Here is a 71,046-nt window from a genome sequence, read left to right as displayed (position 1 = left end):
ATAGTTATTAGGTAATATATATTTATTACTTAGTAAGTTTTTAGGCTTAAGTATATAGCCATTATTGAGTTAGTAATCCATTTTTGCAATAGATGGAGAGCCTAGTAACACTATACCATGGAGGACGGGTGGAGATAGATGCTTATGGGAATGTTACTTTTGATGGTATGAAGATCGTGACCATGTTGTTCGATGAAAGACCATCTTTTGACCAGATTTTCGCTCGAGCTTGTGAGGAGATTAGTTGCGACATAAACGACCCTACAATATCAATTCAGGGTTTGTTGTCCCATATTACATATGGAACAGTTGTCCGACGATTGATCTCCATTACATCAGAAGATGATTGGGTGATATATTTAAGAATTGTGAAGACGATGGTTCCACCATGTTTGGATGTGGTTGTTCAAAAGTTACCCGTTAAGCATTGCGATGGTCCAGTCGGTTTGTCTCCACAAATGCCAAATACATCTCGTATTGAAGCTCCTTTGGTAGAGCATCATGAAGAAGTGGTTGTTGTGCCCGATGCTCAATCGGGGCCGCACGAGTATGAGATTTCTCGTCCTCTTCCTGGCGTTTGTGGGGTTTCTAATCCGGTGGTACCCCCCAAGAGATCCCATTGACCCAGGATCCAGTTCACGATCATCCTAGTAAGTGTCTTTGACACGTTGTTCGTATCCATCGTTATTTCGTTTGATTACACTTTGTAATGTGGTTTTTCTTGCTTCGACCCGATGCAGGATCTCCACATATCGATAATGGTGCTTATCTTGATGTGCCTGTGTCATATAATATGGACAACATATGCAGGGCATCCAATAGTGTTGATGTTCAGATTGAGGATGAGGAGGAGCCATATGAGGCTGCACGGGCCTTAGATTTTGATGATGACCGTCCGGTTCAAGAAATGACCGAGCAAGAAATTGAACTCATAAGACGTTTGTGTCCGGAGCGTGACCCTGCAGTACATGAATTTAGCAGTCTAAGTCATTCCACCCGTGCATATGCCGAAGGAACTAATTCATACTTAGCTTCAATACCACATTTGCAGAGTACTGGATCAAATTTGACCTCTTCTGCCGCCCACCCCTTGTATCTCTTTTCCTTTACCTCTGGCTCTGGCCAATGGGACAAATGACCATACAACCACTCTCTGAAACGACACTTACGCCACTCGTATGGCTGCAGGAGAAAAAATTAGTAATTTATTGTAAATAAAAACTAGTTCATACATTTAGCGTATCAATGGGCTCACATAATCAATGTTCGGACAACAGAACTGCTTGTCATAGTCTTCGTCGATGACAGCACGGTCTCCACAATCGCATCGAGGCGGTGAGTCCAACCTTCTTTCTGTTGCTACCTCCTTCTCCGCATCCGTCATTGGTGGAGGATTCGGGGGAGGAGGTACCCAACGCTTAAAACGCTCATGAATGGTCCTTCCACTCAACCAATTAACGAAAAGAAGATATCGAGGGTCAAATTTATCAGGACCGTCGATCCACTGGAAAAAGAAACACCTCTGATGTCCCTAAAATAATGGAAAGAAGCACTATTACAAAATAATGAATGCGAACAAAATTAAGTGACAAGTCATAAGCTACGTACGTCCAAACCGCCACAAAGGTAGTAGCAGCGAGCAGTCGTGTCTGGATGTTGTGATTGATGTACCCAAGCCAGTCTGCCACAGTCACAGTTAGGCACGGGGAGTTCAGGAGGAACAGGAGCATCCTTACTAGATACGTCCGGATATAACTCCCGAGGACGACCTCTCTTCTGCCACAACGCCTCTCGGTACATGTCTTTCATCTAATAAACGATTATAATTATCACTTGTACCTAATATGCTTTATAATAAGTTTACACAAACTAATAATCGAAATGATAATATAATAGGTTTATACAGACTATTAAAATATGAAACTATGAGCAACTATGAAACTAACACCCCAATATACAAAACGAATCAAGTTGAGCACCATACCTTGGTCTACGAAGTGAACCGAGTCAAATCTTTGAATCCAGCAAATTTTGACGAAGTTTCGAAATGAGAGGAAATCCGCTGCTCTCGGCCAGCCGCGCGGGCGTTTTTATAGGCAGACGCAGCTCGGCGCCAAGATCTGTGGCGCTGAGCTACGAGGCCGCGTCGCCCACGTCGGTGCCAGGTCAGCCTCAGCCGGTGCTGCCACGTCACAGCTCGGCGCCACAGGCTATGGCGCCGAGCTGTGTTACCTCGGCGCCACAGCCTATGACGCCGAGCATAGGGTCCAAATATGCAATTAAAATTTCTGGGGGTCCAAAAGTAAATTTGTGTCACAAAAGGGGCTAAAAAACAAAAAAATTCGGGCGTGCACGCAGCATGCTGGTAAAACGAGCTGAGGCTGAGATAGATACACACACAGCGTAAAAAGGACTAGAGAGAGAGAGAGAGTGCAGAGAGATACAGTACCTCTACATGTGTATTGTGATGATGTGTGCAGCACGTCCAGATTGGATCCTGTGGAGGATCATGTCAGAGAGGGGCAACAGATGTAAGCATTTGCATATATGGCTGGTGTGACTGGACAGTGGTTAAACCTTACGTACGTGCGCAGTAAATTCTGGGCACACACGGCAGGATCGTCTGCAGGGCTAGCTGTTGGAGTTGACTAACTGGTCATGTGAGGACAAGAGCTGATCCAGCTCGTGCATAGCTTCTCTGTTGAGGCGACTGGCTGCTACTCGCTAATTGCATGTAGCTATGTGCAGTGTTTATAGGCAGTAAGTAGATTTCTTAATAGTTCTTGTAGTACGTTCTTATATGGATGTACCAGATGAACGAAAAATGGCTTTGAGAAGCGGTCCATGATGATTATACTAATAACAGGTAGTGCACTAGTCTACTTTTTTCTTTTTGAATGAAAGTAGTGCACTAGCTAGTCTAGTGATATGTTATTATATGCAGTTCGTTTTTTTTTGTTTTAGCACACAAGCAGACAAAACCAAGCTGGAGGTACTGTAGATTCTAACAGTATTTATCAGGTAGATTTCCATAGATATGCGGTACGACCAGTAAATGTACCATAGCAAAAAAAAGACCAGAGATAGTGCAGAGGAACATAGACGAATGAAACGAGGGAGGAGCAAACGAACTGCGTCCAAGATCCTCCCAGGTCCGGCCGGGCCGGCTGATACGTCATTTCCGGGCAGACGAGCCACGCGTTTGATCCGCCGGCCGGCAGTCCGGCACCAAGACGTACGCCATCACAGGACCGTACGTGGTGGAAGAAGTGCACCTGCAGTCACGGCCACGGGCCCTTGCCCCTCGGCGCCATGAAGCCATCGGCGCGCTGCTAACTATAGTACCTGCCCTGTCTGTCCGTGGTGGCTTCTGTAGCTAGCTTTCTGCGTGTCTCGTCCGCTCGCTCTCGCTTTCCCCCGTCCCTCACTGACCTGTTCGTGGGCGTATCTCCAGAGAAAGCTGGAACAGTGCTCAACCGAATGCCATCAAGTGCCCCGGCAGGAGAACACCGAACCTGTATGTTTCATGCATGTGGGAGTATTGTCGATCGACGTCAGGTTAGGGGAGGCACGGCCATGCATGCATAAATGTAATGTAAGCGAAAGGAAGGAGGAGATGGATCTGCGACACGATCTACGACATTATTGATGAAGTGCACGTCTCGCGCGTGTGCGCTTCGAGGGGAATTATGTGCCTGCGGCCTGTGCCCCTGCATTGGAATTAACCGCAGGCTCTAGCTACCACGCCTTTGCCTTCCTGCCTGGCTCTGACTGCCTACCCCGGCTAGGCTTGCAAGTGCGAATCTGCAATCTCGCATTGTTGCCTGATGAAAAATTGCATTGCAGCGTCCGCCCGCTGCGCACATTGAGGTCACCCTTTCGCTTCTTTCCATATGGCTCCCTGGCCCGACGAAGCCCCCGTTTGTTTCAATTTTTTAGAGCTTCTGGCCACCAAAAGCTGCTGCGGACTGCCAAACGCTCAGCTTCTATAAAATTCGTTTGGGTAAAAATCATTCAAAATCAACATAAACACATAATCGGTTGAGTCGTTGCAATAGTAGGAATCCGTCACTTTCTAGATCCTGAGTCTTATGGATACCTTTATCTTTCTTCGCACGTGATCATAATGATACTCAGATTCTCTATACAGCCAGATTGTCCCCACAGTCAGATTTTCAGAAAAGCTGGTCAGAAAAAAGCTGAACCAAACATGCCCGAAGGCGGTGGACTGGAGAAGGCGAGAAGCCATGAAAGCCAGCGGCCAACCTGAAAGGAGTTTTTTCGATACGGCTTGCCGCGCGCATGCAGCAGACGGCCAGACTGCAGAGACCCGTCTTGGGCTGTCCACACTTCATGCGCTTTTTTTTCACTGTGCGGCACTGCGGCTCGGGCTGGGTGAGGTTCACTCGCTGAAAAAAAAAGTGATGCACACGCACAACACGCGTACCAACAAGCTAATCATGGTCACATGCGCTGAGATTCGGGTTCTGTTGAAGAATCGCTGGTCATTCCCAGATCCAGAAGAATTTGCCAGCTAGCTAGCTACATACAAGCCCCGGCCGGTTATTATCTTTAACCCAAAGCAGCGCTGCTGCCTGCTGGTATTAGCTAGCAGTATCTCTCATAACATGACAACAGCTACGGAGCTACCTAGCGTGGATTAGCACCGATAATATAACCCAGTTCGCTTGCGCCGTTTGAGAGAAAAGTCAAAGCGGATCTTCCCGAGGCCTCAAGTCAGACCGGCCGTCAGAGGGGCAATGCGCATGCTTGGGATTGGGAAGGTTCACAGAAGGGATCATCGCAGAATAGAAGCCTCCGTTTGCCAGTGCACGCCAAACACCGATGAACCGATCCATCGATCTGCGTACTAGTCTCGAACAAGTGGTTGTTTTAAGGCGGTGTCGGTTGCGGAGCTCGATGCGGTGCGTCGTCGTTGCTCTTCTTCGAGTTCGAATCGATCAGGGTCGGCCGGGGGAGCAGAGCACGCCGGGTTTCCATTCCAAATCCACCCCATGCGAATCCGGGCTAGCTGTGTCCCTCCCTCCTGCGCTTCCCTGGTCCTCGAGTTTTAAGACCGGTCTAATCCGATCCCAATGCTGCCTGACAGGCCAGCGCAGAGAGTTCAATCCACACCCCCGCTGCCAGTGCCAGTGCCTGCCAGCCACGATTTTTTAAAAACCCAGGCCTGTGGTTGATTTGATTACTCGTGCATTAGTTAAATCCAAGCGGCAGTATGGGCCGGTGTACTCGCTACTCCCACTGATTAATCTTTTTTTTTTCTGGCTGAAGAACTGGATGCAGCTACGGGGTCGGCAGTTTTGAAGTGGCAATTGTGTGCCCTACCTAGCTGGTCGGTAGAGTGAGCTCTCTCGCCTCTCTCTCTCTCTGTCCAGATCTCGGCTGCGCACTAGAATGGGATTTGCGTTACTTTTTGTGTGGGCTAGGGCTAGGCTAGCTCTATTCGAGTGGTGTTTAGGAATCTGCTGGCCCCTAGGCCCTAGCTACCAAAGTCTGCTTCCGATCCGTGGGCAAGTCAAATCAACGGTAGATCACAATTAAGCCTGTACTAGCAATTAACTAATTACTATCCTCCTTTCTTACCGTGCTAATCCTGAAATTGCCGGCCTGTCACGTACGGATAACATCACACGATGATGGAACTAGTACTACTAGTCTAGTAACTCCTGTTCAACAGTTGTACTGTACAACTCTTATTTCTTCCTGAAAAAAAAGTATAGCTTCATTAATTAATTGATCTAGTCGGGAGCGAAGATAGAATCGCCGTTGAAAAAAAACAGATATTCATTTTTTATATTTATATTTGAAGTCAATTACTGTCTCATCATTGTTTAAGTTCATGAATTTTGATATTTATTTTTAGAACAGATGGAGACGAGACCAATAGCAAATCAGCAGTACTCGACAAGTCTAAAACTATACAGTTGGACAAAAAAAAACCATCAAAGATATTTTTGTCACTCCAATATAAGTAGTACCATACAATTACTATATTGTTAGTAATCTTCTCTGCTAACCAAACCATCTTGCCCTCCCTTAAAATTACACCATCAGAGAATTAAGAGTTGGAGTTACTAATAATCTCTTTATTAGTTAAAATTAATAACGATAGCTACCATCATGTAACGACACCGCACTCGGAAAGCAGAAAGAACTAGGGACATAGCTAGTGATAGACATAAGGGGCATTGATCCTGTGCAGCTATGACTACCAACACACGAATGATTTATAGACGCTTGGACAAAAGATTACACACTCATATATCGACAGATGACCGACTGCTTCTCTTTTTTTCTTCTAATTTTGGTGGGAGTTCTAGACTAAGGGGCATCTAATTTGCCTTTGCCTTACCGAATACTTGATTATTCTAGTTTGTGCTTCAGTCTAGTAGGAACCCTTTCAAAGTTGTTCTACTCTCTCTTTTATAACTCAAGGAAGGAAATAGTTACATGATTGTCGGACAATGGGTACTCTTTAGCATAGGCTTAAGTATTCCTATCTTGTCTCTAATGTGCAGTCATAGCAGTGTAATCCTTGGACGTGCCAACAAAAAAAAAAAATCAATCGACAGTGAGTATTTCTAAATACAAATCTAACGCAGCTACTTTTATAGCATAATTTTTTTATATGATCAGAGTGAGTGGTGGTCAAAAATTATAATGTGGCCTCTTATTTTTGATATATATAAGACGGAGGGAACAATAAGAAGAAACATTATATAGCCTGTACGAAAAGCGCCCCCAAATGTTATATCAACGAGTTGCCAATTAAATTCCAAGCAGGAATGTACAGTACTCGACAAACAACAACGACACGGCATGATGGCACCAGCGCCGATGTCTTTTCGCTTCGGATTAAACATGTTAAAACAGTAGAAACCAATTAAAATCAAACGATCAGGCTCGTATCACCTAATGCGATGGCGGCATGTAAAAATAGTAGAAGCTCTATTCTAATATATAAGACGGAGGGAGCAATAAGAATAACCTATCCGAAAAGCGCCCGCAAATGTCTATATCAACGAGTCGCCGATAAAAAACCAAGCAGGAATGTGCAGTGCAGTGCAGTGCTCGACGACGACAAGCGGCACCAGCGCCGCTGGGTAACTACTGTCACAGCTTCGGTCGCCGGAGACGTAAATGCGCTGGCGTTTTCGCGCTGTCGCTGGCAACTTTGGAGTGTGGTGACCGGCGAAGACATTTCGTCGTCCAGGCGTTCTGAGTACTTGTCAGCCGGCCAGTCCGTCACCGCGGTTGGTACCTAGTACATCTGTACATGGCTCGCATGCCGCCGCGGTCTCCGCTAGCGTGGAACACTCGCGGGCGAGTGCGAGATGGGGGACGCCGGTTTCGCTCTCCTCGTCGCGTTAGCGGCCGCCCTGGCCGCCCTGTTCCTCGTCCTGCTCGGCGCCGCCGTCCTCCGGCACTACTGCTGGCGGCGGCGCCTCGACGCTGTGGCGCCCCCACGCCGCGGCTTCGTCCTGTTCGACGTCTGCTTCGCCGACGACAGGCAGCAGCGGCACGCCGTGAGGCCGCCGCCGCCGTCCGTGGAGCGGGGCTGGGCGCGGCGGGCGGCGGGCGAGGGCCGGGTGGAGCACGCGCCCGGCGGCGGCGGCGAGGCCGCGGCGGACGACGACCCGGTCGTGGAGCCCGACGAGCTCGAGATCGCGCGGTGGAGGAAGATCTTCCGCGGCCCGAACAGGTCCATGTCCACGATCGACGAGGGGACGGAGAAGGACGGCACGACGCCCGCCTTCTCCACGCCGTCGGCGTCGCCTGACCGACGCGACGCCCGGGCCCCGGCCCTCGGCATGGAGACCGTCGCGGTGCAGCTTCGTCAGGCGTAACGTAACAGTGGGGGTACTTTCTCTGCGTGTGTAACTGTGTTGTTGTTGGTTACGAGCTGAGTGTGAGAGAGACATGCATGAGCAAGCAGTCGTGACAGCCAGTTGAAACCATATAGTATGTTGCAAAAGAAGAGTAACATTATTTTGTACAAGATCATGTACTTACGTCGTAGCAAGATATTTTTGCTGGTTAATGGAAGTTTCTAACCGAGGTGTACTGCTAAAGACAGTGTACGAATAAATTACTCCAAGTAACTGCACGTCGTCATCGTCAATTCGTCATGCCGCTGAAAGTGTCCAGACATCTCGGCCCCTCCTGGATGAAGGAAGTGAGGCGTGCTGGGTCTGCGTGCAACCATCGGCCGCTAGCGAGCGATCGGTGGTCCGTGTTCAGCGTTCAGAGATCACTGGAAGCAGTTACTGCAACGTCCTGCCTCCTACGCTACTCGGGTCACTGTCTCTCTCCCCCTCTTGCGTCGTCATTGACGGACACGGACCACCTCGTTCGTGCTCAGCAACCCAGCTTTGAACGCGGACTCGGGGATCAACAGCGACACCCTCGCATGCGGGTCTGCCCCGTCCCTCGCTGCTAGATTTTTTTTATCAGTAATAACTCGCTCAAGGGCCTTGTATTAGTAAGAGACACGTGCTTGTATTAGTAAGAGGCAATTACAAAATCAGGGAGGGGGTCTGTATAAGCACAAGCCACAAGGATCCCTCGCTGCTAGATGGCTGCCATGTTGCAGCATACTTGCCCTTCGGTGCAATGCAACCACCAGTCCCGTCGGGCAGGCTGTCATCAACGTTTGGCACCGTGGGCCGTGGCTGCAGCACCGATCGACCCAAGGATTAGATGCCTACTAACCACGCGCAGCCCAGCACAAGATGGCTGACGGTTTCCGCTTGATCGCGGAGTATGTTCGCTTGGCTTTCTATTATGTCTACGGTGTTTTGCTCTATTGATTATAGATAGATACAGTAGTTCGAACAATTTGCTTTAATCCCAACCGAACAGTGTGACACTTTCGTCTTTCCGTTCTCCACGCTTGTTGTTGGAATAGGGAATTTGCTCGACTATCTTCAGCACATCCTCTATCTAATCCTCTATTTCAAACTCCACACTTCAAATAGTGTCAAATAATATCATTTATAGTTCTATATCCTTTATTTATATACTTGTCGTTGTTCAGCTAAACGACAAGCGGACCAACGGCAGCCCATTTGTCCAACCAAAAGTGCGCCAAAGAAGCTCAAGAGTGTACCGTAGGATTTTTATATACTTCAAAATCTATAACTGAAAAAGAGAAAAGTGGATCACCTTCAGAATTAGAGAAGGGAACCATAGATAGAGCAGGCTGTTGAAGTGTATTAGGCTTTATTATTCATTTAGCTTACAATGAAGTTTAGAATAAATCTCAAGGGCCTCCTCATGTATGGTAGGAATGAGAGTGGTGAGTTGAAGAGAGATGGAGCAAACTTAAATTACTTGTCTTTTGCTATTTCTTAAAAAAAAGTGAAAGAGAAAGCTAATGTGACACGCACGCGTGCACACGTGTGTTTCACATTTTTTTGTGTGACATGTGACTCATGAATTCCGTTTGTATCTACCATTTGCTACGATTGACTTTGCCTTGCGCAACAAGTTTACAATTAAATCTATTTGATGGTGGAGATCCCAATCGGGTTAGTGTCTTCCTTTTTGCACATGGTTATTCTGAGGCTAATCCTTTATATAATAGAGACGGCGTGTCTTTCAGAAATGCATGAGAAATAACCAATCTAATATGAGTGAGGATGTTGTTTCTAAAAGGACATTCTTAACTTTAAGTTCCTGGGGGCATGTTTTTAAGTTAAGAACGCGGATGCCGATGATCTTAATTTTACTTTAGAACGTGGGTCCTCATGAACTTAACCTATTAAGTCTGTTGGCTCGCACGAACCTAACCTATTAAGTCCTTCGAAGATATGAAGATATGTCGTCGACTATGTTCGTCGTTAAACTGGTCAACTTAGGTTAAGTTTGTCGATTTATTAGATTAAATTCTTTTTCACCCATGTTCTTTAACCAACTTCGTGCACCACCGCGACACACACCATCCGTGTCTAGTGGACATCGAGTACGCAGAATCCGTGACCTCCAAATGTTTTGTATGGCATAAAGGCGATGACCTCCGTCGTGGCACACCATGGCTCCAATCAAGCGTGGTGGCGAGCGCATGTTAGTCGCTTAAGTCTCAACAAACCCGCATGCGGACATTCCCGCACGGTGCCCCTCGGTCCTGCGGATATAGATAGACAATTAGCACTAACACGATAGGTCGGCTTAGGCATGACACGAAAAAGTACGATCCATGCACGACCCGGCTACAATGTCGTGTCTGGCCCACTGTCTTGGTCCGTGCACGACACGATTACATTTTTTCATTTACAATTACTAGCGCGCACACACATATATTTATATACACTATATCAATTCTATGCATAACACAGTTGCAGTTGATAAGTCCTCTTGGTTAGGAGAGTGCGGTTAAGCTTTTTTCTTAAGACCGTCGGAGTTCGAGGTGCCCTAAACGTGTCTTGCTATAATGGGCCTATGTTGGGCCAGGTCCGCCCGTTTGACCAACTATACCTGTGGATTAGACAGAGAACCTGCAATTCACTTTGACACCAACATCACCCGGAACCCAATTGGGTTTTCATTCTGACGACAGAGAGGACCGATGCGAGGATGCCTCGGAGTCACTGGAGCATAGCCTACCTCCACAACTCCTGACAGCCAGTTCTCTAAGCAGGACGAATTTGCTTGAGTTTTCTTGTGCTTGCTTTGCTTGGTTCGTACCAAAGTCTCCATCCTTGCCTAGTGCGTTCAACATCCTCCATTAATTGTTGCAAAGTCTTGTTAAGAGAACCTGAACGCAATGCAATACAACGACTTTCATCCAACCAAACGGCCTCGCATCGTGGTCATGGATTTCACTTTCAACATCACACTCGCAACGCTTTCGTGGCCCATTCATCGTGAATCATTCTCATCTAGTGGAGATGTACTGTGTTGTCGGGGACCATAATTAGGGGTACCCTCAATACGCCTAATTCTCAGCTGGTAACCCCCATCAGCGTAAAGCTGCAAAGGCCTGATGGGTACGATTAAGTCAGGGATCAGTCCACACGAGTGACTCGATCACGCTTCACCCGAGCCTAGCCTCGGCCAAGGGCAGCCGACCTCGAGAGACTTCCGTCTCGCCCGAGGCCCCCCTTTTTACGGCGGACACATCACCGGCTCACCCGAGGCCTTGGCTTCGCTCAGAAGCAACCCTGACTAAATCGCCACACCGACTGACCAAGTTGCAGGAGCATTTAACGCAAAGGTGGCCTGACACCTTTATCCTAACACGCGCCCCCCCGGCAGAGCCGAAGTGACCGCCGTCACTCCACCGCTCCACTGACCAGTCTGACAGAAGGACAGTGCCGCCTACGCCACTCCGACTGCGGTGCCACTCGACAGAGTGAGTCTGACAGGCAGTTAGGCCTTGCCAAAGGTGCCACGGCGAACTCCGCTCCGCCCGACCCCAGGGCTCGGACTCGGGCTAAGACCCGGAAGACGGCGAACTCCGCTCCGCCCGACCCCAGGGCTCGGACTCGGGCTAAGACCCGGAAGACGGTGAACTCCGCTCCGCCCGACCCCAGGGCTCGGACTCGGGCTAAGACCCGAAAGACGGCGAACTCCGCTCCGCCCGACCCCAGGGCTCGGACTCGGGCTAAGACCCGGAAGACGGCGAACTCCGCTCCGCCCGACCCCAGGGCTCGGACTCGGGCTAAGACCCGGAAGACGGCGAACTCTGCTCTGCCCGACCCCAGGGCTCGGACTCGGGCTAAGACCCGGAAGACGACGAAACTCCGCCTCGCCCGACCCTAGGGCTCGGACTCCGCCCTGGCCTCGGCCGAACGACCTCCGCCTCGCCCGACCCCATGGCTCGGGCTCGGCCTCGACAACAGAAGACAGACTCAACCTCGGCTTCGGAGGAGCCCCCACGTCACCCTGCCTAGGGCACAGGCCCGCCACGTCAACAGGAAGCGCCATCATCGTCCTACCCCGAATCGACTCGGGTTACGGAGAACAAGACCGGCGTCCCATCCGGCCAGCTTCGCCGGATGGGCAATGATGGCACTCCACAAGCTCTGTGACGACGGCGGCCCCCAGCTCTCTTACGGAAGCAGGGCGACGTCAGCAAGGACTCGACCGCTCTAACAGCTGTCCCTCCGCCAGGCTCCGTCGCACCTCCGACAGCCACGACATCACGCCAGCAAGGTGCCAAGACCTCTCCGGCTGCCACATTGGCATGTACCTAGGGCGCTAGCTCTCTCTCCGCTAGACACGTAGCACTCTGCTACACCCCCCATTGTACACCTGGATCCTCTCCTTACGACTATAAAAGGGAGGACCAGGGCCTTCTTAGAGAAGGTTGGCCGCGCGGGACCGAGGACGGGACAGGCGCTCTCTTGGGGCCGTTCGCTTCCCTCACCCGCGTGGACGCTTGTAACCCCCCTACTGCAAGCGCACCCGACCTGGGCGCGGGACGAACACGAAGGCCGCGGGACTTCCACCTCTCTCACGCTCGGCTCCGGCCACCTCGCCTCTCCCCCCTTCGCGCTCGCCCACGCGCTCGACCCATCTGGGCTGGGGCACGCAGCACACTCACTCGTCGGCTTAGGGACCCCCCTGTCTCGAAACGCCGACAGTTGGCGCGCCAGGTAGGGGCCTGCTGCGTGCTGACGAACAGCTCCCCGTCAAGCTCCAGATGGGCAGTCTCCAGCAACCTCTCCGGCCCGGGACGGTGCTTCGTTTCGGGACTCTTGAGTTCATGTCCTTCGACGGCAGCTACGACATGATACTTCTTCCACCGCCGCGCGACAACGACAATGGCGGCCAACAACCCGCCCGCCGGCAGCGGAATCGATGACATCTTCCCCGCGTGGTGGAAGAGCAACATTCGAGCTCGCTCCGTTCTCTCCCCCGCCAACGGAGGAGGAGGCGGGGCCATCAAGGACAAGCGGGAGGCCGCGCTTCGTTGGCCGTCGAGCGAATCGACGCCCCCGACGCCCCGACGGAAGGCACGCCGGACGTCGACCTCGCATTCAAGACGAAGGACGTCGCCCTCGTACCTGAGATGACGGTGCAACCAGTCCCCGATGTGACTACGTCGCTCCTCGTCGACCAAAAGGTACCGACTAACTCCCATCTTGCGTCATTTCGACTCGGCCTCAACCCGCCAAACGACCTCGCTTTGGCGGGCGCTCTCATTGAGGCGAGTGCAACCCCACTGGGGTTTTGTATGCGGTCGCCTTGGGACCGGCTGGCGGACGTCTCGACCTACGGGCCCTCTGGGTCCGAGGAAGATGACGATCCCAGCATCTGTTGGGATTTCTCCGGACTTGGCAACCCCAGTGCCGTGCGGGACTTCATGACCGCATGCGACTACTGCCTCTCCGACTGTTCTGACGGAAGCCGCAGCCTTGGCAACGAGAGCTGCGGCCCAAGCCGCGAATGTTTCCACATCGAGCTAGGGGATCCCTCCGAAGGCAACCATCTCGGCATGCCGGAGGACGGTGATCTTCCTAGGCCGGTGCCTCGCGCCGACATCCCACGGGAGCTAGCTGTGGTCCCCGCTCCGGCGGGGGGTTACGACCCACAACTCGAGCAAGCCCGCGAGGCGCAGGCCAGGCTCAACGAGGGAACAGGAGCGCTTGAGCCGATCCGTCGGGACGTCGGGCAGGTATGGGCGGGCCAACCCTTGGCCGGAGAAATACGTCACCTGCCCCAAGGTCTCTAGCACCGCGTCGCCAACGATGCCGGGGTCAGGCCGCCGCCCGCATCCAGCGGGGTTGGTCAGAACCTGGCAGCCGCAGCGATGCTCCTCCGCGCGATGCCGGAGCCATCAACCACCGAGGGTCGGCGAATCCAGGGAGAGCTCAAGAATCTCCTGGAAGGCGCTGCGGCCCGACGGGCCGAGAGCACCGCCTCCCGAAGGCAGGGATATCCCTCGGAACCTCATGCCGAGACTTCCCGATTCATGCGGGAAGCCTCGGTCTACACCAGGCGCACGCGCAACACCGCGCCTGCGGCCCCGGGCCACCTCGGCAACGAGCACCATCGACGCGACCGTCGGGCCCACCTCGACGAAAGGGTGCGCCGAGGCTACCACCCCAGGCGTGGGGGGCGCTACGACAGCGGGGAGGATCGGAGTCCCTCGCCCGAACCACCCGGTCCGCAGGCCTTTAGTCGAGCCATCCGACGGGCGCCATTCCCGACCCGGTTCCGGCCCCCGACTACTATCACGAAGTACTCGGGGGAAACGAGACCGGAACTGTGGCTCGCGGACTACCGCCTCGCCTGCCAACTGGGTGGGACGGACGACGACAACTTCATCATCCGTAACCTCCCCCTGTTCCTCTCCGACACTGCTCGCGCCTGGTTGGAGCACCTGCCTCCGAGGCAGATCTCCAACTGGGGCGACTTGGTCCAAGCCTTCGCTGGCAATTTCCAGGGCACATACGTGCGCCCCGGGAATTCCTGGGACCTTCGAAGCTGCCGGCAACAGCCGGGGGAGTCGCTCCGGGACTACATCCGGCGATTCTCGAAGCAGCGCACCGAGCTGCCCAACATCACCGACTCGGATGTCATCGGCGCGTTCCTCGCCGGCACCACTTGCCGCGACCTGGTGAGCAAGCTGGGTCGCAAGACCCCCACCAGGGCGAGCGAGCTGATGGACATCGCCACCAAGTTCGCCTCTGGCCAGGAGGCGGTCGAGGCTATCTTCCGAAAGGACAAGCAGCCCCAGGGCCGCCCATCGGAAGAGGCTCCCGAGGCGTCTGCTCCGCGCGGCGCCAAGAAGAAAGGCAAGAAGAAGTCGCAATCGAAACGCGACGCTGCTGACGCGGACCTTGTCGCCGCCGCCGAGCACAAGAACCCTCGGAAGCCCCCCGGAGGTGCAAACCTCTTCGACAAGATGCTCAAGGAGCCGTGCCCCTACCATCAGGGGCCCGTCAAGCACACCCTCGAGGAGTGCGTTATGCTTCGGCGTCACTTCCACAGGGCCGGGCCACCCGCCGAGGGTGGCACGGCCCGCGACGGCGACAAGAACGAAGATCACCAAGCAGGAGAGTTCCCCGAGGTCCGCGACTGCTTCATGATCTATGGAGGACATGCGGCGAATGCCTCGGCTCGGCATCGCAAGCAAGAGCGCCGGGAGGTCTGCTCGGTGAAGGTGGCGGCGCTAGTCTACCTAGACTGGTCCGACAAGCCCATCACCTTCGACCAGGCCGACCACCCCGACCATGTGCCGAGCCCGGGGAAATACCCGCTCGTCGTCGACCCCGTTGTCGGCAATGTCAGGCTCACCAAGGTCCTGATGGATGGGGGCAGCTGCCTCAACATCATCTACGCCGAGACCCTCAAGCTCCTGCGCGTCGATCTGTCCTCCGTCCGAGCAGGCGCTGCGCCCTTCCACGGGATCATCCCTGGGAAGCGCGTCCAGCCCCTCGGGCGACTCGACCTCCCCGTCTGCTTTGGGACGCCCTCCAACTTCCGAAGGGAGACCCTGACGTTCGAGGTGGTCGGGTTCCGAGGAACCTACCACGCCGTACTAGGGAGGCCATGCTACGCGAAGTTCATGGCCGTCCCCAACTACACCTACCTGAAGCTCAAGATGCCGGGCCCCAACGGGGTCATCACCGTCGGCCCCACGTACAAACACGCGTTCGAATGCGACGTGGAGTGCGTGGAGTACGCCGAGGCCCTCGCCGAGTCCGAGGCCCTCATCGCCGACCTGGAGAACCTCTCCAAGGAGGTGCCAGACGTGAAGCGCCATGCCGGCAACTTCGAGCCAACGGAGACGGTTAAGGCCGTCCCTCTTGACCCCAGTGGCGACACCACCAAGCAGATCCGGATCGGTTCCGGGCTCGACCCCAAATAGGAAGCAGTGCTCGTCGACTTTCTCCGCGCAAACGCCGACGTCTTTGCGTGGAGTCCCTCGGACATGCCCGGCATACCGAGGGATGTCGCCGAGCACTCGCTGGATATTCGGGCCGGAGCCCGACCCATCAGGCAGCCTCTGCGCCGATTCGACGAGGAGAAGCGCAGAGTGATTGGCGAAGAGATCCACAAGCTAATGGCAGCAGGGTTCATCAAAGAGGTATTCCATCCCGAATGGCTTGCCAACCCTGTGCTTGTGAGGAAGAAAGGGGGGAAATGGCGGATGTGTGTAGACTACACTGGTCTCAACAAAGCATGTCCGAAGGTTCCCTACCCTCTGCCTCGCATCGATCAAATCGTGGATTCCACCGCTGGGTGCGAAACCCTGTCCTTCCTCGATGCCTACTCAGGGTATCACCAGATCCGGATGAAAGAGTCCGACCAGCTCGCGACTTCTTTCATCACGCCGTTCGGCATGTACTGCTATGTCACCATGCCGTTCGGTTTGAGGAATGCGGGCGCGACGTACCAGCAATGCATGAACCATGTGTTCGGCGAACACATCGGTCGCACAGTCGAGGCCTACGTCGATGACATCGTAGTCAAGACAAGGAAGGCTTCTGACCTCCTCTCCGACCTTGAAGTGACATTCCGATGTCTCAAGGCGAAAGGAGTCAGGCTCAATCCTGAGAAGTGTGTCTTCGGGGTGCCCTGAGGCATGCTCATAGGGTTCATCGTCTCCGAGCGAGGCATTGAAGCCGACCCGGAGAAGATCGCGGCCATCACCAGCATGGGACCCATCAAGGACTTAAAAGGTGTACAGAGGGTCATGGGATGCCTCGCGGCCCTGAGCCGCTTCATCTCACGCCTCGGCGAAAGAGGTCTGCCTCTGTACCGCCTCTTAAGGAAGGCCGAGTGTTTCGCTTGGACCCCTGAGGCCGAGGAAGCCCTCGGGAACCTGAAGGCGCTCCTTACAAAGGCGCCTGTCTTGGTGAACCCGGCGGATGGAGAAGTCCTCTTGGTCTACGTCGCCGCGACCACTCAGGTGGTTAGCGCCGCGATTGTGGTCGAGAGGCAAGAGGAAGGGCACGCATTGCCCGTTCAGAGGCCGGTCTACTTCATCAGCGAAGTACTGTCCGAGACCAAGATCCGCTACCCACAAGTTCAAAAGCTGCTGTATGCTGTGATCCTGACAAGGCGGAAGCTGCGACACTACTTCGAGTCTCATCCGGTAACTGTGGTGTCATCCTTCCCCCTGGGGGAGATCATCCAGTGCCGAGAGGCCTCGGGCAGGATCGCAAAGTGGGCGGTGGAAATCATGGGCGAAACGATCTCGTTCGCCCCTCGGAAGGCCATCAAGTCCCAGGTGTTGGCGGACTTCGTGGCCGAATGGGTTGACACCCAGTTGCCGACGGCTCCGATCCAACCGGAGCTCTGGATCATGTTTTTCGACGGGTCGCTGATGAAGACAGGAGCCGGCGTGGGCCTGCTCTTCATCTCGCCCCTCGGAAAGCACTTGCGCTACGTGCTGCGCCTCCATTTCCCGGCGTCCAACAATGTGGCCGAGTACGAAGCTCTGGCCAACGGGTTGCAGATCGCCATCGAGCTAGGGGTCAGACGCCTCGACGCCCGCGGTGATTCGCAGCTCGTCATCGACCAAGTCATGAAGAACTCCCACTGCCGCGACCCGAAGATGGAGGCCTACTGCGACGAGGTTCGGCGCCTGGAAGACAAGTTCTTCGGGCTCGAGCTCAACCACATCGCTCGGCGCTACAACGAAACCGCAGACGAGCTGGCTAAAATAGCCTCGGGGCGAACGACGGTCCCCCCGGACGTCTTCTCCCAGGATCTGCATCAACCCTCTGTCAAGATCGACGACGCACCCGAGCCCGAGGTACCCTCGGCTCTGCCCGAGGCACCCTCGGCCCAGCCCGAGGTACCCTCGGCCCCCGAGGGCGAGGCACTGGACGTCGAGGAAGAGCAGAGCGGGGCCACGCCAGATCGAGATTGGCAGGCCCCGTACCTGCAATATCTCCGTCGAGGAGAGCTACCCCCGACCAAGTCGAGGCTCGGCGGGTAGCGCGACGCGCCAAGTTGTTCGTCTTGCTGGGCGATGAAGAGGAGCTCTACCATCGCAGCCCCTCGGGCATCCTCCAGCGATGCATCTCCATCGCCGAAGGTCGGGAACTGCTGCAAGAAATACACTCGGGGGCTTGCGGCCACCACGCAGCGCCCCGAGCCCTTGTCGGGAATGCTTTCCGGCAAGGCTTCTACTGGCCAACGGCGGTGGATGACGCCACTAGAATTGTCCGCACCTGCGAAGGGTGCCAATTCTATGCGAAGCAGACCCACCTGCCCACTCAGGCTCTGCAGACAATACCCATCACCTGGCCCTTCGCTGTATGGGGTCTGGACCTCGTCGGTCCCTTGCAGAAGGCGCCCGGGGGCTACACGCACCTGCTGGTCGCCATCGACAAATTCTCCAAGTGGATCGAGGTCCGACCTCTGAACAGCATCAGGTCCGAGCAGGCAGTGGCGTTCTTCACCAACATCATCCATCGCTTCGGGGTCCCGAACTCCATCATCACCGACAACGGCACCCAGTTCACCGGCAAAAAATTCTTGAATTTTTGCGAGGATCACCATATCCGGGTGGACTGGGCCGCCGTGGCTCATCCCATGTCGAATGGGCAAGTAGAGCGTGCCAACGGCATGATTCTACAAGGGCTCAAGCCTCGGATCTACAACGACCTCAACAAGTTCGGCAAGCGGTGGATGAAGGAACTCCCCTCGGTGGTCTGGAGCCTAAGGACGACGCCGAGTCGTGCCACGGGTTTCACGCCGTTTTTCCTGGTCTACGGGGCTGAAGCTATCTTGCCCACTGACCTGGAATACGGCTCCCTGAGGACGAGGGCCTACACCGATCAAAGCAACCAAGCTAGCCGAGAAGAATCGCTGGACCAGCTGGAGGAGGCTCGGGACAGGGCCTTACTACACTCGGCGCGGTACTAGCAGTCCCTGCGACGCTACCACGCCCGAGGGGTCCGGTTCCGAGACCTCCAGGTGGGCGATCTGGTGCTTCGGCTGCGGCAAGACGCCCGAGGGAGGCACAAGCTCACGCCCCCCTGGGAAGGGCCATTCGTCATTGCCAAAGTTCTGAAGCCCGGAACATACAAGCTGGCCAACAATCAAGGCGAGATCTATGGCAACGCTTGGAACATCAAACAGCTACGTCGCTTCTACCCTTAAGATGTTTCCAAGTTGTTCATATACCTCGCACCTACGCAAAGTTTAGTCGTCAAGGAAGGGTCGGCCTAGCCTCGGCAAAGCCCGACCCTCCCTCGGGGGCTAAAAGGGGGGAGACCCCCTCTGCGTCGAATTTTTCCTCGAAAAAGGATCTCTTTTTAGCAGGATTACTTTCGTGCTTCTTGACTACTTCGGAAAGCGGATCCTGGAAACGACGGAGTACACGTAAGCAGCCAAGGCTGACCGAGCCGAGGGACTCCTACGCCTCCGGGATACGGATACCTCACTCATCACCTTCTGCGATAAGTAACTCGCGCTCGGATAAAGCGACTCCGTGGACCGAACAAGTCTTCACGTTCGGAAGCTCTCCTGCCGAAGCAGTCCTTCAAGCTTTCTCGACTGAGTCGAGGACAGGGCCTCATGGACGGGTGGAAGTACGCGTAAGCGGCAAGGCCGACCGAGCCGAGGGATTCCCACGCCTCTGGGATACGGATACCTCACTCGTCCCTTCCGCGAGAAGCAACTCTCGCTCACACAAACATCCCTGTTACCGACAGAGAGTCCAGATGCTCGAAACAAGAGGAAAAAAGACGCAGCTTCGCAAGCACGGCGAGGGTGTGTTTTTCTGGCCTCGGCGGCCGCAGAAGGCACACGCTACAAGACGATCTGATCCTGTAGGCTCGGATCTTCACGCTGAAGGGAGCCGTAGCACCCTCGGCATCGACGACGTCTTCAGCAAAGTCCGACCCAGCCTCGGACGGCGACGCGGTCCAGGAATTCCTCCGGGAATCCGGCCCGAGCAGGCGGCTCGGCCGGTTACCCCTGGGGCCTCGGCCAACCGGCTTCCAAGGGCGCCAGCCCGACCCGAGGCCTCGGCTGATCGACTTTGGCGTCGGCTCCGCTGACGGACAACACGGCTAGGCTCCAGCCAACCAGGTTCCCATTCTCGAGCCAACTCCGCCTCTGTTCATACTGATATCGCTACCCCTGGCCTCGGCTCATCGAAGGGCGGCCGAGGGGTCTCTTTAACTAAGCTAGAGGAGCCCCAGACAACAAGGCCGATCGGGCCGAGGGATTTCTACGCCTCCGGGATACGGATACCTCACTCGTCACCTTGACACGGGGCGACTCATGCTTGGTAAAGCGGTTCAGATAATCAATAGGCGAGACTTAGCGCTCGAAAATGAGGAAAAAACACGGCTCCGTGCCGAAATTACATACATGTTCAGGCCCCGACAGCCGCAATGAACAAACTCACCGGCATTCGAAGTGCCATTACGAACGGAACTCCGGTTCCCCCTCCGCAGGCACGAACGACCCCACTCCATGGGGAGGGCCTGCGGAGCAACAGAAGACTGACGAGCGGCTCGCCGCCGCCCGTTCTGACTACGGCGACAGTGGACCGGCGTTGCTGCGATCTTGTTCTCGCCCCCGCCGACGCTCGAGGGGCGAGGACAAGTACGCCGGCGCGATGGCCCGGGGCGCGGGTGGTGGCAGTGATCCCGTCGGCGACGAGGACTTCTCGAGCCGCCTCCGCCTCGGCGCCGATGGCAGGGGACACCAGCCCCCCGGCAGATCCCCACTCAAATCCTCCCGGACGAGTGGGGCACCGGCCTCTGCGCGAGGGCGTCGTCCCAGTGCAAAAGCAGGACCACCCCAGAACACGAACGCCGCCCTAACGGCGCGCGACATCGTGGGTGGTCCTCCCGTGCACGCGGTACGGCGGTCGCCCCCCGGCAGGAAGGGCCGCCGGAAGCCCAGCCGACGACTCCGACACGCTGGAGGTGACGACGCCCGCCGTCGATCAGCCCCACGTTGTCTAAGTCCGCGCCGTCCGCAGGGCCAGCGAGCGCCTCCGCCCCCGAACGCCGCGGAAAAGGGTGACCCGCGGACCCGCGCGGGAGGTAGGGCGCCGGCTCAGCGTGGCCCCCACCTCAGCGAGGATGATGAACATCCTTGAAGCTGAGGGTGGGACCAAGATCGCAGCCCGGCTTGCTCTTCCCCACCCAGAAACTGGTGGTCACCATCCTGGGTGATCGCCGGCGTGGCGGTGCGGCCGGGCCGGCTGATGAAAATCCTTGAAGCCGAATGATGGCTGAGAGGTACCAACTCCCATGGAGTTGCGTTCCTCCAACGAGGAGGCGGAAAGACGGCGGATACCCCCCATCCGGGGGCTTGGAAGATGGAAAGACACGACGCATAAGGGAGGAAGAAGACATGGTTGCCTTCTGAAAGGAGTCTCCCTCCTTTTAAAGGCAACTCTCCCTACGTGCGCCCCCAGACGCCGCAGGCTGAGTCTTCTCCAACACGCTCCAAGACCCTCCCCTGCGACTCGGGGGCTGGGTCCCGCATGTCATGCAAACCGGCTCAGGGCAGAAGAAGCCAATCCGCCGCGCGTGGTGCGCACGACCGCCCAGCGGTTACGAGCGACCCCCCACTTTTGCCCAGACCAACGGGCGGAAGGGGCGGGCAGCCATGCAGGCGGCATGCAACCGCGCCAGGTGGACGCGCTTCTCCGACTTCTGACACGACAGCTTAGAAGCCCAGGCCCACGCGTCAAGCAACCGGCGCGCCAGTTGCTGCATACAGGCAACCGCACCGCCACTTGGGCCACCGTCGCGCCTCTTCGGTTGCGAAGCCTATGCCGCGACTCGAGGCGACCCAGCAGCGCCAGCCTGGCGCGTTGGTCAAAGCGACCGAAAGTGGGCCGGCAGTAATGGCGGTGGCAGGCGGGCGGGCGCAGCAGTCACGTCGTCAGTCAGGCTCACGTCTCATCCTGGGACAGCAAGAGAGCCTCCTCCCACGACGTGAAGACGGTGCACCGTGACCCGTTCCTCGAACGGCTTGCGCGCGCGTAACGGCCGCCCCGCCAATCACTCGCCCCGTCGCATTAACTCCGCGTCGGGACACGCGGCGCCTCTGACGGGAGGAGCGCGCGACGCTTCACCTTCGCCGTAATAACCGCGTCAGAAAAGGTACGCCACGTCGTTCGATTTCGTATCCTTTTCCTTTTTCCTCTTTCTCTATCTCTTGCAACAGGGACCGGGAAAGGGGGATACCCCGAAAAGGATCCTTCTCCACGAAGGAACCGGGCTCCGAGCCCCCCCTACTGATCAGGGGTTCGAAGACTGGCCCTCCGAAGGGTTCAACAGTCGCCTCAGATCGCGTGGGCCCGACACCCACTACTGGTCAGGGGTTCGAAGGCCAGCCCCCCGAAGGGTTCCATGGCCGCCTCAGGCTACTCGGGCTCCGCGCCCATTACTGATCAGGGGTTCGAAGGCTGGCCCCCGAAGGGTTCACAGTCGCCTCAGACACCGAGCGAGGGATGACCAGGGGTACGTTCGATACATAACCGAGGCTCGGGCTGCGCTCCTGAGGTACCCTAGGACATTTCCGAGACCAGCGGGAACGATCTTGTAACGGAATCCCATCGGAGGGAGGCATCGAGCCCTCGGACCCCGTCGCCAGGGGACCGGGTCCGGCAAATCACCCGCAGGTACTTTTGGGCGTGCCTCTGGGCCCCTAGCCGACCCCCAACGAACGGGGCACGGACGTCCACTCGGATTACCCGCTTGCAGCTCACCGGAGACACCATGTTCGGTGCCCATCGAGGGTAACATGGCGCACACCCCCCTCCTCCTTGCGGAAAGGCGACGTAGGGGCGTATGTAAAAAGTCGAGTCTGTCCCTGATCGTCCTCTCGCCCTATGCAGAGGCTCGGGGGCTGCTCTCGCAAAAACCGGCTCCGGCCAAACCGTTGACAGCGTCAACATACCAGCCCGAGAGCTTGGGCCCCGACCGTGCACCCGGGCTACGGCCAGTTCGCATGAGGGAACGACCAGACCAGCCAAAGCATTACGCAAGGTATTAAGACCTCAAAGGAGTGTAACCACTCCTCCGAGGCCTCGGGGGCTACACCCGGCGGGTGCGCTCGCGCGCACCCACCGGAACAAAATGCAACCGAGAAAGGCTGGTCCCCTTGCAAAAAAGTGCGACGAAAGCCTCCAAGCGAGTGCTAACACTCCCTTCGAGGCTCGGGGGCTACTGCCGGGGACCATAATTAGGGGTACCCTCAAGACGCCTAATTCTCAGCTGGTAACCCCCATCAGCGTAAAGCTGCAAAGGCCTGATGGGTACGATTAAGTCAGGGATCAGTCCACACGAGTGACTCGATCACGCTTCACCCGAGCCTAGCCTCGGCCAAGGGCAGCCGACCTCGAGAGACTTCCGTCTCGCCCGAGGCCCCCCTTTTTACGGCGGACACATCACCGGCTCGCCCGAGGCCTTGGCTTCGCTCAGAAGCAACCCTGACTAAATCGCCACACCGACTGACCAAGTTGCAGGAGCATTTAACGCAAAGGTGGCCTGACACCTTTATCCTGACACGCGCCCCCCCGGCAGAGCCGAAGTGACCGCCGTCACTCCACCGCTCCACTGACCAGTCTGACAGAAGGACAGCGCCGCCTGCGCCACTCCGACTGCGGTGCCACTCGACAGAGTGAGTCTAACAGGCAGTCAGGCCTTGCCAAAGGCGCCACGGCGAACTCCGCTCCGCCCGACCCCAGGGCTCGGACTCGGGCTAAGACCCGGAAGACGGCGAACTCCGCTCCGCCCGACCCCAGGGCTCGGACTCGGGCTAAGACCCGGAAGACGGCGAACTCCGCTCCGCCCGACCCCAGGGCTCGGACTCGGGCTAAGACCCGGAAGACGGCGAACTCCGCTCCGCCCGACCCCAGGGCTCGGACTCGGGCTAAGACCCGGAAGACGGCGAACTCCGCTCCGCCCGACCCCAGGGCTCGGACTCGGGCTAAGACCCGGAAGACGACGAAACTCCGCCTCGCCCGACCCCAGGGCTCGGACTCCGCCCTGGCCTCAGCCGAACGACCTCCGCCTTGCCCGACCCCATGGCTCAGGCTCGGCCTCGGCAACAGAAGACAGACTCAACCTCGGCTTCGGAGGAGCCCCCACGTCACCCTGCCTAGGGCACAGGCCCGCCACGTCAACAGGAAGCGCCATCATCGTCCTACCCCGAATCGACTCGGGTTACGGAGAACAAGACCGGCGTCCCATCCGGCCAGCTTCGCCGGATGGGCAATGATGGCACTCCACAAGCTCTGTGACGACGGCGGCCCCCAGCTCTCTTACGGAAGCAGGGCGACGTCAGCAAGGACTCGACCGCTCTAACAGCTGTCCCTCCGCCAGGCTCCGTCGCACCTCCGACAGCCACGACATCACGCCAGCAAGGTGCCAAGACCTCTCCGGCTGCCACATTGGCATGTACCTAGGGCGCTAGCTCTCTCTCCGCTAGACACGTAGCACTCTGCTACACCCCCCATTGTACACCTGGATCCTCTCCTTACGACTATAAAAGGGAGGACCATGGCCTTCTTAGAGAAGGTTGGCCGCGCGGGACCGAGGACGGGACAGGCGCTCTCTTGGGGCCGCTCGCTTCCCTCACCCGCGTGGACGCTTGTAACCCCCCTACTGCAAGCGCACCCGACCTGGGCGCGGGACGAACACGAAGGCCGCGGGACTTCCACCTCTCTCACGCTCGGCTCCGGCCACCTCGCCTCTCCCCCCTTCGCGCTCGCCCACGCGCTCGACCCATCTGGGCTGGGACACGCAGCACACTCACTCGTCGGCTTAGGGACCCCCTGTCTCGAAACGCCGACATGTGTCGATTGGGATTTCCTTGGACGGGAGCACGGGACACCACCATCTGGTCAAATTGTACTGTTTCTTTTAGGAGAGCGTGCAATATGTGCACGTGAAAGACAAACGCCACAATATGTTTTTGGTCGAGCAAATTTACCATTCGTTCAAAATCGCGATGTTACATGCATAATTTCAAAGCAGAATGTTTCGTGGATCCGCAGCGATTCGTTTGAGAGAAGAAGGGATAACATGCATGCACTTGCATCATACATGTTAAGTTGACTAGAAGTCAGAATATTTAGTGCGACAGGGCGACAGCCATTCAACTTTGACAACGGAAAGCACAGTAGCACATATATTTAGAAAGAACAACATATTTCACACACATGACTTTCATTTTAATTTACCTATATGATTGTATCCACTCAGAGACCTGAATGTATAGCTATTCGGACTGCTGCAACTGTAATCCATAGAGACAAAATACTGTAAAAGTCGTAGTCGCAATCGAATTAAAGCCGCAGCAAGCCGCAACGAACAAGCTTGGTCAGGTTTGACTGAGTTATTTAGTTGGATAATTGGGTTGGGTGGGGTAAGAGAAAACGACTTATTTGCAATGGGTTGGGTGAGTTTGGGGTGCGTTTCAACCTATTGGTGGCTTATTCTATTAGTGATGGATTGAGGAGAGTTGAAAGTGATTAAATATCTTTCTATTCAAAATTGTATAGAAAGCCTATCCATTTCAATGTAGACGCAATTGGTGGTTTGTTCTATTAGTGATGGAGTACTAAGCATTTTTTGGAGACTAGCTAGTTAGCTAAATTTAGGGGTTAGTACTAACAAAGTCACCAAGGACGCTGTGCTATCGAGGGGCACGCGCGCCACGTAACAATGAATAGTTGCGTTTCCCCCCATAATTACATACATGAAAAATACAAACAATCATGAAAAGTTTAAGGATTAAGGCCTTTTCGTTTGTGCCGGATTAATGGGTCGGAACGATTTCTAACCAGATTGCTTCTCTAATTTATATAGACTTTGATTAGCTGGAACGATTCCAGATGCAATCCGACGTAAACGAACAAGGCCTAAGGACAACCAGGATCTATATATGTTATCTTATAATAGAACAATCGTCCTAGCTACGATTAGTTGGCTTTAGATTTAAATAAAAACAGGAAATGACAGATCAATTCGTCCACGTAACATCAAACTTATTCCTCGCAGTTTCCGCTCTCTGTGTCACGAGAAGTCGTCGACATGGCACTGCGTCGGCGTGAACCCCAGCGCCACTGCCGTGGCGTTGCCCGGGTCGGGAACCCTCACGTAGCAGTCCACGTCCGGCCTGTACTCGGCGCTGTCCACGACGGCCACCTTCAGCCGCACCCTCGTGTGGAGCTTGACGTTGATGCTGAAGAACCCCTCGCCCTTCTCCCTGCCGAACAGCGCCGCCGCCGCGCCGGCGCCGGCGAGGGCGGCCTGTCCACGGAAGCTGGGCCGCACCTCCATCGTGCTCCTGCGCTCCTGCCGCGCCCGCGGGAAGTCCACGTACCCGAGCCGCTCGCCGCCGTAGAGCGCCACGGCGTCCAGGCGCCTATACAGCACGGCCTGCTTCCGGTTCGGGTTGCGGATGCTGACGCCCACGGTGAGGTTGTAGCGCAGCTGGTGGGTCTGGGTGCCGCTGTTGTCGAGGTCGAAGCGGGTGAGCTGCGCCGAGTCGACGTACGCCTTGAGGCTGCTGGGCTGGTAGACGAGCCAGAGCACCAGCGCCACGACGCCGACGGCGATGAGCGCCAGCGTCAGCGCGCGGAAGGCGTGGCAGAGGAGCGCGTACGACGCGTCCCGGCGCGCCAGCGGGCGGACGCCGGCGGCCGGTGCTTCGGGAGGGATGGGCGGGCGCCCGTAGTAGGGCTGGTCGATCTTGTGCTCGTGACTGGCCATGGCCTTCTGCAACTTCCGATTATCAGCTAGTAGTGCACGCATGTATCGATGGAGGGAACGTCTATGTACACAGCACACACTGACACACAGGCCGTAGCCTAGGTTGTGGTGGTTTCTGAGGGTCTCACGTTCCCGGGACATTACGGGCCGTTGCCGTTGCCGTTGCGTCCTTGACCCGCGCAGGCAGGCGGCCAACGGAACGCGGAGGTGAATTGTGTACGGCGTCTGCCCGTTGAAAAGTAAAGTCCGAAAAGAATTGGGATTTTATGGGTGGACGTAACTGTGCACTTTTCGGGAGTACCAAATCTTGAACAAGCACTGTGTAGAAAGGAAACCGTTAAGGCTACGAAATTACGAATCCTTGCAGCAAAGCTTTAAGGCTTTAAACACACGTCGAAAACTGAAACACGATTTAGTCTTTAAAAACAGTTAACAAATAATTTTGTTTCGAACAATAATGCCCAATTTAGGGTGTGATTGTTCATGAGACGAGGGGATGCGGTCTAATGAGACAATTCCATATTTCCATCCCATTTTTTTTCATGTTTTTTAGTAGACGAGGAGGGATGGATTGGCTGTCACGTGCCACTATATAATCCACCAGTTTAAACTTTACAAGACACATCCAATCAAATCACAACAAAATCACGATTCAAATAGAATTTTATTTTCGGTATTTAGCAATTTAATACCTAAAATATAACTAAATGCAGGGATTAAAAATTAATCTCTAAAAACCAAACACTTTATTCAATTATATGCATGCATATGAAAGAAGGAAATAATGAGCATTCACAGTGTACCGTTCAAACAATTATAGACATTGTCCATAACGTTATCCCCGGCCCGGCCCGGCCGGCCAAATAATACAAACTGCGAAAGGATGCATGCACAGAGCGCCCTTTGCACAGTCGGCGGCAAGGATGATCAGAAGTCCACGTCGCACCTCGTCCCGAGCGTCGTCATCGCCGTGGTGGAGTTGGCGTTGCCGCCGGCAGCGGGCACGGGCAGCCGCAGCACGCAGGTGATCTTGCTCTTGAAGTCATGGCGGCGGACGACCCTAACCCTGAAGCTAAGGTCCGAGTACACCTTCACCGTGACGTAGTAGAAGCCCTCCCCGCTCTCCCTCCGGTACGTGCGCAGCGCGTCGCCGCCGTCGTCCATCGCCGCCGAGCCGCTGAACGTGGCCGTGACCCGGGCGTCGCTCCTGCGGCCCAGGTAGAAGGGCTGCAGCGGGTCGAACCCGAAGCGGTCGCCGTCGTAGAACGCCTGCGCCTCGGCGTAGTCGTAGCGGATCCCGAAGCGGTTGGGGTTGCGCACGCGGATGTCCACGGTGAGGTTGTACTGGAGGAGGTCCCCGCCGCTGCCGAGGTCGAAGCGGGAGAGCGCGGCGGAGTCGGCGTAGGCCCTGAGGTTGTCCGGGCGGAAGATGAGCCAGAGCACCAGGGTGGCGACGCCGAGCGCGACGACGAGGGCCACGACGGAGCCGAGCAGGCAGCGTGAGCGGCCGCCGCGGCGTGGGACGGGTGGCGGCGGCGGCGGTGGCGGGTAGTACGCGGGCGGCTGCGGCGGAGGGATCGGCTGGCCGTAGTACGCGGCGTTCAGCGGCGTCTCCGGCCGCTGCTGCTTCTCGTAGGCTGCCATTTTGCTTCTTCGCAGTCGCAGGCACAGACAGGTGTGTGCGTGGTCAATTTGGCTGGCCACCGGTCACGTACGTACTTTACTTTAGCGACAGGTATACGATGTGTCATGTGTGCAGTAGTATTTATATGCAGCAGTCGAGATGAGGATTGAGGAGCACGGCGAAATGAGGGAGGGACTTGGAATTGGAATGGAACCGCGTTTCATCAGGGCCTGTTCGGTTGTCCAGGATTGGACCTAGATTTATTCCACCTCATGAAATCTTATATAAAATAGGTAAACAATCCGGACATGAATAATTTCATGTCATCATTCCTGATCAACCGAACAGCCCCTCAGTCAGAGTTCGAGACGCGTGTTTTTTTTTCTGTTGGTAGGACAGGATCGTTGCCTTCGAATATACTGCGCGACATTCTTGTTTTGTGTGTGGAAACATCGGGTTAAGGAACTACGAGAAGGAGCCAGAGATGGCAGCTTCGCGGAAAGTTCAGAAGTTCTTATACTGGCTGTGTTTTGCCCGAAATTTCGTCGCGAGGAGTTCGCCTGGAGTCAGAACACAATTTTTGTATTCTACGCATTATATTTTTAGTACGCGGTACGGCGTACGGCGTGTTGGATTTGAAAGTTTTTGAACGAAAAACCTGTCCCGAATGCCGTAACTAGGGCTGGACGAAATACTCTAGCTCGATAACTCGCTCGACTCGACTCGTTTTAATTTTGTAGCGAGCCAAACTAGCATTCTATCTTGGTTCTCTAATGAGCCAGCTCGGGTTAACTCGTGAGCTAGCTCGCGAGCCAAACGAGCCAAGCCACAATACAAGTTTGTCTAGTCGTTGGTGTCATTTCATCTTAGTCTTGTTTTCTCGTAGTTATGATCTATGATGTGGACATGTGTGGATGTACCATGTGCTTAAATATTTGCATTATTGCATGGCTAGATACCTACATTATATATTTAATATTTGATTATTGGTTATGGTTTTGTGAACTTTATTTCTAGCAGCATATGATGTTAGTGTTGTGCAATAAAATGTTACATGTTTGTGGAATGGATGATGAATTGCTTTATAATGATGCTTGTTGCTGTCATTATAATAAGGGTTTGTAAATCTGTAAGTTAATACATATTTGGTTATTTAATTTAATATTAAAAGTTAGAAACTAAGACGATGATATGATAATAATATTATAAAAGTTTTGGGTTTGTAGTGTTAAACACTTAAAATATGATTTTTTGATTATATATATATTTATGTACATAGATTTTTATATTTAGTTGTGTCACTCGCGAGCCTAACGAGCTGGCTCGAGCTTCCTAACTAGTCGAGTCGAGCCAGATGTTTAGCTCGATAGTATAACGAGCCGAGCCGAGCTGGTTCGTTACAGTAACGAGCCATAATGAGTCGAGCTGACTCGATATCCACCCCTAGCCGCAACATAGCTAACTCAAAAATTAGGAGATGGAACCAATTAGTTTAGTAGAAGGAACTAAAGTTTAATTCCGCGACGTTGCTACATACTCTTTATATAGAGTTTTTCTCTCCTCTCCTCTCATCAATCCATTTTAATACTTGATTTAGATAAAAAAAACTAAAATAAGTACAACACATTTAATTATGACAAATACTTAAGTACAAAAAAATAAAATTAAGATATGTCCCTAATATAAGTATTTACGTATAGATGATGAGATACACTATTAGGGAGAAATGAGATATAGATGAAATGTTTAGAGGAGACTATAAAGTATAAATATAGATGACATTGCAGGAGAGAGTCTAATTAGACTATCTCTGATCACATCCTCTCTATCTTTTCTTCTCTATAGACTCCTTTTAAAAGATTTCTTCCAATAATATTCTATACATCTAGCTCTTAATTTAAACATCTATATTAAAAAGTTATATTTTACTCTAGTTTTGTTTTGCGTAGGTATTTATCATACTTATATTTTTTACTTCTATTTAATGTATTACCTAAAGTATAAAATTAAATAGAGAAAATAAGAGTGAGTCTTTGTATATAGACGATATGATGGAAGAATGTTTTTTTAATATGTATCGTTGAAGTGTATAATATAGGACAGAATTTTTAAGGTGCCTCGTTCGAGTCGGTCTTACGCGCATGAGACGCCTGATTATCTCCTTTAACTCCTTCAGCAGATTCGTCCGTGGCCTAGTAGAGCTCCGGACCGAAGTTCCGGTTGCTTGGTAAATTGGTAGTATCTCACGTAGATTCACTCCCTATCACACTTTCTGTCTCATTCTCTACTTTAAACTTCACTTTACAAACAAAATGTAAAACAATACTTTGTATAGAGATGGCAATGGATATACACGACTCGATACCCGATGGGTATTTACTCTATTAGGGTATGTATGTGGGCTAAATATTCTACCATTGGGTCTGTTATTGGACAAAAAATCTTCACCCAATAGATAAACGGGTATTAAAACATTCCGCCTTCACCCATATGTGTGGGTATAAAATACCCAATATAAACTTAGCCTAAGTATGAACTTGGACTTTAGTCATCCATCTTTTTTACTATTTAACAATCTTTTAGGTCATAATGTCATATAAGGCTTAACAACAATTTAATGACCATGTAATGGAACATGTAATGTGCTATGTAGTACTATCCTAGTGTTACTACTTTATCCAATTATCTTTGGTGTGTTGAATGGATGATTAAATGACGCTAGAAATTTTGTAATGGTATTTATATGGATATACTTGACATTTGTATAATATAATATTTTGACAGATGTTTAATTTTTGTGGGTACGGGTGACCCGATGGGTCGCTAGAAATTTTGTAATGGTATTTATATGGATATACTTGATATTTGTTAATATAATATTTTGATAGATGTTTAATTTTTGTGGGTATGAGTGACCCGATAGGTAACCCATACCCACATGGGTATGGGTATGGGGTAAATCCATACTCACCAGTGTATATGGGTGACCTGATAGGATTATTTTTGTGTCGAGTATGGGTACGAGGTAGTAACACCCGGTGGATATTTACCCATTGTCATCTCTAACTTTGCACGACTTTTTACACGGTTTGCTAGAGATAGCCAGAGGGTCAGTTTGGGAATCCAAATCCCCTCACGTATCTCTCTCATTCCTAATAGTAATCCTAAAATGTATCCTTTAAATAAGATATTTAGTTATTTATAGGGGTTTCTCCTTTCTGGATTTGTTTTCACTTCTCCTAAATTAGTCCTAAAGGTACTACTAGTACCTCTGCTCTAGAGGAATATATCTTGTGCATGGTAAACTGGTAATATAAATCTTGAGAGCTAGTTTGGAAGTCCAAAACCCGAAGGGGATTTGAGGGGCTAAAATCCCCTCCGGTATTGATGCTCCCAAACTCACTCTAAGGTGTGTAAACGTGTTGTGAGGAGTGGATTTGAATCCGGGACTGCGGGGCCCCGGTTGCGCTTGCGCGGCAACACAGCGGACACTGGTGTAAATTGTGCCTCATTTCAATCAACGTCACTTGTGTAAATTATGCCCTGTTTCAATCAACGTCACTTGTGTCACTTGTCTATCGACTAGAATACAGACTTAAGTACTTCTTTAACACATATAATGCTCACTATTCACGTGCTAAACATATATTGTTGTTCGCCATTAGATTCAGTTTTAGACTTTAGTTATTTTTGTTTGTTCAATTATTTGTTAGGTTAGTTGATAAAATTAATTTTTACGTTTATAAAGATAATAGGGATAAATTTCTCATAAAGAACCAAAAGGATGTTTCTAACACAACCTATTGATGGTATGTTGAGTGTTATATTTATAGATTTCATACCAGTTTAATTGATCCATATTAATTAGATCATTTAGTTTTGTCTACAAATTTTAGCTAGTAGCCCCTCCTTAGATCTCATTTTGAATCTGCCACTGCGTGTTGTGTTGTCTGCGTTTTATCAAACGCAGCGGGAGGAATAGTCGTTCCAATTCATATCTGGGCCCGTAACATGCTCTTTCCTGTTTGGGCCTTTGAGTCTAAATCTAGCTTGAGTGTAAATCTAGCTAATTAAGGGCTAGTTACTAGTTGAAGATTTGTCTAAAAAATATTTAGATGCACTACTAATTTAAAATATTTTTAGTTTTTTTCTTTAAAAGAAGCCTTGGGAACTGCTGTTCCGGCGCCAGCCTACAGTGCAGTACATGGACTCTTAGGCGGCCCATCTAAATTCCAAAGGGAAGGAGAGGGTTCTTCCCACCATCATGAGTCGCTCACAGTACATTCGACCCAACCCGACGCCTGCATGAGCTTCAGCGCCAGATGGCACTTGATCGTCAGCGTGCTCGCCGTGGTGGTCATCAGCTCACCGAACTTGTACCGCACGACCCCTTCCACCCAAAGGTCCACGGGGAACACCCCGGCGCGTCTGTCCTCACCGAACGCGGCGACGCCGGAGTCCCCGAACCCCATGGGCGTGTCGCCCACGAGCAGGGCCGGCACCGCGTCGGCGCGCCTCGTGCCCTGGAACGACACGGGCAGCGCGGCGCGCCCGAAGCGCTCCTCCTGGTAGAGCCCCGCCGCCTGGAGCTGGTCGTAATAGACGGACACGCGCCTGTTGGGGTTCGAGACGGACAACATCACGGTGAGGTTGTAGGACAGCACCGGCGGGGTGAAGATCGACGTGGTGTTGAGGTCGAAGCGGGCGAGCGTCGCGGTGGCCACGGCCACCTGGATCGTCCGGGGCCGGTAGATGAGCCAGATGAGGAGAGCGAGGACCCCGATGAAGACGCACACGCCGATGAAGACTCTTACGATGATGCGGAACGGGCTCGGGCGGCGTGGTGGTGGCGGCGGCGGAGGAGGAAGAGGAGGAGGAGGATGGTACGGCGGGGGAGGACCGGTGCTGGCCAAGTAGGTGACCTCGGTGTAGCCATAGACAACCCCCTCCTGTGGATGGTGGTTCATGACTGAAGATCAGTCGATGCCGTTATGATGAGTTGACGCCAGGGAACGGAGTGATGATATAGAGGGCCGGTGTTCTACAAGGCTGATGATGATACGTACATGTGTGCGAAATTGTGACGGCATCTCAAGACAAGACGGACGATACGTTCCAGGGTATCTTCGGATCTCCCGTAGAAGCCATCCGTTAGGCAGTTGAGCATTGCTCTCTGCTTTCTTTCGGGAAAAAATTCTTTGTTCGAGAACGTATCGGCCATGGCACGTATTGCACTAAAAAAAACACACTAGAGAGCGGTCTTCACTAGACGCCAGGGACTCAAGGCCCAGGGATACGGAGATCTAATGAAACTATATTACAGACAAAAAAGAAACGGAAACGACCACGTCCAGCAACATGAAAACTGGCACTAGGAAACCACATTGTAAATGCGACAATGTGCAATTGCTGGCTAAGCTCCAGTCCTTTCTCTCCACTCTGATATTGGCTCCTGTACACTCATCAAGCCGTTTTCTAAATATATTATGTTGTTCCTCTGCCATTCCCAACGACCTAGCAAAAGGGAAAATTGCAGCTAAATGGAACTTTCCCGTTCCAACTTCCAAAGGTGTTCTGCGCCAGGAAACGAGGTTTGAGTTTGACAATGGAAGAACCCTATGTGGAAGTGACTAAGAGTCGTGACTCCTGACCAATGTGTCCATGATAACTAATGACATTACTCAGCACCAAGAGATGGAGCATTTGGGCTTGGTAGCAGTAGCAGCGCAGGGACGCAGGCAGCCACAGCTGAAATAGAAAGTGGCGAAGCTGCTTGGGAACAAATGGAGCTCCAACTGCAACCAGCTAGTAAGGCTACAAAACAAAGAGGCTATAAAACAAAGCCGTCCCAAGTCCCAACAGTGTGAGCATCACATATAACAAGGGGGGATTTGTAAGCTTATATGGTGTAGGTTCTGCGGTTTCAGTATAGGAAATGAAGGAGTATAATTACTGCAAAAAATGCAACTCTGCCTGAACAAAAAGGACTTGTGTGTGTCGGATGCTAAATCGGCTTACTAAATAGTCACATACTTTAATCAAGATGCTCATATGTGGTGTGGGATGTTCTAAGAGTAGTTGAGAAACTAAGTATACTGACAACAAATGCAACAACACAATTTTGTACCTTTTCTCGTAGAATTCTGATAGTTTCAGAGGAGCACGTAGGCAAAACAATAATTGATCAAATTAGTCTCTGTTACTTCAACCATGTAAATTAACACCATTTCTGGCATGTATTATTTTCTGTTCACAAATCTGGGCTATTTACAACATGTGCTGTAAAGAATGAATAACTATCGAAATGGAAACACCGACACACGATACCAAGAAGCCAGATATGAACAAGACAACCATAGCATCTTCAGAGCACAAGCAGAAATCAACCAAAGTAAAAAGGGTGGCACAAAAGCTACGCGTACTCACGTTGAACTGCGGCTTGCTTCGTCATTCATCAAGCCTTTGAAACTTTTAGCCAACCATATTGCTGTTTCTCGAGGGGACACCTTGGCCTTCCCAAATGGCTTTAGAACAATCGCAAGCTCCTCCAGCCTACTGTGTTCCAGTAATTCTGCAGAAAGTTCTAAGAGACCTTCCAGAGCCTCAGCTCGCTGCCTGAAAGATGTCACATCTAGTATTTCCTTAGCCGGAGCTGCTTCCTGCTTAAACCCATTGTTGGTCTCCAGAGTACTAAAATTTCCTTCCGGTATGGTTGGCAGTTTTATGGCATCTGTACTGGATGGTTTCTGAAAGGTAATATTAGCTTCTACTACATTTGGCTTCACCGTATCAGAATCTATAGGTCCAGAAGGTATGAGGTTTGGCTCGGTGCTTCTTACACCTATCTCTTCTCTTACCATGTTAAGACGTTTGTCAACATCAATGCTCTCTGATCCAGTTTCTTTTACTGCCTGCTCACCATTCACATGGAAACTGCTGTGGCTTATGACATGTATAATGTCCTCAACTGGAGGAGGATTTAAATGAGGACCCGATGGTTTCTCTGATGACTGGGTGAGAGTGGGTCCTCTTCCTGGCTCAGTGTTCATCATTGTTGTTGGGACCAAGGAACAAAGATCTGGTACTGATGAAAGCAGTTCCCGCACTGTGAACTTGTCTTCATCGCTTGGTACAGTAACTGTTTCACTGCACTGACCCACCTGACTGGAGAGCATTCCATCCTTGCAAATAAACTCTTGTTCAGGAATATCAGAAGATTGCACCATGGCTGCGCTTAGACTAAGATCACCATTACTAGTCATTTTCTTCTCACAATTGGTTGTGATGATTTCTGAACTTTTTTTACTTGTTATGCCGTGCTTTTGTATGATAGTGTCAGGTATCAAACATTTGCAGGATGAGACCAAATAAGTTGGTGAGTCAGGTTCAGACGGTTCAGACTGGTTGGTGTTTTCAGCATTACCAATCGTAGAACTGGAGCAAGCACTGTTGTCTTCCTTGGTTGCTAAAGCCCTAGGAGGAGCAGATTTTGCTCGTGTATTGTCTGGTTTTCTCTTAAGATCTTCTAGATGACTTGGAGGAACCATTGGAACACTTGGAAGTTTCACAAGAGCGTTGCTTGGACTATGGAGATGCTGACAAGGATTCCTTGCATGCTCTGCCATGACCTTATTGTGAGCTCGCTTTACCCCAGTGTGTTGACGGCTTGGACTTGCTACTCCTTGCCTCCGAGTAGGAATACTGGTGCATTTAATAAAAATGGGCGGTGTTCTGTTCTTAACCTTCCCTGCAGCTGCATCAACAACTTCTCCAACCTGCTTGGCAAGGTGTGGATGTAATAGCTCATCTACTTTAATTTTAACCTTCGGAGAATGCTCAACAATTGGTGACTGCAAGATTGAATAGAACCAGAAAAGAATTAGCAAACTTAGAGAAATGGATTTACGCTTTTAGCACAAGAAAACCATTTATCCTTACCAAATGCTTCAAGGGAGGAGATGCATGTCCTCGTTTGACAGGTTCACAGCTTGCATTTGCTGATTCATGTGACATAACTTCACTAGACCTTGAACTGGAGGAAATATCACTTTGCTTTGAGTCGTCAGATGAGCGTTCTCTATTGCTAGGTGAATTTAGCTTTACACGGCTAGCTCTAACAGGAGAATTGCTTTCCCTAAATTTGCTCTCCTCTCTTAGAGTTGTTAGTATCTTCTTAATTATCTTTGGTTGCTTATTCTCATGTCCAGGATGTTGATTATCTTGTACGGATTTTGATGAATCTTGTCTCTTGAGTCCAGGACAAGCAGTATCTTTATGTCTCTGAAGTTCAGTAGTTTCAGCACCCTCGGTATCAATGGTGTTGCTGGAACTTGAAGCTAGTCCTGACGTGTTTCTTTCATTTGATTGTATGCTATCCATATCACTGCCAGTTCCAGAAATGCTACTACACTGACTCCCAGACATACTTTTCTGACTGCTCCGTGAATCGGTGCCAGGTTTCTCTGGTGATCGACCAGGATGTAATATATTAGCAAATGGACGGTATTGATTCACATAAGGTTGGAGGTATGGATTTTTTATAATCTCGGATGCCTGTAAACAAAAATGTAACAGATACTCTAAGAATCTAATAAATGTGCGTGACAAACAAGTATTGCAGCTGCAGGGGAGGTATCTCTTTGCTTAGTAGCTTACAGTAGGTCGATGTTCAGGACTCTTCCTCAACATGCTTTTGATAAGTGTTTTCCTGTATTCAACAGTAAAATGGTACATTAGCTAGTCATGCACTGGATAATATTTCCAAACAAACAAGAAAGATGGATTGAAAACTTTTACATATGACCAATTTCATTGCCAAATGTACTGTTCAATACTTACATAGATGAAGAATAGAAAGTAGGCAAAGGGCCAATGGAGGAGCGATTTATCTTACTTATCAGTCCAGCCATATCCTGAAAGAAACATGGAGTAAGCTCAAGCTTACCTCAACTTCTATACTTTTGAAATTAATAACACTACATAGTAAAATATGCAAAGGCTGAGAGATGAGATGCAACTGAGGCACAGCAGCAATTTGATAAAGCGCAGTGGTATATACACCATTTTCAATTCAAAATATCCATCTAATTTCATGCTCTAACTTGTATAGGTTTAAATGCAAAGCACTCAAAAGTCAGGACTCAGGAATGAATTGCTTGGATGAATCATGAAGAACTTTGATCCAATATGTTGTGAAGCTGAAAGATAAACTTATCCTTGCCCTATATAATGCTTCATGTAGCATGCTCATGTAATGTGCACTCGCAAATACATAAAGAGGGGAACCAAGTAGGCAGAGAGGGAGAGAGAGAGAGTCTGAGGGAGTCAAACACCAAGCAAATGCCAGAGCCACAGGCTGAAGAGTTCAATATTTCTAAGTTGTCTGGTCATTTTGGCGACTGATAAAATGGAAGTGATAGAAGAACTGAAAGTGGCATAGATGCCACAATCCCTCAACAGAAGATGCACAGTCACTCTTCGCTACCAAGGCTTGGATTCTGAAAACCATATAGTTCTAGCTTTTCTTTTTCAATAGCAGCATGCTTAGCTAATACCCTAATTTCGAATGACTCTAATCACACTGATCCTTCCAGTAGTTAGCTTAGGGATTTTCTGTATCAATTGGCATGTCGTCTTTTCTATAAATCTGTTATGACACACATGCTCATTTTCGTAATTGATTGGTTTACTCGTTAATAAGTTATAGAAGGATGAGAGTTTATTTTTTTCTCTCGAACATGCGTGAGAGCTGCGTGTCATTTCATTAGTAGGTAAAAAATGGTTAGATTACATGCCAAATCCATGGCTTGGTTAGTGTTTTGTTACACTCACGCTCTTGTATCTATGGAAAGAAGAATGTGGTTCAAAATTAACATTATTGGAAATGGGGCCTGAACACAAATTGACAGCATCCACTTGCAGACAAATATGAAAATCATCTCTGTACAGAAACTAGCGTCGAGGAGTATAAGCCAAATAAGAACTCACAAAAGCCTTGAAAGCAGGTCGATGAGCAGCCATCTCATACATACAACATCCTGCAAAGACACCAGTTAAAAGAGGCATCTAATATTAATATATTTAAGCATCTCTTTATATGTAAGAAACTATTACCAAGAGACCATATATCTGACTTGAATCCATAGGGAATGTCTGTAAGCAACTCTGGGCACATATAATTTGGTGTTCCCACAACCTAAGGAACATCATTCTAGAACATAAGATTCTGAGAGCAGACAAGGCAACTAACATAATGAAAGCAGAAAAACAGACATGAATTAGTCAAACATGTGGTTCCTGTTTTCATTAGGATTTTAGAATATGAAACAAAAACAGAAATGAAGGACAAATTTTCAAGCAAGAAACAAAAGAAATAAGAGAAAAAAGGCTACCGAAGAGGCTAGATCATCTGCCTTTAAAGTCTTGGCCAGGCCAAAATCTCCTGCAAGTGAAATGAGCTATTAAAACCACAGAAATGAAGCATTGCAAAACATGTAGAGTTATAGAATTTGAAATAGCATGGGAAACTAACCAAGACGAATATCCTGTTCTTTGGTAAGAAATATGTTTGAGCACTGCCAAAAAAAGAGAGGTCAACACTGAATCCTGCTTCTTAAACTGACAACATCTCTATTCTTTGTCACTTACCTTGAGATCTCGATGCAAAACAAAGTTTGAATGCAAGTAGTCAACAGCTAATGCCAATTGCGCAAACCATCTCAGTAGTTTCTGTAGGTCACTAAGAAACAGTTAGCACATATTTCCAAAATTTTCTCTTGACACGTGAAAAAAGGAACTGAAAAATCATAGCAACCTCCTCTGGGAAGTATGTCCCATTCGCTTTTTTCATCAATTCAGCCCTGCCAATTGTCAAAGAGGAATACAATTAGACAAAAAGTCATCACAAAGGCGGTAGAAAAGCTAGTTCAAAACAGCACACAGCACTCACATATCGCCACCTTCACAGTATCCCGTCACAATGCAAACATAGCAGCCCTATCAAAACTCATGCGTTGAGGTAACAGAGGACGGAACCAAATAAAAGGCAAATACAGAAGCATGTTCATGAAGAACCAACCTTCTCAACCCATGCCTCCTTGAACTCAACGATGTAAGGATGTTGCAAGCGAGCAATAAGAGCCATCTGCAATTTCCATTTGCTCTATCAGTTCACCGAAGACAGTGCAAAATGACAAACAAACAAATGAAAAAGGGCGTGTAAATTTCTGTTCTGCTGACCTCCTGGTGAGCAGACTTGCGGCATCGCTCTGTCTGCCTTGCAAGACGTATTTTCTTCAACACATACCTGCAGTAGCAAAGCAAAAGACTGTCGGCTAGGCAAATTCACGGGGAAACAGGCTCAGTAACTAAATTGAACCGTACTTCTTTTTCTCTGTCTTGTGGTTGACGAGGATGGCAGCACCAAAGGCGCCGCGACCAATCTGCTCCAAAACCTCGTACTGATCCATCCGTGACTCCATGGCTCCCAACCACTCAACACAGCTGCTAAAACTCCAGAGCAGCAGCACGCGCTTGCAGAACTTCAGTCTCTAATAACAGAAGCTCTGGCATGAGGCATCTCTCGTACGCGCCACAACTTCAAGCCCAATCAGTCCCGTAGGCTGGGCGATTTCTGCAAAAATCGTCGGAACAGGCGTGACTCAAGCAGCTTCAGTCTTCAGTGCAGGCTCCGCCGCTCAAAATTGAAGAAAACCTACCCCTGTTCCATCCAATCCAAATATCCAATCGTAATCCTAAAGACACCTACTAACTCAATCACATAGGACAATCGATGAAAAAACATTCGGCCACACAAACTCACGGATGAAGTTCAGCAACCGTACCACGCACGCACGGGAAAAGGTCGCCCGTCCCTCACAGGAAAGCTAGAAGTTTATCAACTGCACCGCGCACAGTTCCCACCAACCGCCACCGCTCGGGACAGGGACCTTACCGCTGGCGGGCCTCTCTCCACCGACATTGGCCACAGGCAGAGCGCTCCAGCCGCCGGTCCACACGGCGGTGACTCTCCCGCTCCGGCCGAGTCCCCTCGACGGGGTGGGACCGCGCGCGCGTCGCCGACGTCTCCGGCCTCCGCGGCTGCGCTCGTGGTCTGTGGTGCCCCGCGGCTTCCCCTGCTGTGCTGGAGGGGATTTGGTGTGGCCTTTGATCTGGCGTCTCGTTTTTGTTCTGGTGTGTGCTGTTGGTTGGTTATTTAAATCCGCATATGGGAAAGGAAGAGGCGCTTATATATATATGCGCCTTCCGTCAGCCATGAGCGGATGAGCCACTGCGGGGTAATAATGAGAGGTCACTAGTACTGCTTGACAAAGCGATCATCTATTGACATAAAATTAAAAGATACTAGGGCCAGTGCTGCTCACTGATTCGGGTGGGAATGGAGATCGTTTTTTTTGTTCAATAAACCGTGGTTGCTGCTGTGCAATCAAATTCGGTACAAATTCATAATATTCTTCTAATGATCCAATAGCCAACGAACATGTAAACTAGAATCTCAATCTGAATAATTTTGTTGTGCCCTTTATACCGATGAGATGTCCCCATCACGATGTCCCGTATGTTTGCCGGTTGTCGCCTTCGCCTTGCAGCCCTTGCTTGCTATGTTTAGCCAAGCATATTTTCTTTTCTCCATCTACGTTATTTAATTATTTTCTTTATTAAATTATAGTTTTGTAGTAAGGGCTGCTGCTTCACATGTTTTTGTTTTCTCTATCTCTATCTAGACCGTCTCTACACCACGACTCAAAGCATGAACTCGGGCAGGACTCCAAAAACATGATTACAAAATAGGGTGATTAAATCTTAGCGGGTGGAATCTGAGGTTCATGTAACATATCAAATCTCTTGCATAATAAAAATAAGAGTTTATAACATTTTGGAGGTTGATCCTAGGTTAGATGCTCTCAAGCTAACGACATCATACCCTTACACTGGAGTCATCTTAGTAGGTAGGGATAAAGGTAGATTAGAACCATTAGGCTTGAACTTCCATCACAATTTCCACCACAATCGTGAGGTGATGGAAAGCTGGAAGGTAGTTGCACTCTGTAGTGTTTGAGCTTGTTTTCCTCCTCCCGACAACTCAAGCCATGTCTTCCTTTATATCCTTGAGAGTTTTTAGTCTCTTATCTAGCACCTCATCGATATTTCCGTCATCAAATCATGATGTATAACAATAGACAATTTGTTTTGTTTAGCAAGCCTATATGCATACAAAATCATCTCAACAGGTAACACAACCTCTTACCCATATACAACTCAAAAGGTGTAACTTTAGTTGCACAAGCATGTCTAGAAACATAATGTTGAAGGGGTTGACATGACAGGCTAGTGGGAGGCAAAATAGTTTTTTTCTAAAACTTAAACACACCTTCTAAGCAAAACAAGTGCAAAATTAAAGTAATTGATTTAGCCAAGACTATACCCCTATGTCTATCATAGACACCTTAAAAGGATCCTACTTAAATAACTAAGGTGCACTATAGTTAGCAAGATCACACAAACCTATGCAGCTGGTACTCAAGCAATTTGGGAGCTCCTACACGTGCTAGCGAGCAAAGTGTACAAAGCCTAAGCACACTAGCACTACTCAACTAGCAAATGCACACAAGCCAAACTAGAGAGCTAAACAACTTAGCTACATAAGCAAATCAAAGATACTAAGCTACATAATCTTACTAGCACAAGAGAGCAAATAATTTACTACACAAGTAAACAAGTCACAAGAACAACACTAAACACTAGCACAAGTACGAACAAGTAATAACAAGCTACTGTTAGGAAGTTGCAAACCAACGAGGAGACAAATGCTGACATGATAATATTTCTCCCGGGGTTTGGTCGCTTTCCAACCACTTACTTGATGTTGAGGCAAGCTCAAGGTTGCCACCAATTCTCTTGCTAAAGGTGACACGCAAATCATACTATCACACATGGAGTACTCACAACCAAGCTCTAGCACTTGATCCGGTTTAACCAATTGGCACTCTTCACACCTTGCTCTATTGGTGTCGTTCTTTACTTCTCTCATGGGGTGAGCATGGTACCCCTCATAGTGCCTTCTCTAGAGCCATGCACAACCTTGTTGCATGCTTCAATGAAGCCACAACCCGCAAACAATCTAGGAGGTGGCAACCTACAAAAGTAACAAGCACCATGGGTTTGCAACTTGATCACCTAGTGCTAGTCATTACAAACACGTTAGGAATCACTCACACAATTGATGTGATCTCTATCAAGCATATGTGAGTAGAAGTCCTAAGTAAAGCACAACATTTGGCAACACCTCCCCAAGGTTCTCTATGTATACAATGAGTTGGTGATCCCTCTATTTATAGAAGAGAGGGCACAACTCATTGTTATCAAAAAGTGCCAAAGTGTGGGGGCACTAGACATGTCTGGTGTAGGGATGGCAACGGGTCGGATTCGGATCGGATATTGAAAATATCCGCCCGCAGTCATATCCACGGTCATAGATAATATCCGCCCGCGATTATATCCACGGGTAGAAATTCATATCCATATCCATGCCCATCGGGTTTCGGATATCCATCGGATATGATAAAACCATTTTCAACAATTGAATAACATAATTAATCAAAATGCTTCCTAATTCGACATCATACACAACTTAAAATTGAATAAAAATTTAAATATACATGTCCTTCAACAAGCAACATTCTCAACATGACAAAAATACATGTCTACATGTCTCGACACAAAAACAAATCCATGTCTGCTTTTGGCCTTAAGTCTTTTGATTCTGATCTGATCCGAGTGTAGTGTTGTGTTGAGCACTTGAGCTAGTCAATGATAGTAGAATCATGTTCATCCTGGCAAACAACAAAATAGATAAATGGTTAAATCAATGATCAGATTTGATAACCAAAATATAACAACATACTAAAGAGTTGAATCATGTTACCATTTCTTCCTCTTCATCCTCCAAACAAGTCATTAGTACATTTATAAAACAGGATTGGTCGCCTAACATGTCAGCTCGGGCCCAAGCTTGCATACACATCAACCCTTCTACTATTTTTGGAGCAAGTCTACTACGATGTGGGCTAATTACTCTCCCTCAGTACTAAAGACAGACTCAGATGCCACTGTTGTAACAGGAATTGCCATTACATCTCGAGCAATTTTTCTCAAAGTTGGATACTTGATCCCTGCATATTGCCACCAATTGATAATGTCAAGCTCTTGAGTTCTTGGCAGTATTGGTTCCTCCAAGTACAAATCCAACTCAGTCCGTACAAAGGTTGAATGCTCTTCTGGTTCCTCAGACAAGAATTTGTCAAATATGCCAAACATAAGGTCATCACCTTCATTGAGGACAACATTTCTATTTGATGTCCCTACACCATCAGTTGTTGCCATGCCCTCCATTGATACTTGATATTCCAGTACCAACTCATACAACAAAGAGCGAACTCTACACACTTCATTGTTGGTTCTTTGATTGTCTTCCCCATAAATGGTGCTATAGAAAGCTTTCACAAACTTCAATTTGTATCTAGGATCTAAAACAGTAGCTACCTCCATAAGCCCATGAACATCTATCCAATACTTTTTAAATTTTTCTTTCATCAATGCTGACATCTCTTCTACCTTAGGGATTGCACTAGTCCTCCATTTCTCAATAGCCAAATAAATACCACATATTTTAGGGAAAAAAGGTTGGCTGTGACATAATTTGTTCCTGATAATAGCTCAGTTGCATCAAAAAACATCTTTAGTCTACTACAAAGCTCCCTAGCAAATTCCCAATCCTCTGTTGTTGGCTTAAATGAAGTACAAAGTCTTTCTTTACTTGCAAGGCGGTCAAATACTATTTGATACTCTAGTGCAGTGCTAAGCATAATATAAGTTGAATTCCATCTTGTCTTACAATCTAGAGCTATCCTTTTATCATATTTAACATTCATTTGAGCAGTTATGCGTTCAAAACGCTCATGTCTTTTTGGCGTGGCACACCAAAATGCAACACTATCACGTACCCTTTCAATGCCTTTATCCATAACAGTCATTCCATCTTTCACAATAAGATTAATGATGTGTGCTGCACAACGCATGTGTAACAATTTACCATCTAGCATGAGGGAGACGAGGGGCAACTTATCTTGCATAGAACTCATCAAACTATCATTGGTGGTGCAATTATCAAGAGTCACAGTCGACACCTTCTTTTCTATTTTCCAATCTTGTAGTACCTCATAAAGGACATCACTTATAACTTCACCAGTGTGTGGGGCGGGCACATATATGAACCTATAATAACCCAACATATCAATTTTAGCAACACCATCACAACAAGATTATAAGACTATAGTAGAGAACATGAAACGAAAGAAAATATTACCTCAAAAGAAAAGATTTCAGCTTCCAATCATCATTGATAAAATGTACTGTAACCGACATGTATCCTTTCTTTTGGTGGTTTGCTGTCCACATATCAGTAGTTACAGCAATTCGAGATTGGCACTTGTAAGGAAAATGGACCCCGGGCCATTTGGCTAATTGAGTTTTGGTGTTTGATGAACAACACAATCCGTGAACTAATAAGTTTTCTAGTGTTTGTGTTTGTAGTTCACAGGATGCGAAGAGAATTGGACCAAGGCAATGAGGATGCAACACCTCAAAAGAAGACATAAAAAGATGCATAGGAGTCCAATGCTCAAGAACAAAGAAGCCCGAAGAAATCAGCGAAGAAAACCAAGACAAGGGCTGTCAGCCAGCGCCTGGTGGCGCACCGGACAGTGCACAGTACCTGTCCGGTGTGCACTGGACTGTCCGGTGGGACAACCGGACGGTCTGCGCAGAGAGGCCGCAGGTAGGCGCTCTCGGGCTGTAGCACCGGACTGTCCGGTGTGCACCGGACTGTCCGGTGTGCCAACGGGCAGACGGCAACGGTCGAATCCAACGGTCGGATCCAACGGTCGACTGCTACAGACGCCAACGGTCGGCTGACATAGGCGCACCGGACATCTACTGTTCAGTGTCCGGTGGTGCACCGGACTGTCCGGTGCACCCGACGACAGAAAGCTGCTGCTTTCTGTTCAACGGCTAGTTGGGGGTGTGGAGGCTATAAATACCACCCCAACCGGCCATTCTCAAGTGTGAGAGCCCAAGCAACATTCCAATACACATAGTGCATATTTCCAAGTGCTCAAACACCCAAGTGCTTAATAGAATCACTCGGTGATTAGCGTAGGTGCTTTGCGAAGTGCTTAGGTTAGTTAGACCGCTTTAGCGCTTGCTCTAGGTGAATCCTAGTTAGTTGAGTGAGTTTAGATAAACCTCACAACCCCTCGGCTCTTGCGCGAGCCGTTGTAATTGTACCGAGTGGGGCGAGAGTCTTGCGAGACCGTGACAACCGTGTTTGTGTCACGGCCGCCACCGTGTACCGGAGGGAACGAGGCCCGCGGCGTTTCGGCCGGAAGCTCGATAGTGGAGACGGCGGGGAGCGTCCGAGAGGAGCCGGAAGCGGAGCACCACTTGCGCGTGGAGAAGGCCCGCGGCTCTCTACGGAGTTACTCGACCGAGGTGCTTGGCCCTCGCGTGGGCTTCCCTTTGCGTAGGGGCACCAACGAGGATTAGTCGGGACCTTGCGCGGTTCCGGATACCTCGGTAAAAATACCGGCGTCATCCACGAGAGTTTGCCTCTCTACTTAGCTCTTTACATTCCGCATTTATATTAAGCATTTAAGTTTCAATCTTGTTGTCATACTTATTTAGTGTAGATTGAAACTTAGCCTTTGCGGTAGAGATAGCAACACTTAGACAAAACCTAGTTTGCACATCCTAGTTTTGATTCTTGCATAGGTTTTGCTCTAGGGATTTAATTGTGGCCTAGTTTAGTAAAAATTTAAGAAGTCCTAATTCACCCCCCCCCCCCTCTTAGGCGTCACCCGTTTCCTTCAATTGGTATCAAAGCTCGGTTTGGCTCATTTGAAACGTTTTAGCTTCACCGCTAAAAGAGCCGACGCTTTTTAGAGGAAGGGATGGATACCCATAGGCCACCACACTTCGACGGCACTAATTTCCCATATTATAGTGCTAGAATGGCTTGCTACCTAGAGGCCGTTGATCTAGGTGTTTGGAGAGTCACTCGTGACGGGATGAAACCCCTCAAGAATCCCGAGAAACCCACCACGAGTGAGGAAAAAGAAATTCATTTAAATGCTAGAGCCAAAAATTGCTTGTATGAATCTCTTAGCATGGATATTTTCAATCAAGTATTTACCCTGAAAACTGCTAATGAGATTTGGCTAAAATTGCATGAGCTCCATGACGGCACATCCAATGTCCGTGAGCAAAAACATTGCCTAGTCTTAAATGAGTATAATTCTTTTGCTATGAAAGATGATGAGCTTGTTAGAGACATGTATTCTCGCTTGAATCTAATTATCAATGAGCTCAATTCTATTGGCATTAACAAGCTAGGTGATGCGGACATTGTGAGGAAGATTATCTCCCTGCTACCACAACAAAAATATGGGAGCATCATCACCATCCTTCACAACATGGAGAACTTGAGCAACATGACCCCGACCATTGTGATTGGGAAAATCGCGGCCTTTGAGATGTCGCGAAAAATGAGTCGGGGAGAGGAGCCAACTTCCTCAAAGCCATATGCTTTTGCATGTGATGAAAGGAAGGGCAAAAAGAAGGCTCCCACTCCAAGTTCCTCAAGCGAAAAAGAGGAAGAAGAAGAAGAAAGTGATGATGATGAAGATAATCAATCATGTACATCATCCTCCGAGGACGAAGAAACAATCCGACGCGTCGGAAAGGTAATGAGGATGATCCGCAAGATTAATCTAATGGGTGTGCCCCTGCAGGTCGAGGATCTTCTCTTTAATATTGACAGGAAAAAGCAAAGGAAGAGAGGATGCTTCGCATGTGGGGAGAAGGGCCACTTCAGGGACAACTGTCCAAATATGGCCAAACCCAAAAAGGAGAGGAGCAAAGGCAAGGCGCTCACAAGTGTTAGAACTTGGGATGACTCTTCAAGTGAAGATGAATCTCCAAGGACGCGCAGCCACCGGTCCTCGTCACGATCATCACGGACATCACACAAATGCCTTATGGCAAGAGGTAACAAAAGCATTCCATCCTCTAGTGATGAAAGTAGTAGTGATGATGAAGGTGAGGGAAAGGCCTCTCTAGATGAGCTTGCAGAAGCCGTAGAATTTTTTCAGGATGTTTGCACTAAGCAAAAAGCTCAACTTAAAAATTTGAAAAATAAGTTGGTTAGCTCTCAAAATGATTACAAAGGTTTGCTAGAAAAATTTGAAACTTTTGCAAACTTAAATAGTGAGCTATCAACTAAAATTGAGCTGCTAGAATCTAGTGCTCCATCCACTGCTACCGATGATAGCCTTATTAAAAAGAATGAAAAACTTAAGGCTAAGTTAGCTAGCTCCCAAGAAGCTATTGAAAATTTGCTAGAGAAAATGGAAATTCTTAGCATACACAATAATGAGCTAACTACTAAGCTAGAAAACATTGGTAGCACCCCAGCAGCATCTTTAGTTGAAATTCCTGAAATTATTAAGAAAGATGCTTCTACTTCCTGCTTTGACTTAATTGATGATTCTAACCCCTGCAACCAAGTTGTTGTTGAGAATATTGTTGTAGAGACATGCTCTGATGAGGTTGCAAAGGAAAATGAACAATTAAAGCAAGAAGTGGCTCGTCTTGGCAAGGCTTTGTATGACAAGAAAGGCAAAGCCAAACAAATCCGACCTCCACAGGATAACACCACTGCGGGAGTGAACAAGCCTGTAGAGGGAGAAACTGTGATTTGTAGGCTATGCCACAAGGAAGGCCACAAGTCTTTCCAATGCAAGGCGATGACCGGGAATAAACAAAGGCAAAAGCTCAAGCAAAAGCCGACAAGCAAAATCTCCAGCACCTACATCAAAAAGGTGAACAAAAAGGACGCTACACCATATTTGATCAAGAAGAAGAAGAATGGAAAGGTGATAGCAATCAAGGCCAACAAGCAAGCCAACAAAGGAAAGGGGGCCAAACGCATCTGGGTGCCAAAAGAGATAATTTCAACCATGAAAAGCACCAAGAAGGTTTGGATCCCGAAAGGGAAATGAGTGAACCAAAGGTCATCGGGAAATTTGGAGACTTGGCTAAATTAGGGATGTATATCATGGGATACATCATATTGGATCAAGTTTATTGCCAAGTGGGTTAGTGAAAATTTTAGACCCAAATTTCCCACCCATGACTAAGGTAACTAGTTTTAGTGTATTCCTCGTTTTAGATATGCGTATCTATTTATCTTTTATCTAGTTTACCTTTCCTGCCTAGTATTACATTTGTTATGTACTTTTGTTCAAAATCATGCATACTAGGTAAATCATATGGTAGGATTGCTAGTTTTTGAATTCATATACTTAAGCAAACCTACATGGCTTAAAATGTTTAGTTAGAGCACGGCACATAGCTTTTATATCACTCCATAATAAATGATGCATAATTTGAAAATTTTTTGATTCCTACAAGTGTATCATCTAACTTATATGTGCCAAAGTTAGGATTATGGATAATTTGCCCCTCTTGATATCAAATCAAAGTGCATATCTCCTACAAGTATTCAAAACTTGTATGCACACCTTTAGGGGGAGGTTACTCTATAATCTAACACTTTGAGACTAACACCTTTTCAAGTCTATTTCATATGATAGTCTCATTGTAAGGAAAATGAAGTCCCCGGAGAAAGACAACAATCTTCCACTGCAAAATCTCCAAGAACTCTCATGTCTCTCAAGCTCGCCATTGACCTACAATTGGTCTTCAATTGGTATCTTTTGAGACTACATTCAGTACCATTTACATGTCTTCTCCAATATTTGATTAGACTATATTTCATATCATATGCTTCCATGTTGCTAAAAATGCATAAGTGGTTAACTCATATTCTGTTACCTATGCATAAGGGAAGTCAGTCTTTTCAAATCATGTCTTGCACCTCTAATTTTCACATGCTTTTTCCTAAGTAGAGGATCTCTGTCAGGGGGAGTATTTCTTCATCTCTAAAGGGGGAGAAAAACTCTTTCCAAAGGAGAATACTCATTTAGGAGAAATAATCTTTTGAGGAACTCCTACTCATGGTATCTTTCATGATCTACAAGTGGTATCATTCATGGCTTAATTTAATATACCTCTAGTGATATCATCTGTTGAGGGCAAGCTTTTATTTACTTCCTACATGCTTTTAATGTCTTCCTTTTCGGTGGTTGATGCCAAAGGGGGAGAAGTTTAGGGGCCAAAGCAATGAAAACTATATCAAACACCAAACACCACCAATTTAAAATTTTATAACTACAAATGACTTTTCAAGTGGTTTTGGTTATTTGGTCCAAAAATAGGAAGTAAGTGAATTATGGAGTTAGGGGGAGGCTTAAGTCCATAATGTCACATTGTGGGGACAATCATGCATCCTAGCAAGTAGATTGCATAGTTTTCATTCAAATACTTGTATTATTTGCTTGCTTTGGTTGTGTTGTCATCAATCACCAAAAAGGGGGAGATTGTAAGGAAAATGGACCCCGGGCCATTTGGCTAATTGAGTTTTGGTGTTTGATGAACAACACAATCCGTGAACTAATAAGTTTTCTAGTGTTTGTGTTTGTAGTTCACAGGATGCGAAGAGAATTGGACCAAGGCAATGAGGATGCAACACCTCAAAAGAAGACATAAAAAGATGCATAGGAGTCCAATGCTCAAGAACAAAGAAGCCCGAAGAAATCAGCGAAGAAAACCAAGACAAGGGCTGTCAGCCAGCGCCTGGTGGCGCACCGGACAGTGCACAGTACCTGTCCGGTGTGCACCGGACTGTCCGGTGGGACAACCGGACGGTCTGCGCAGAGAGGCCGCAGGTAGGCGCTCTCGGGCTGTAGCACCGGACTGTCCGGTGTGCACCGGACTGTCCGGTGTGCCAACGGGCAGACGGCAACGGTCGAATCCAACGGTCGGATCCAACGGTCGACTGCTACAGACGCCAACGGTCGGCTGACATAGGCGCACCGGACATCTACTGTTCAGTGTCCGGTGGTGCACCGGACTGTCCGGTGCACCCGACGACAGAAAGCTGCTGCTTTCTGTTCAACGGCTAGTTGGGGGTGTGGAGGCTATAAATACCACCCCAACCGGCCATTCTCAAGTGTGAGAGCCCAAGCAACATTCCAATACACATAGTGCATATTTCCAAGTGCTCAAACACCCAAGTGCTTAATAGAATCACTCGGTGATTAGCGTAGGTGCTTTGCGAAGTGCTTAGGTTAGTTAGACCGCTTTAGCGCTTGCTCTAGGTGAATCCTAGTTAGTTGAGTGAGTTTAGATAAACCTCACAACCCCTCGGCTCTTGCGCGAGCCGTTGTAATTGTACCGAGTGGGGCGAGAGTCTTGCGAGACCGTGACAACCGTGTTTGTGTCACGGCCGCCACCGTGTACCGGAGGGAACGAGGCCCGCGGCGTTTCGGCCGGAAGCTCGATAGTGGAGACGGCGGGGAGCGTCCGAGAGGAGCCGGAAGCGGAGCACCACTTGCGCGTGGAGAAGGCCCGCGGCTCTCTACGGAGTTACTCGACCGAGGTGCTTGGCCCTCGCGTGGGCTTCCCTTTGCGTAGGGGCACCAACGAGGATTAGTCGGGACCTTGCGCGGTTCCGGATACCTCGGTAAAAATACCGGCGTCATCCACGAGAGTTTGCCTCTCTACTTAGCTCTTTACATTCCGCATTTATATTAAGCATTTAAGTTTCAATCTTGTTGTCATACTTATTTAGTGTAGATTGAAACTTAGCCTTTGCGGTAGAGATAGCAACACTTAGACAAAACCTAGTTTGCACATCCTAGTTTTGATTCTTGCATAGGTTTTGCTCTAGGGATTTAATTGTGGCCTAGTTTAGTAAAAATTTAAGAAGTCCTAATTCACCCCCCCCTCTTAGGCGTCACCCGTTTCCTTCAGCACTGTTGGAAGGAATTCACTAAAGAAAGTCTTTGCACCTCATACATATCCAATATGTCTTTTTTAATAGTGTTTCTGGACACTACTTTGAAAAGGGGTTGTAGTGCTGCACAAAATCTTCTGAACCCAACATGATCAACCATAGAAAGTGGGTACTCATGCACACAGATCATTAGCGCAAGTTCTTTTCTAGCAACCACTTGATCAAAAACATACTTCTCAACCACAGCTCCTCCCTTCTCATTTTTGCCCAACTTCAATATTTATTGCTTTAGGCCTTTTTGACACTGCTTAGATTGACAAGTTTTAAGATGACTACGCAAGTGAGTTGTGCCAGATTTACTATCTCCAACAAAATGCTTTTTACACCAATTGCATTCAGCTTTTAATTTGCCTCCTACTGTCACTTGTTCAAACTCTAGCCATACATCAGATTTGAGCTTTCTTTTGCTTCCAACAGTTACATTACCATCTTCCCCATCTACAACCACATTATCTGTACCTCCATCTATAGGTGTTGGAGTACCAGCAGCAGCAGCACTTGAGGACGGTGTCGGAGTATCAGTCGCACCACCTGCACTTGTTGGAGTAGTAGCACTACCTCTGTTTGAGATCTGCCTCCTCAAACCATCTTGTGAGGAGGCTGGTGGGCAAGGAGATTGCGAGCCAGAGCCAATTCTAGACGTCATCCTGCTAATACATCGCATGTCAAAACTGAACCAAACTGGAAACATCATACGCAGGGAACCAAACTGAACCTGAAGGAACCAAACTGGAACATCATCCATGTATTAATATATATAACTAAACCTGAACGACGAACCTGAAGGCGCTCAGCGCAGCTGCGCAGGGGCAGGGCGAAGCTTAGTCGCTCACAGCAGGGCGGAGGCGCGGAGCTCAGAGCTGCGTCTAGCCGTCTACGCAGGGCGGACCTCAGAGCAGGGCTTGCCTGGGTGACAGCGTGTAGGCATAGGGATCCGATGGTGGACGCAGGAAAGAACGCCCTGCTCGGCTGCTCCTGGATTAGAACGCCCTGCTCGGCTATCCTAGCTTGCCTGGGTTACGGGCTGACGGCGCGTAGGGGATCCGGCCTCCGGCGGACGCAGGAAAGATAACTGCCCTGCGCCCCTGCCTGTTTGACGGCGCGTCCGCGCGTTGGGGATCTGGCCTCCGGCGGTGCCGCAGCGGACGCAGGAAAGAAGCCGCGTGAGCCGTGAGGCGTCCGGCTGCTGACAGCAGGATGCAGATGCCTGGGATTCAACTGATTGGGTCTGTGGACTCGTACACCAATGCAATGGCCTCACACGTTATCAGATAAGCCGGTACGATTGGTAGTGGGGATGGCCGGATTGGGAATTAGGGATTAGGGTGGGCAGTGGGCTGGACGCTCGTGGCTCGGTGCTTTGGTGGGCTAAATATTATTTTGGCGGGCTGGCATCTGGGCTCAATAATGTACTAATTGTTAATTTCGGATATCCAACGGATTATCCGCGGGTGAGATTTAAAATCCAAATCCATGCCCATTTTATCTCGGATCGGATATGGATCTAACCCGCGGGTCAAAAAACATATCCATATCCTAATCCGTCGGGTCGGATATCCGCCGGATATCCAAATCCACGGATGAAATTGCCATCCCTAGTCTGGTGCACCACCGATGCCTCCACCGGACACATCTGAGGTCTTCCCGATATCTACTTCTCCAACAGATACAGACTAATCACTACCCATGCTAGACATTCAGTGCACGTAGCAGACATGGCACCATACCTGTTTGGTGCCTATTAGAGTCAAAGTGATTAGAAGGTGTGCTCTTTGGTTCCTTATTCGGTGTGGTGTCTGGTGCCCACACAGGGCATGTTTAGTGCACTCTCTAGTGCATCATTGCCTTCTTAAACTTATATCGGGTGCTTAACTCGGTGTTTCACTAAACACGTCCGGTGAGGGACATCCGGTGTTACGTCTGATGACACACCGGGCACGTCTAGTGCTGCACAGTCAGCATTCGAGATCCTTTTTCAAATGTGCTAACTCCTCCATTCTTCACCTTGCACTCATAGTACTTGTGGTACATGTAGCAAACCATGGTTGCTTACTCATCAAGCATTTTCATTCCCTTAATGGTGTTATGAGGTTGGATTTACTCCATTTTACCTTTTACTTGAATCAAGTCCTTGGTGACGCAAGATACTCTTGCTTTAGTTGCTCATTATCCATTGCAACTTGTGAACATAATTCTACAAACATATTCTTAAAACAAATTTATTTGCAAGAAGGTGAGTCTAAATCAATTAAGTCATTGCAAGAAGTAAAGACATCCATTTTGTCAATTTTAATTGTTTTAATTTTAGGTGTCTCGAGGTATTATCTATACTGCTTATTAAGGCTGCAAGAGTAGTCTGTCATTACGTGTTCTGCCACCGTTCCCTATTCTGTCTTTCCCATTCCCTCCTCCCCGCACAGCCCATTCTCATATTATGTCATTTCCATTCCTTGTTCTGCCATTTTCATTCCCCATCCCCGCAAAGCTCATTCTCATTCTCATTCCCATTCCCACGTACAGCCCACGTCTAGCTAAAAAACAAATGACTCCAAGAGGAATCGAACCCGCGACCTCTCAGGAAAAAGCGAGCAGTAGCTACCGCTACACCACATGTGTGTTTATATCTACATTTATGACATGAAAACATCTACTACATTTCTCTCTAAGTCCACCTGCTACCCTTGCACAATGCGTAGTAGTAGATAAGTATCACCAAAATTCTTGAATTATATTTTTGGATAGAAGGAGTAGTATTTAAATAAGAGCCTTACATGCAATTTCTTTTGTTTGAATAATGTTTTCAACTTAAAATTCCGTTTTTTTGAATGTGTGGTATTTATTCTCCATAATATTTTTTCCATGGATCTGACTTGTGAGTCATTTTTATAAACCAACGCCAAGGATGAATCCATGTTTCTTGCTTGAAAACCCTGAACAAACACCACTAGCAGGAGGCGCTCACGTTGGCGTCGCTCATCGACGACAAGAAGAAGCTTGACGACTGCTAGTTCGACCTCTGGAAGTAGTCCTACGTGGCCGCATGAGCCACTATGTATGACAAGCTCCGACACAGCCACCGCTTGGACGCGGTCCAGAGCGATTGCACCATGTTGTCCATCGTCAAGCAGGGGGACCTCATGGTCGTTGCCAATGTCAGCGACTCTCGGGTTTTTCTGGGCACCGTATCCAACGACGGCGCCATCACGCCGTCCAGCTCATCGTCCATCTAAAGCCCAACCTGTCATGTAAGTCGCTACTGACCGGCCATGAATTCTTGTGCGCTGGGACGACGGTCATTGCTGATGTTGTGTGAGTGTCCTCGAACATGATGTATGTAGAGGAGTAGCGCATCCGGTGGTGCAACGGCCAGGTATACTACCTTGCTGATGAGCCCGAGGTGCACTTCGTCTGGCAGCCCAGCCAAAAGTCATCAGTACTCACCATGTTGCGCGCGTTCGATGACTACTATATCATGGACTGTAGCGTCATCTCGGCGCCGGAGGTGACGCAGAGGAGGACCGACAGCAATGATCAGTTCGTCATCCTTCCCACCATCGGGGTAGCTTTTTGTGCTGGTCTGCATTTAATTCTCTTCGCAAACACACACACTTGCTTTTTTGTTTGAGCAAGCGTGTATGGTGGTGTGTGCCTGATGACTGCGATGTATGAGGGAACTTTTTCTGGCTGGCGTGGGGCGTGCTCTCCAATGATGAGACCATGGAAATCGTGGCATATATCGAAATCTGCAAGATACTGATGGTTGCAATGTAATGGTGAAACAGCTAGATTAAAATAAGAAAATTTATGTATGACCAGGATCACAAATGGATTATGAAATATTTTCTCATAACATTATAACACACATTTTGTATATAAGTTACCGTGGTATTATATGTCCCCGTTGCAACGCACGGGCACTCACCTAGTTGATAGTATGAAGCTTGTTAGTTGATTGATCATTATGTTCAAAAATAGTTTGCATTTTGCAAAGCAAACTTTCATAATCTTCTTAAGAGCTACCTAACTTTGCTTTCAATTTATATTTTTCTTAATTATTTTCTCATCAATGGGTGAGGTTGGACTTGCTTCAAGTTGCTTCGTTTTATTTGTTAGTTCAACATTAAGATTTGCAAATGTTTTGTATTGTTCAGTAAATTCTGAGAAGCCTTTTTGAGATAACTAACTTTGATTTTAGCACTTTGAATTAATATTTTTGCTTAGTGCAAACATCTTTGAAGAATTTGATGACATATGCCAGTTCTTCACTAAAGGGTTTTTTCATCATCTCTATCACTACTACTATCACTCTCACTATAGGATGAGCCTTTAGTGTTACCTTGTGTCATAAGGCGATTGTGTGAAAAAACATAATGATGAATGCTTGCGATTGTGTTTCTTGTATTGCGCTTCATTATCAAGATGAATCATCCTAAGGCTTGCATAGTCTTTTATTGTCCTTAGATGTGGCCTTGTTTGGACAATCGTCCATAAATGCCCCTTTGCCACAACCACAACATCCTTTTTTTGTTCTCATGAACTAGATGGACAAACCTATAAGATTCATCTCATGAATCATCTTCATCACCTTCTCGATTTGTTGGATTGTTTCTTCGCCAACATTAGAGGAGGAGTGTAGGCTTCATCTTCATCATCATCATCTTCTTCATCATCATCATCATCATCTTCTTCTTCTTCATCATCTTCTTCACTTGAAGAGCTTGAGCTTGTCTCAACTTGCATCTTGCTATTCATATTCTTATGCTCATCACATGACATAGCTATGCATTTTCTTGATGAAGTGGATTCTTTTTGATCCATCTTGTGTGATGTCTCAAATGCCACCAACATGCTAATGATAAGTGGCAGGTGTCATTGTGCTCAAGTCCTACATGTTGTTAAGGATGGTGATGATGCTTGCATAATTATTATGTGGTAGCATAGTGATGGTCTTTCTCACAATATTCGTGTCACCTAAATTTGTCAATCCTATATAATTTAACTCATTAATAATTAGATACAATCATGAATACATATATCTAACAAGCTTGGTTTCAATCATATTGGAAGAATCATGACTTCATTTAGCAAGGTAATATGTTTGCTCATGGATATTGCTTGTGATGTCATGGAGCTCAAGCAATTTTAGCCAAATTTCATTTGCTTTTGTTAGGGTGAACATTTGGCAAATAATGTCCATGCTAAAATATTTATACAAGCAATTTTTAGCTCTCGTATTAAGATGAATTTGTTTTTCATCACTTGTGATTGGTTTCTCATGATTATTTAGGGGTTTCATCCCATCACAAGTGACTCTCCATACACCTAGATTAATAGTTTCTATTAGCCAACCATTATAGCACTCCAATAAGTAAAGTTAGTACTGTCAAAGTGTTAGTATCCATACCAACCACTCTAAATAGCATCGGCTTAACGACATTGAACATAAAGGTCCAAATTGAGCCAAATGGCTCCGATACCACTTGAAGGGATCATGATGCCTAAGAGGGGGTGAATTAGATAAGTTAAAAATATCTAATTTTGCTAATATCCACTATATTTTTGCTATGTGTATTACTATCTCTACCGCAAAAGAGTTATACAACCTAGGTACCAAACCTATTGTGAAGCATCTAGGCCCTAATAGTGTTTTGGTAAGTAATGACAGTTATATGTGGACCAACGATTTTTTGGAGAAAATAAGAATGTAGGTTGGATCACTGACGTATGAGCTACATAAAAGTCTTGGAGGACTTTAGTATGGATTGTGGAATAGCTCAAGGCAAAAGTAAATGATAGGTTTTTGCTTTTGCCGGTCGAGAGGTGATTAGAGAAGTAAATTGATTGGATTAGTAGGCTAGATAGTCGTACTGGCCAATGATGTTTACTTGACGAGGTACTTCATGCCTCATAGAGCATATAATTGATGCATGTGCATGAGAGTGTAGTGCTTTCGATTGAGAGAGAAAACCTTTTCAAAAGCGAATTTGAATAGGGGTTGAAATTATGTATTATGGACCGTCTGCAAGGCTAACGAAGATTTGGACCGATTTTGTGCGTTTAGGTGTGCTCTAGAAGTTTTGTACTGTGCACCGTCTGGGCCAAGTGACTAGACCGTCCGACAATATTGGTCAGAAGGGCCTCGATTTGGTTAAGTCCCGAGTGCCCTGTATGAATCGTCCGGCCAGAGGGCGCAGACAATCACTAAAATCCAAACTTAACGACCCTTCTAATTTGAAATGAAGAGAGTAATTTAGAAACTATTATGTTCATTCTAATAAGAATGCAATTGTTTTAACTTTGTCGTATTGATCAAATTCATTAAAATATATAAATACCTATACTATTAGACAATATTAATACATTAGCCCCTCCTATCACTCCATAAGCAATGAATCCTCCTCTACCTCTAGCTCTTTCCACCATTGTGTTGAGGAGAAAGAATGAAGAAGAAAGAGGAAGGATGACTGTTAGAACCTATTTGGATTCTCTCCTTGAACTTTAGAGCTCCAAACGCTAAACTTCAGTCCATCTTACTTTAGAGCTCAATAGTAAGGTTAAGTACTCTAAAACTTGAGCTCTAAAGTTTAGAGAAGAGGATTCAAATAGACTCATTTGCAAACTACTTCTAACCATATAAAATATTTTGATAATATATTCACCTAATATTATACATGTTAATATATTTTTAAGGTTTATCAAATTTAATCAGTCTAACACGACTTAGAATTTGAATCAGAGGGCATATTAGTTATGATAATAAACAACGTTAGCTCATATGCCCCTTCTATTCTAGCAAGGAATTATAAATCACTAGTACACATAAGCTTTATAGTAATGGTTGTGAACCTATTTTCACTGGCGTTTTTTTAGAACCACCGGTGTTAGGGCCCAGTAGAAATCATAATTTTTATAGGACTAGTGGTCGAAGTAATAAAACAACCAGTGAAAATTATTTTCATTTTCAGAAACATAAAATAGGTTTTAAAAACAACAAAAAATGTTAGGGGCAAGTAGAAATCATCATTTTTACAGGATTAGCGGTTGGCGTAATAAAACCGCTAGTGAAAATTATTTTTAGAAACATAAAACGAGTTTTAAAAAACAACAAAAAAATATTTTATCTGAGGAGAGGCCTCGACCCACCACACCCGTCACAGTATTTTTCGCGCAAAATTCGCGTGCTACACGGTTGTTAGGAATCAAACCCTCGATCTCACCCTTGCGTATACCCTCCTCTACAACTCCGCCTATGACATGTTTTGTGTCTAGGCTGTAGTTTTGTTGCCAATATATTACAACCAACCGAGTGTAAATTGCTTGTTTGAGATAGTAAACGAATTCAAATAAAAAAGTTGTCAACTACAAAGTTGAATAACTTTTGAAGTTCTACGGCTTTCATTTTGACACTTTTTTTCATCCGAGGTCATTTGCAAAATTTGAATTTTAAATTTGATAAATTTAGGTGCAATTTTTTAGAGCCGAAATAATTTCAAATAAAAAAGTTGTCGCTATAAAGTTTTATAACTTTTAGATATTTACAACTTTTATTTTGTTGGTTTCATCATACGATGTTGTTTGAAAAAACTCAAAAAATTAAGGATAAAAATGATTTTTAGTGGTGGTTTCTTAAGAAAACCGTCACTAGAAACTGATTTTTATAGACGATTTCTTAAGAAAACCGCCATTAGAAATTATAGATTTCCAATAGCGGATTTTTTAAGGAACCGCATGTAAAAATACGATTTCTAATGTCGGTTTTTTAAGGAACCACCACTAAAAAACAAAGGTGGTTGATAAACGAATTCGCCTATAAAAATATACCGAACCATAGACTTTGAATCTTTTTCTACTAGTGATTGACGGTTTATAGAGAGGGGCTAAAAATATAATATGCCTGTCACAGTGCTACAAACACTAGGTTTTAGCATATTAGTTACGATCGTTTCAAGTAGGAACTAGAAAAGGCTGCAATCGGAGATCTCTCTAGCTAGTGGTAATAGATCACGATACAAATGTTTATTTATAATTAATTAGAGCATTTAATTAATTTTAATTCAAAATAAATAGGAGTAGAATCAGATTTTAATTCGATTTGATTCTTAACTTTTATAATGTAAAATTTAAGCTCGTTACATCTGAAACAAAAGGTTATTGTTTGCAGAGAGAGAGAAAGAATCACTACCTAGCGTGGTACACAGCGGGAACTCCATGTACTTGATTGTGTGTGTGTGTGTGCCTGGTCTTCTTTCTTCTATTTGCGCGGATACTCGCTTGGTGGTTCCACCGTCCTTGTCCAATCTCGTGCCTGGAAAACAAATCAAGTGGACGCAGCACTTCGTAGACATCAAAATGGCAACCTACAAAAGATTACGCATCCGCATCTCCTTTAATCTGTCGAGAAGTACAAAGAAGAAGCGGGAACGGAGACACTTTAGCATCTCGTCTCGTCTCTCTCTCTCTCTCTCTCTCTCTGGATGCTGTTGAGTGTTGACGCCAGTGGTACACCTGCCTAAGCTTGCGACAACGCTCGTCCGATCGATCGTGCAAGTATTTAATTTCTGTATTACATCAACTAGCTAGCACCGAACCGGTTCTCGCAAAAAAAAAACAATCAAAAGAGCAGCAAATCAATTATGATATGGAAAAGCTAAAAAAATTGCGTTAGAAACATGGTTAGTTTTTTTTTTCACTTTTGTTGGCACACACCGTGGCCGGCGTTTAGCTAGTCGTACAAGGGACGACGGCCGTGGGCGTGGCCCGTGGCCTGTCCTGATCAGACCGTAAAAGGTACCGCACGCGCGGGTACGTTAACGTCGCAATTAAACCCGTGACTCATGGTGGTGTCAGGTGCCGGCCGGCCGTAAACCCATGGATGATGGATCTGCATCTCCTTGAGAGCTGATTTGGTGAAAAGGGAATCTCGGGAGGATCGGAAGGGATTGAGGGGGAAATGAACTAATTTTCCCCTCAATTCACTTCAATCCTCCCGGGATCCCGGATCACCAAATCAGATCTGATGAAGCTTGCCACAGTAATCATGGTGTCGTCCTTGCTACGGTACGGTACGGTCGTCCTCAAGCAGTAGTAGAGACACTAGCATAACCGTCAGCAGTTAGCTACATGCATAGTCCAGGATGATCTGATGTTACGTAGAGCAGATGTTGTAGAACAGGCTTTTTGTATTTTGCTGCCGGTTACATGTTATCATCGGTGCCATCGTTCCTAATCTACCATGGTTCACGTCATGATATGATATTATTAAGCTGTGGTACACCCTGCAGATGCTGCGGCATCATATCAGCACTGCACGTGGGCCCCCCTGGCAATCACCAGGTCGGATACCGCCGCCCGCCGGTGTGAACGAACTGATTCGCCTGTCTCTTCCCAGAACCGCAACCGCAGGCTGTGATCCCCCCCTGGCTCCCTTCCCTGTTCAGTGTTCACTCAGTCAGCTCAAGCTCCTGAATCCTGATGAACTTTGAATCCGAAGAGAGCACACACAGTTCTCGCATCCTACTAATCAACTACAGTGCCCGCTGGACCGCTGGCGCTGGAGCCCCTTGATGCTTGATCTGCAGCCTGTTCTCAAGAACAAGAACAGTATCGGCACTCGTGAGAAACACGCACGCACAGTGTTCTTCCTGCTCTTCTGCTAGTTGCTACCGCCTTTTTTTCTCGAGCTCGTCACCGGTGAGTGGTCACTGTTGAGGTGAGTGGACAGCAGTTGCCATCAAGAGGATGGGAAGAACCGGTCCCTCTCTATCTAACCATCCCATCAATTCCTCTGAACAACATCATAATCCCAATAAACATATATAAAAGAAAGTAGCTGTGACCCGAGAACAAAGCCAGGCTGGCAAGAGTGAGTTTAGCGGATGATTAGATTACTTAGGCGCGCGTCGCGCTGACGATCCTATCGTATTTTTCTTTCAGACAGGACAGGGTGTAAGTTTAAAAGCCAGGTTGTTGATTTCAGATGCTGTGCTGTGGTTGCCGCCACTGGTTCAGCAGCAAACCACATACATAATCGCGCTGATTGGTCCTCGGTCGGACTGCTTGTTAGCAGAATCGGCAAACGAAATAGATCAACCAACAAACCACAGAGCACGACATATAGATTTACGTGAAAAACCCTTTAATACGAAAGAAAAAACCAAGAACATATAGAGTGTTTACAGAATGTCGTCCTTATACGACAATTTACAAGAGGAGTAGTGATTGTGACACAGCACAAAACCTAATTATGGTCAATAATATATATATACCCTCCCTCTTGCACCTAATACGACCTCCATATACAGAGTTTGGATCACAAACTCAACCATCTCCACCTTGAGACAAATTCTATCTTGTAGCCAAAAACTTGTAAGCAACTTTCTGAATAATAGAAGGAATAAGCTGCTGGTGCCAACATAGTCACTAGGGTTAAGCAATTATACCAACTAAGTTAGAGCAAATCCCAAACTTAGCTCCAGGAACAGGTTTAGTCATCACGTCAGTTGGATTGAAATGTGTACTAATGTTGCATACCCTCGATTTACCTTCTGCAACTATTTCTCGGATATAGTGATACTTAATATCAATGTATTTTGTCAACTCATGAAACATCTGATCCTTTATAAGGAAAATAGCACTCTAACTGTACAGAACAATGTAATACAATATGTATCTCCACAAAACTCAGCATATATATTTTTCAACCAACAACGACCTCTTTGCTAGCATCACAAGCTGCAACATATTGTGCCTCTGTAGTAAACAAAGCAACTGTGGGCTATAGACAAGCCCTCCAACTGTTTGCATATCCACCAACTGTAAATACATAACCTGTCAATGATCTTCTCTTATCTAAATCTGCTCCATAATCAGAATCAACATATGCAAAAAGTCCCTTTTTGACCTTGCCAAATTGCAAACAAGCATTAGACGTACTACACAAGTACTTGAAAATCTACTTAACAGCTTTCCAATGTGTTCTACCAGGATTAACCATGTATCTGCTAACCAAACTCATGGCATATGACGAATTGGGACGTGAGGAAACCATAACAAACATCAAAGAACCAACAACACTAGAATAAGGCACATTTGACATATACTTTATATATTCATCTTTGGTTGGACATTGAGTAGATGACAACTTGAAGTGAGGAGCAATGAGAATACTTACTGGATTAGAATCATGCATATTGAAGCAGCGCAAAACCTTCTGAATATAATTGCGCTGTCCGAGGAACAACAAACCAGATTTTCTGTCTATCCCAATCTCCATGCCAAGAATCTTTCTAGCGGCTTCGAGGCCCTTCATCTCAAACTCGCTACTTTATTGTGCCTTTATGGTAGCGATCTCCTTCTTTCTCTTGCCGTCAATCAACATGTCATAAACATATAACAACAGATAGATATATGAACCATTAACAAATGTAATATAGACACAACTATCATACTAGGACCTTTTAAAGCCATTAGAAATCATAAATAAATTAAACCTCTTGTACCACTGCCTCGGAGACTACTTCAAATTCTTCAATTTGCAAACAAAAATCTCCTTACCAAGAACCATAAAACCATCGGGCCGATCCATATAAATTTCTTTCTCTACATCTAGCTATTCAAGCTCAAGATCTTGCATAGCAACAATACTCAAGAAAGTACGAATAGAACTATGTTTTACATCTAACTATTCAAGCTCAAGATCTTGCATAGCAACCATCTATGGCACTCATCATCATTGGCGCGCGTGTTTAAATTTGTCGCTGGGCAACTCGAGACGATTGGTTCTGTTACTGTCTCCGCTTACAGAGAAAAGCTGCAGAAGAGTAATTGGATTTGTCGCCAGATTTTTTTTTTCCCAATGGAACGGCTGACAACGTTTACAGCCATCAGTGCCAATTTGTGGAGCTCACTCGCGCTGAATCCCTTGACCAACCCGTGTGATGATCGACGCAGGCCAGCATGAGCTGGGCCTCGCTTTGCCGACAGACTAGAAACAAGTACTACTACTAGCTCTAGCTCTACGTACGTGCATCCGATTTGACTAGTTCCAACCAAAAAGTTCGGATCATGTGACCGCCGTCCGTAAACCAATAGCTGCTGGCTGCTGCTGCCAAAGTATAGTCCACATCAGTAGTAAGGGCATGTACAGTGGAGAGACACCAAAACGGTTCTCCAAGCACAGGAGACAACTAAGAGACTCTATTGTACAATGGAGTGTCTATAAACGTAGTCTATTAATAAATACAGAATTAAATGTATTTGTATAACATCAGATCGATAGAACAGACGACAAATTCGTACAGTGGGAAGTGAGGCGTCTGTTGTTACTTGGTTTACGAGCCAGAGGCGTCTCTTCACGGAGAGACGGCTCTAAGATTTTTTTGCAAATAACCCCCTAAAACACCTTAAGAGCCCCCACATTAAACACCACTGTATATGCCCTAATAAGCACGCACTGTGTGTATTAGATGTTGATAGGCTCCGGAACATTGCACTATATCTTTATCTTTTGAGACGTCGTTTACGTCCTACGGACAGCATTAGGATACAATCCTAGCTATATTTTGTACAGTACTTGCAGACAAATTTGCCCGCATAAGTTCGATGTATATATGCGCTTCTAAATATCCATGAAAGTGTTTCGGAAGCCAAAGCTACCGACGTACGTACCGTACCTACCGTAGAAAAACATTTGCTCTCCGAGTTGAAGGCGGAAAAGGGAAAAAGTATCCGGCATTGGCACCAAGTGATGCTGACCCGTCACCGCACTTACCTTTACCATTATTGTTGTTATTAGGCTCTCCTTTTTATTGCACATTTGCACTATACTGATAAGATTAGCCCCACTGATTTTCATTTTTGCGCTAAAGTCCTGTGTACCGCGCATCTCGGTTGATGGGTAACCGCTCCAGCAGTACCCAAAGTGTTCTTTTTTTTAATAAGGTCCAGCGCCCAAAAGTTGAGATTTATTAATCATCGCCGTTTTTTGTTTTGCGTTTATGCAATCCTCTGCTCCTCCGGGTCCTCGTTTCGGTTGCTAAATGCTAGCTACTGTTCATAAAGAGCTGTAATCTTTTTTCTCTACTCATTCTTGATGATGTACGTGTCATTGGCACGGTCGCAAAAAAAAAATGTTGAGATTTGGATTACAAGTAGACAGACTAGTAGTCGCACAGTACACGGACAATGCCTAAATTCCATGGAGCGAGAAGCAGAGGAGGATGGTGCTGGTGCACACGTACTAGAGGCGCTAGGAGACAGGCGCCCGGTCAAACTTGTTGGTCCAGTCCGGCCACTCAAGCCACTCAAGCTAACTAGCTGGCCCGGAGAAAGGAAAGCTAAGGTCGAGACGGTCGCCACCACCCGCCAGCAGGTAGCAATGTAGCATCCCAACTTGGAACCAATATACTCCTACTTCACAGCAGAAATCCATTGGCGCCAGGCTGCGCGTCGCGTGAGCGCCATGTGCCACGGCCGTCGTTGCCCGAGCTGATGCCAGGATGTACACCCTGCATGCCGGCCGGATGGCGCCGCACACGCGCGGCTAGCTAGATCTGCTCATCTGCATCCAGCCAGCAACACCGCCCTTAGCTTGTCCTGTTTCGTTTCACAGGGAGATGGAGATGGAGTGCATTCAAACGACGTTGGTGAAGGTGGCTAGCTCTCGCCGAGAAAATCGACAGCGGCCGGCCTTCCTCCAGAAGTGAGGCTGAGGCGGCCGGCGGGACGCCAGCGGCCCAGCCGCATTGGTACCGCGACGACCAGCGCCCACCAGCCCGCGCGCCGTCCGCTGCCGTCTCGTGCGTCGAGCTCATGATTGGGCCAGTTCATAGGAGCCGCCAGCCCGCCAGCCCGGCACCCATGATCCGTGGAGCGCCAGGGAACGTGCGGGCTCTGTCTGTGGTCCACGGCCCTGGGACTCTGGGTTGAGGGTGATCAAGGTGGCGGCTTTCGGCGCGCACTTGGGCACTTTGAGCGCATCATCGCCTCGCGTACTTGCCCATTTTATTGCCACTGCCTGGCAGTGCGAGCCGGAATTTTCTGTGCGCGTAGTAGGTAGCATCGGCCGCGCTGTAGCTTGTACTATAAAGCATGTGATTGTGAGGAAACCGGAAACCGGCGGCGGCCATGTTCTATGCCATTGTGCTTGTGCAGATCATCACATGTGCTTAGATCACGCAGCAGCTCGCGCGCGGATGGTTTCGAGCCTGGCCACTGGCCAGTAACAGAAAGCGACCAACAGGCCCAATGCTCCAGACTTCAATACACTTATGGCCCATGTGACATGACCACAAGGTCTTCAGCATGTATTCAACGAACGGGTTTTATGAACAGGTAAATCTTTGCCTCACTAAATAAAAACCTCAACCTTTTATATCAATGAACGAGTATTACGAATGTGCAAATCTTTGCCCGACTAAACAAAAAACCTCAACGTCTCTCTTGAAAGAAAAAACAACGGCGTACTGCTGGCGAACGAAATGAATGGATGGATGCATTCCCGAGAAGAGTGCAATACAAATATGGAGACGTAATATGTTCAAATATATGGAGAAACAATCAGATCTACTGAAGCTGGTGGCCTAATAACGAGCTAAAAGACTACAGACGACGAAGTAAAACTGACCAAAGCTTCCAAAGATATTAACTGGTTTCCACACAAGACGACCAATGTACACGATTACAGTGGCGAAACGTCACAAGCTGGACGCCTACAGGCTACAGCTGACAACATCCAATACAAGTCTGTGCACTTATTACCACCACCACACATAAAGCATAGGGGCTACGATTTATGACAGTTTATCTTTCCCTTACAGCTTACTGTCCATTTTAAGCCTGGGGATGCTGGGGAGACGAAGCAGGAGTCTAATACCAGCCTGACGACTACATTTTTTTTACAGCTTTGACATGGGACGGCTTATTAAGGTTGCTTCAATCGTCCCGTGTGGTTCATCCGTCGGCAGGTACACATCATCAGCAAACTGATAAACAAACACAAAATATATCTCAGGTTCCGCGGATAAGATGTGTACATATAAACTACATTTGACACCGCAATTCTATCCTGGAGAGTCATTCAATAGGTAGAGAAGAAACAATAGAATTCGTACATTTTTTACAGTAGAGGAAGTTTTACCTTCACCAGCGGAGCTTCTTTGCTCCCCAAGTTGACAGGCAGAAAGTGAAGGTTCGGCATTCTAAGCTGGACTGACGATATATCTGGGAACCTTCAAAGTGTACATGTGCATTCAGTGCAATGCAACTCATCAAAGAAAACTGTGTGCATATTTTAAGGGGCTGAAAACAAGGGACGACCGAATCAGAGTTACAGACCTTGTAAGGACTTCCTTGGCCATGAGGTATAGCGTATTTTGTACGGATGGACTATACACACCAACATCCGGAGGACCAAAGAACGTCTCTGCAAGGACTTTCTTTACATCCTGATATCTCTGCGTGAAGCAGAATGGCTTCGATGGGAGCTGCGAAACATGTTCAAAGGGATACCTGGATACAGAAAAAGGAAGCGTACACAAAACACCACGACCCATAAATAACTGGATAGCCCTGTCTCGTTCTTGCTATTTTGCAAACTAGGAAGTCATGACTCTTGAATACATGACTTGCAGCCTTGTAGATGAATTCCTAAAAGTAAAATATAATCACAACACCTGAACTACAATATTGGCTTGTCCAGGACACTAATAGCATTGTTTCTCAACTGTATGCACATACAACAAGTCATAAATTTAAAGATGGTCTGAGAACTGGAATTTTTCAGGCAGAAGGGAAGAGAGTTAGTTACCTCCACCAAGCAGTAACTTCTGTTGCTACTATCCTTTCCCTTGTATCAGGAAGAAGCCTATAGCGATCCGTCACAAACCCTTCAAACCCAGACTGAGAAGCAGTAGTCAAATTTTAGAGTTTACTTCTGCGATACTGGAGAAAACAACTCTAGTTCATGTTCGTTTTAGAATTTTATCAAGTAAACTTCAGCTAGCAAAGTAGCAGCCTGAGGAAATGTGTACTAAATCCCTGGAATCATGACATGGCTTACAACGTCCATCTTCTGAAGGACCATTTCGCAATTCAACCAACCAAAGCCAAGAATAAAAGGAAAAAAGAACAAGCTCAGTCTGAACACTGCCAGCCCAGGCGCTGGCTTACACCTGACTAATGCCTAGCGCCTAAGGGAACGCCGGCTATTATAGATCTACTAACTATATCACAGCATAATTCATAGCTTATGCAGGCTAGGATGCACCAGCACACTGGTTTGTAGTTTATACAGAATTAATCAACCTCGACCAGAACAGAAGAGTTGAAGATAAGGAGATAAACATGGTATAGCATTTATATGTGAGTGATGGCTCAACAATCACGAAAAAAAAGTGGAAGAAATACCTGAGTTGTCTTTAGCAGCGAGTATCCTTGAATTCCAGAATTTATACGCAGGCTTCCAGATTTTTTTACAATGACCTCTGTGCTGTGCTTCTCAACACCAACTTTGAACCCTATAAACAACAGTACATTATGCAGTGTTATCAGGTGGCTCCGGAAAATATTTGGTAAGTATATTCACTTCCCAAAGAAAAATGTTCAGAAAATTTGGAGATGGAACAAAGTTTGTCTAATATATGTTTTGCAACTATTGCCTTCAGCAATGGTTCTTCAGATCTAAATGAATCTAGAGCACTGCATGATGTGCGACAGTCTATTGACCTCTGCTCTATTGATGTGTGACACTACATAACATATCTCAAAAGTTGGACAGGGCGTCACAATCTTTAAACCGTAAAAGTTGTTGATAGTGAGAGTTAGGTATTTTTCCATTTTAGTTATGGAAAAAAATTATGTTTTGAGCATAAATTGCCTACTAGTGACTTGTGAGTTGCGATTCTACTGCTGTAACTCATGTCACCCACACATGTGGCCCATACTAGGCTACTCCTTAGGCAGCAGACTTCCTATCCAACCCTCTATCCTACTCCTGTTTCAAACTCTACTCTGTAAATGGTGTAGTTACAAAACGTTCATATGCACTACCTTAGAACATGAATGACAACAAAAGTAAACAGTGATAAACAGTCTCAAATTGGAAGTTGCCAAATGGTAATTGAAGATTCCGACAATAGACGCGAGGATGGGGGACCAAGAAAATGATTCGCCAAGGAAAAGTTTCCTTGAAGGCAGTCAAAGCTCCAAGTTTGGCGGATACTGTATATCCTACTATCCGGAGGAACACGTCTCCACTAAAGTTCTACTGAACGTTCACCACTCTTCTTCATTTTCTTTCAATCCACGGTACAATCAGTCAACAGCAAGTGTTCAGTAAGATAGCCGATAATCTTTCTCACCATGCGAATGAGGCTTTCCGTCGACAGTCACACGCTCCCATGGGCGCTCCACGATAGTCACCGTGGCCTCTGAAACCTGCCCCGAAACGGCAGCACGAAGAGAGATCCATAAAAATCCCATCTTGATCCCTCAGCAGCAAACCCGGATACATCAATTAGTTTCGAGATACCTGAGGGTACAGCGAGGTGAAATGCCTTCCAAGAATCACGGCGAATTCCTCCATGGACACCACTTCCGTGCACTCTTTCGCCTTGACATACACCTGCACAAGCGAAGCCGAACCAAATCAGTAGCCAAGAAGCCGCCAGAGCCGCTTTGGGGCGGCGGCGGAAGGAGGAAGCAAAGAGAGACTGTTGGAACACTGGAACGTACGGTGTTCTTGATGGAATCTGTGGCGACGATGGCGGAGTTGTCGCTGGAGGTGTAGGAGGGGAGGCAGTCGGAGACGATACTGACGGCGACGTTCCACTCAACGATGACGTCGCCCCCCGCCGCGGCCGGGCGGCGCCAGACGCGGGAGACGCGGACGCGGGACTTGCCGTGCCGGCCCTGGAGTTGGAAGTTCTCGGCCATGGCCGCCGCACCCGCAGGGATCTGGTCTGTGATGCCGACTGTGGCGCGAGTGCGCTGCGATGCGAGTAAGCGACCGCTGGGTCTGGCGGGCCGTCTGGGTTTGCGTTGCGTTGCGCTGCGCTGGAGCCTGGAGCCGGAGGGGGATTTTGTACACGGATGTCGGACCCGGCTGACGTGGGCTGTCTTTCTTTTCTAGTAGTGTTTTCTAGTAGTGTGTAGTATACTGTATAGGGCTGTTCTTGCTTACCGGTGCGTGTACGTGTAGGCTGTAGCGCCGCACGTCGTATCTGAATATGTTATTGACAAAAATGTTTACATTAGCATCACACGTATGAGTTGACTTTTATATTTGTGTTGCTGTTTAGTTTTCATCTCTATAATTAATTTTCTAACTAAATTATATTTAATATTTGTAATTAATATTTAAACATCCAATATGATATGACTAGATTTTAGTGAGGAAAGCAAACACCCTTTTAAAGTGTTATTAAGATGTCTTTTATGATTTTAAAAATAAAGTGGCAAATTCTATACAGAATGCCTAACCACCAGAAGTGAAGGTAAAAGTTGTCGTTGTTTTCTGCATGATCTTTTTTTACAATTTTATTTGTGAGCATGATAGCAAAAAATTAGACTTTGCTTGTTTTACCTGAAAGATATTTTAATTGTCTAAAACATTAGGGCAACTTCTCTTCTACCCTCACATTTTAATGGAAAAAACTTAAAATACATAAATGGGGATTTAAATTGTGTTTGTTGACTTCAAACTTACATTCACTCACCATAGATATGTCATTGTGTACTCAAGCATAAATGTAATCCATAGCAAACTAGCAATGTATGAACATCTAACTAGTACTGTCGGTGTTTTGGGTCCGACCGCACACCCGGGGTTGCCCCTCAAGGTGTTTTTAGGAGTAGGACGGTGTCAACGACTGTAGCAAAATGGTTCGTGCCAGTTGCACGAGGGACAGTGGACAAGGTTTACAGGTTCGGGCCGCTTAGAGATGCGTAACACCCTACGTCCTGATGAGTATGCTGAGTGAATGAGGTTACAAGAGAGCTCTCTGAATTGAGAATGCAGAGAGTCGAAGTGGGCGGCTAAGTAATAGGGTCGATCGTTCTGAAGGGGTGCCCCCTAGGCCTTATATACTCGACCGTGGGGCAATACATGTGGATATGATAACAACGTGTAGCTAAAAGATAGTGAACTGCTTGAGTTTATCTCCTTGTAGTTCTGCCGACTTATCCTCGCATGGCTCCGTTGCATGGGGGCTCCAGCGCGGGAAAGTCGGATCTCTGTTGTGGTCACTCACTCGACGTTGTGGGTCGTCCGGGTTCGCACCAATCCGGCCTCATGTCGATCTGCTTTGCTGGTTGTCTCTCCCCAAGCCCACGAAAGAATGACCTTACGATTTATTGGGCCCTTGGGCCTTTCGTGAGGTCTTTTACTCTTTTAGTGGACCCGGGGGATATCTATCCCCCACAAGCCCCCGATCTTTGGGTTAATTTAGAGGTAATCAGCCCAAAGATCCCAGGTCCAGCTTGCAGGTGATTTGAAGAAAACGACTTCTTATTGACTCCTCCTGCTTTGATCACTCGTAAACCGAAGCTTTGTTTCGTGCTTGTGCCTTAGAGATCGGCATTTCAATTTGTAGGACTCTGAACTTCATTGGGCGCACCGGAGGTGCACCCAATGGGTGTAGCCCCCAAGCTTCGAGTAGATTTTAGAAAATAATCTACTCGAAGGTCTTCAC

The 71,046-nt window shown here is 48.0% G+C and overlaps 4 protein-coding genes across 10 annotated transcripts; all 4 read right to left on the bottom strand.

Moving 5' to 3' along the window:
- Positions 1-25,698: 25,698 nt before the first annotated feature.
- On the bottom strand, positions 25,699-27,184 carry LOC103650970 (NDR1/HIN1-like protein 10). The gene has a single exon (XM_008676565.4). It carries the CDS (start codon positions 26,820-26,822, stop codon positions 25,983-25,985), a length of 840 nt encoding a protein of 279 aa, XP_008674787.2. The 5' UTR covers positions 26,823-27,184; the 3' UTR covers positions 25,699-25,982.
- Positions 27,185-27,381: 197 nt separating this feature from the next.
- On the bottom strand, positions 27,382-28,428 carry LOC103650969 (NDR1/HIN1-like protein 10). Its single transcript, XM_008676564.3, has one exon. The coding sequence runs from the start codon at positions 28,323-28,325 to the stop codon at positions 27,609-27,611; it is 717 nt and encodes a 238-aa protein (XP_008674786.1). The 5' UTR covers positions 28,326-28,428; the 3' UTR covers positions 27,382-27,608.
- A 6,057-nt stretch (positions 28,429-34,485) lies between these two features.
- LOC100381693 (Serine/threonine-protein kinase Nek5) lies at positions 34,486-40,529 on the bottom strand. 6 transcript variants are annotated; one of them, XM_008674862.3, is made up of 15 exons: positions 40,127-40,529; positions 39,688-39,937; positions 39,544-39,610; positions 39,383-39,448; positions 39,254-39,300; positions 39,119-39,164; positions 38,953-39,033; positions 38,837-38,879; positions 38,697-38,746; positions 38,419-38,500; positions 38,293-38,342; positions 37,144-37,217; positions 36,961-37,012; positions 36,244-36,858; positions 34,486-36,155 (listed from the first exon to the last, which is right to left on the bottom strand). In XM_008674862.3, the coding sequence occupies exons 2-15, from the start codon at positions 39,783-39,785 to the stop codon at positions 34,728-34,730; spliced, it is 2,799 nt and encodes a 932-aa protein (XP_008673084.1). In that variant the 5' UTR covers positions 39,786-39,937; positions 40,127-40,529; the 3' UTR covers positions 34,486-34,727. The 6 variants fall into 6 exon arrangements, with proteins under 6 accessions (XP_008673084.1, XP_008673083.1, XP_008673082.1 ...); XM_008674861.3 differs by having other exon boundaries at positions 40,149-40,526; XM_008674860.4 differs by having other exon boundaries at positions 39,688-40,024; positions 40,149-40,524.
- Positions 40,530-65,967: 25,438 nt separating this feature from the next.
- Positions 65,968-69,491, bottom strand: LOC100274529 (uricase). 2 transcript variants are annotated; one of them, XM_008674318.3, is made up of 8 exons: positions 69,089-69,491; positions 68,886-68,978; positions 68,716-68,791; positions 67,763-67,872; positions 67,164-67,255; positions 66,692-66,865; positions 66,495-66,585; positions 65,968-66,339 (listed from the first exon to the last, which is right to left on the bottom strand). In XM_008674318.3, the coding sequence occupies exons 1-8, from the start codon at positions 69,287-69,289 to the stop codon at positions 66,253-66,255; spliced, it is 924 nt and encodes a 307-aa protein (XP_008672540.1). In that variant the 5' UTR covers positions 69,290-69,491; the 3' UTR covers positions 65,968-66,252. The 2 variants fall into 2 exon arrangements, with proteins under 2 accessions (XP_008672540.1, NP_001142358.1); NM_001148886.1 differs by having other exon boundaries at positions 65,990-66,865; positions 69,089-69,394.
- Positions 69,492-71,046: the final 1,555 nt, after the last annotated feature.

The sequence above is a fragment of the Zea mays genome, chromosome 3 (assembly GCF_902167145.1).
Source record: "Zea mays cultivar B73 chromosome 3, Zm-B73-REFERENCE-NAM-5.0, whole genome shotgun sequence".
Taxonomy (NCBI): domain Eukaryota; kingdom Viridiplantae; phylum Streptophyta; class Magnoliopsida; order Poales; family Poaceae; genus Zea; species Zea mays.
Note: the sequence above shows the minus strand (reverse complement) of the source record. Positions and strands in the feature narration are given on the sequence as shown.

Excerpts from the sequence above, each read along its gene's own strand:
- LOC103650970 (XM_008676565.4), bottom strand. The coding sequence starts at position 26,822 with ATGTCCCGGGAACGTGAGACCCTCAGAAACCACCACAACCTAGGCTAC.
- LOC100381693 (XM_008674862.3), bottom strand. The coding sequence starts at position 39,785 with ATGGAGTCACGGATGGATCAGTACGAGGTTTTGGAGCAGATTGGTCGC. Across the intron at positions 39,301-39,382 it reads AGGAGGCATGGGTTGAGAAG|GGCTGCTATGTTTGCATTGT; the intron begins GTTGGTTCTTCA and ends GAGTTTTGATAG. Across the intron at positions 38,501-38,696 it reads CAGATGATCTAGCCTCTTCG|GTTGTGGGAACACCAAATTA; the intron begins GTAGCCTTTTTT and ends GATGTTCCTTAG.
- LOC100274529 (XM_008674318.3), bottom strand. The coding sequence starts at position 69,289 with ATGGCCGAGAACTTCCAACTCCAGGGCCGGCACGGCAAGTCCCGCGTC. Across the intron at positions 67,256-67,762 it reads CGCTGCTAAAGACAACTCAG|TCTGGGTTTGAAGGGTTTGT; the intron begins GTATTTCTTCCA and ends ACTGCTTCTCAG. Across the intron at positions 66,586-66,691 it reads GCCAAGGAAGTCCTTACAAG|GTTCCCAGATATATCGTCAG; the intron begins GTCTGTAACTCT and ends TACACTTTGAAG.
- LOC103650969 (XM_008676564.3), bottom strand. The coding sequence starts at position 28,325 with ATGGCAGCCTACGAGAAGCAGCAGCGGCCGGAGACGCCGCTGAACGCC.